The 68,187-nt window shown below is 35.6% G+C and overlaps 9 protein-coding genes and 3 non-coding genes across 17 annotated transcripts; 3 read left to right on the plus strand and 9 right to left on the minus strand.

Annotated features, from left to right (window-relative positions):
* Positions 1-1,763: 1,763 nt before the first annotated feature.
* TRNAK-UUU (transfer RNA lysine (anticodon UUU)) lies at positions 1,764-1,836 on the minus strand. Its single transcript has one exon. It is a non-coding gene; the product is annotated as a tRNA-Lys (tRNA).
* A 230-nt stretch (positions 1,837-2,066) lies between these two features.
* LOC147541709 (coronatine-insensitive protein 1-like) lies at positions 2,067-4,804 on the minus strand. 2 transcript variants are annotated; one of them, XM_086672841.1, is made up of 3 exons: positions 4,142-4,804; positions 3,283-3,754; positions 2,067-3,178 (listed from the first exon to the last, which is right to left on the minus strand). In XM_086672841.1, the coding sequence occupies exons 1-3, from the start codon at positions 4,630-4,632 to the stop codon at positions 2,360-2,362; spliced, it is 1,782 nt and encodes a 593-aa protein (XP_086528967.1). In that variant the 5' UTR covers positions 4,633-4,804; the 3' UTR covers positions 2,067-2,359. The 2 variants fall into 2 exon arrangements, with proteins under 2 accessions (XP_086528967.1, XP_086528968.1); XM_086672842.1 differs by having other exon boundaries at positions 4,556-4,749.
* Positions 4,805-5,625: 821 nt separating this feature from the next.
* LOC147541710 (sulfoquinovosyl transferase SQD2-like) lies at positions 5,626-9,740 on the minus strand. The gene is made up of 11 exons (XM_086672843.1): positions 9,081-9,740; positions 8,654-8,720; positions 8,321-8,391; positions 8,124-8,241; positions 7,845-7,918; positions 7,669-7,724; positions 7,509-7,592; positions 7,145-7,232; positions 6,987-7,064; positions 6,615-6,671; positions 5,626-6,364 (listed from the first exon to the last, which is right to left on the minus strand). The coding sequence occupies exons 1-11, from the start codon at positions 9,413-9,415 to the stop codon at positions 5,872-5,874; spliced, it is 1,521 nt and encodes a 506-aa protein (XP_086528969.1). The 5' UTR covers positions 9,416-9,740; the 3' UTR covers positions 5,626-5,871.
* A 444-nt stretch (positions 9,741-10,184) lies between these two features.
* Positions 10,185-14,343, minus strand: LOC147541711 (26S proteasome non-ATPase regulatory subunit 7 homolog A). 2 transcript variants are annotated; one of them, XR_015239643.1, is made up of 11 exons: positions 14,083-14,342; positions 13,148-13,240; positions 12,951-13,032; positions 12,057-12,153; positions 11,793-11,868; positions 11,617-11,675; positions 11,324-11,446; positions 11,051-11,108; positions 10,870-10,955; positions 10,427-10,647; positions 10,185-10,345 (listed from the first exon to the last, which is right to left on the minus strand). XR_015239643.1 is itself a non-coding variant. In XM_086672844.1 (10 exons), exons 1-10 carry the CDS (start codon positions 14,267-14,269, stop codon positions 10,576-10,578), a joined length of 933 nt encoding a protein of 310 aa, XP_086528970.1. In that variant the 5' UTR covers positions 14,270-14,343; the 3' UTR covers positions 10,185-10,575. The 2 variants fall into 2 exon arrangements, 1 of the variants encoding a protein (XP_086528970.1); XM_086672844.1 differs by having other exon boundaries at positions 10,185-10,647; positions 14,083-14,343.
* A 772-nt stretch (positions 14,344-15,115) lies between these two features.
* On the minus strand, positions 15,116-18,924 carry LOC147541712 (eukaryotic translation initiation factor 3 subunit F-like). Its single transcript, XM_086636729.1, has 6 exons — positions 18,356-18,924; positions 17,310-17,389; positions 16,813-17,042; positions 16,334-16,455; positions 16,108-16,221; positions 15,116-15,574 (listed from the first exon to the last, which is right to left on the minus strand). The coding sequence occupies exons 1-6, from the start codon at positions 18,575-18,577 to the stop codon at positions 15,485-15,487; spliced, it is 858 nt and encodes a 285-aa protein (XP_086492855.1). The 5' UTR covers positions 18,578-18,924; the 3' UTR covers positions 15,116-15,484.
* Positions 18,925-20,132: 1,208 nt separating this feature from the next.
* Positions 20,133-22,908, minus strand: LOC147541713 (uncharacterized). The gene is made up of 3 exons (XM_086634822.1): positions 22,502-22,908; positions 20,716-22,281; positions 20,133-20,551 (listed from the first exon to the last, which is right to left on the minus strand). The coding sequence occupies exons 2-3, from the start codon at positions 22,122-22,124 to the stop codon at positions 20,299-20,301; spliced, it is 1,662 nt and encodes a 553-aa protein (XP_086490948.1). The 5' UTR covers positions 22,125-22,281; positions 22,502-22,908; the 3' UTR covers positions 20,133-20,298.
* Positions 22,909-29,923: 7,015 nt separating this feature from the next.
* Positions 29,924-31,957, minus strand: LOC147541714 (large ribosomal subunit protein uL10-like). The gene is made up of 4 exons (XM_086635285.1): positions 31,546-31,957; positions 31,385-31,453; positions 30,744-30,842; positions 29,924-30,655 (listed from the first exon to the last, which is right to left on the minus strand). The coding sequence occupies exons 1-4, from the start codon at positions 31,810-31,812 to the stop codon at positions 30,131-30,133; spliced, it is 960 nt and encodes a 319-aa protein (XP_086491411.1). The 5' UTR covers positions 31,813-31,957; the 3' UTR covers positions 29,924-30,130.
* An 8,027-nt stretch (positions 31,958-39,984) lies between these two features.
* On the minus strand, positions 39,985-54,191 carry LOC147541715 (large ribosomal subunit protein uL10-like). 3 transcript variants are annotated; one of them, XM_086634004.1, is made up of 5 exons: positions 44,287-44,703; positions 44,125-44,193; positions 43,484-43,582; positions 42,970-43,395; positions 39,985-40,262 (listed from the first exon to the last, which is right to left on the minus strand). In XM_086634004.1, exons 1-5 carry the CDS (start codon positions 44,557-44,559, stop codon positions 40,155-40,157), a joined length of 975 nt encoding a protein of 324 aa, XP_086490130.1. In that variant the 5' UTR covers positions 44,560-44,703; the 3' UTR covers positions 39,985-40,154. The 3 variants fall into 3 exon arrangements, with proteins under 3 accessions (XP_086490130.1, XP_086490131.1, XP_086490132.1); XM_086634005.1 differs by lacking the exon at positions 39,985-40,262 and adding an exon at positions 53,768-54,191 and having other exon boundaries at positions 42,683-43,395; positions 44,287-45,023; XM_086634006.1 differs by lacking the exon at positions 39,985-40,262 and adding an exon at positions 53,415-53,492 and having other exon boundaries at positions 42,683-43,395; positions 44,287-44,643.
* On the minus strand, positions 51,666-53,347 carry LOC147541716 (large ribosomal subunit protein uL10-like). The gene is made up of 4 exons (XM_086632411.1): positions 53,081-53,347; positions 52,920-52,988; positions 52,279-52,377; positions 51,666-52,190 (listed from the first exon to the last, which is right to left on the minus strand). The coding sequence occupies exons 1-4, from the start codon at positions 53,345-53,347 to the stop codon at positions 51,666-51,668; spliced, it is 960 nt and encodes a 319-aa protein (XP_086488537.1).
* Positions 54,192-59,031: 4,840 nt separating the features above from the next.
* On the plus strand, positions 59,032-61,252 carry LOC147541717 (putative NAD(P)H dehydrogenase (quinone) FQR1-like 3). Of its 2 annotated transcripts, none has more exons than XM_086672846.1 (5): positions 59,032-59,247; positions 59,634-59,662; positions 59,768-59,861; positions 59,956-60,221; positions 60,851-61,252. In XM_086672846.1, the coding sequence occupies exons 2-5, from the start codon at positions 59,637-59,639 to the stop codon at positions 61,095-61,097; spliced, it is 633 nt and encodes a 210-aa protein (XP_086528972.1). In that variant the 5' UTR covers positions 59,032-59,247; positions 59,634-59,636; the 3' UTR covers positions 61,098-61,252. The 2 variants fall into 2 exon arrangements, with proteins under 2 accessions (XP_086528972.1, XP_086528971.1); XM_086672845.1 differs by having other exon boundaries at positions 59,034-59,243; positions 59,601-59,662.
* A 563-nt stretch (positions 61,253-61,815) lies between these two features.
* On the plus strand, positions 61,816-61,934 carry LOC147541718 (U5 spliceosomal RNA). The gene has a single exon (XR_015224465.1). It is a non-coding gene; the product is annotated as a U5 spliceosomal RNA (small nuclear RNA).
* Positions 61,935-67,025: 5,091 nt separating this feature from the next.
* Positions 67,026-67,144, plus strand: LOC147541719 (U5 spliceosomal RNA). The gene has a single exon (XR_015224463.1). It is a non-coding gene; the product is annotated as a U5 spliceosomal RNA (small nuclear RNA).
* Positions 67,145-68,187: the final 1,043 nt, after the last annotated feature.

Genomic DNA, 68,187 nt, shown 5'->3' on the forward strand with positions numbered 1-68,187 from the left:
TTTTCTTTCTTCAACCAATTTTCCATTCAAGATTTATATCCCAATGATCTAGTTGACTAAAGATTGTTGCTACTGTAGAAGTTATGTTAATCCAAAATGATCTAATTAAAAAAAATGAAATTTTGTTTATCAATGACCGAATCATCCGTACTCTTTATATAAATAATTTGATGAATTATATTGTGTCCAACAAACTTACTATTAATCAAATATCTAGTTAACGTTGTGAGTTTTTTAATGGAAAAATAGAATCAACCTTTTCATTAAGACAAATCTATATCTTGACTCTTTCATAATCAATGAAGATTAAATAAATTCTAAGTTATGGGTGGGTTTAAGGTTCTCTCCATAAGTGAAGGAGATCCTGTAGAATATTCTTCTCAGATAAGTACCTTTATTGAATTAATGAATTGATTATTTCATAAACAAAAGACAAAACTATGATTACATATTTAATTAGTTAACTAACATCACTTTCTGACCTTTGAAAATGTCATTTTTTTTCTTTTCTTTTTTTTAATTGCAGTTTTTTGTGACTCTTCAAGTTGGGTTTCATCTAGCTTTTGCTACTTGGCTCCTAAAGAACTTTATATAGGTATTGCCTTCAGAAAAACAACCTTCCACTTAATAATAATTACAAAAAAATGATGATATATACATATATATATACAAACACATATGTGGCGTGGCGTAGAATTTGGAAGTCCAGTGCAGAAAAATATTGGGGACTCTTGCTCAGTTGTTCTTTAAGAAAGTTTTGTGATTTGAGGGGGCCTCGTGCTACACCAGTCGCGCCCCCTCAAACACATCAGTCACACACATGTGTGTGTGAAACTCCATGTCTCAATTTTGGTATTTTTCGTTCCGTTCATATTATCTGCCATCCACATACATAGTTGGTTTGAGATACTGATATCGTACTCTACCTATTCCACTTGCAAATATTTACTTTCAAAATCTTCTTATTTGACGGAAAAGCATCCAAAGCTCCTCAAAAGCAAATTCATCCTTACAAAAACTTTTCCACAACTTGAACAAGAACATGAAAGAAAGCAACTAAGCCACTTTATTCTAGTCTAGACATTATTATTACCTCTTGAGTAAATCAGAACAAAACAAACACAGTTTCTCCATTATTAAACTCTTTAGATAATCCTATATTTCTTTTTTCTCATATCTATCTTCATTTCAAAGGTATTCTGATTCTTATCACTCTCTCTTCAAATTGTCTCTTTTCGTCTTTCTATTGCTCAATTTAAGATTAAAATGAACAAAAGTAAAGTCGCGTAAAAGAATCACAAAGATTTCAAGGTATTATGAGACATTTTACATACACACCTCGACTAATCCACAGAACCCTAGTGTGTTATGTGTAGACGATCTGACGTAAATCTCAATGAGCCCAAGAAAAAAACCAAATTGGTGTGATCTATGAGGAGTAAACTGTAAAACTAAAACAAAATATATTCTTTAAAACTTTCTCATGGGTTATGCTTTTGGTGCTTTCATCAAAGCAAAAAGATACACATAAATACCTGTACTAGTGGTCCATTCATGAATGGTGGTGGTCTGCAACATAAAAGGTCTTAACAACTCCCATGTTCACCACCACATGGTATGAAAATGTGATTTTTCCAGCTAAAACTGGCTGCAACATTGTCTTTTTAGCCCTAGAAAACAACCTCTCTAACCCAACAAACTATATATCGATCGGTATGGGCCATAATAATCACAAACAATCAAAATAGCATTGACAAAATGCTCGCCGTCTGTGGGAATCGAACCCACGACCACACGGTTAAAAGCCGTGCGCTCTACCAGCTGAGCTAAGACGGCTGATACACAATGTAATGTACTATAACCAATTCATACGGTATTGGTTTCCGAATCTGTACAGATTGTAGCATAACCAGTCAAGTAGTTCTGTATCCCAAGATGTCAAATCCTAAGAGGAATTTTCATATCCAAAGACCAAAGTTATCTTAGATATCTATGAACCTTCAATTTCAACTTTTTAAAGATTTTCATATCAAAGTAAAGAATTTCGATTCTCCCGGCACCACAAATGAACACAATTTGTGTTCTTGAAGTTATGGATAAGAATGTAAGAAATTGTTATACAAATTATCGTCAGAATTTTCACCCGATTTACATACTTAAACCAAAAAGGATGTGGAGCTTACATGAAGAAAAATATAAAGACGAGGATAAGAGAGTTAAACCCTTTGATACACTATGCACATATCCACAGCATCCAAGCTCAGCCAAAATGACTCCACCATTCTTGGCTATACAAGGCTGTTGCTTGATCGTAGAGGGAGAAAGTTCCTTATCTCCCTACTTCTCGACGTTTACTTAACTAAAATAATAATGAAGATGGATGAAGAGGAGCAACAGTATCTGGATAATCTGTTCTTTGGCCAGCGAGGGAGTAGTAAGCAAGAATCTGACCCGCGTGATTGAATACCAACTCCTCTCCATCGTCATTATTAACAACAACCTGTCTCGGATGAATGCACTCGATGTTCCAAAAAGGGCGAACCATGGCTAATAAGTCACTAGAAGTAGCAGACGTATTATGTCCTTGGACCCATAAGTATCTCAGAGAGATCAGTTTTCGTACAGCTTTAGATAAAGCTTTTTCACTGAATTTACAACCCCTTATTTCCAATTTCTGTAGTTTAGGACAGCCCGTTGAAAACTCGAGAAGTCCACTATCGGATTCTCCAACATTACCAAGACATAGGGACGTTAAATTCTTGCCATGCTGACCGATATATCCGAGTCCAGAATCAGTCAAGCCCCCGCTACATAGATAAAGAGATAACCTTCTAAGCTTCTGGCAACCCATTAACAGAGATCGGATTCCATTGTCAAGTGGTAGTTCTGTCATTCCACTTCCTTGGTCATTCAAGATTAGTCGAAAATCGCAGAGATTTTTGCAGAACTTACCCATCGCTTCAAGAGGTTCGTTAGTGATGTCAGATACATAGATAGTTAGCTCTTCTAGTTGAAGACAGCCTTGTGCTAAAGCAGATAGCCCTTTCTGTGAAACTACCCCTTGTCCTTCCACCATACCCTGCTCATCATCTGCACCTAGTTCAACCCTAAGCTTCATTAATCTCTTACAATTCTGAGAGAGGAGTTCAAGCCCTCGGTCTCCAATGACACTCCTTGTCTGTATTCAGGAAGGAACAAGAAGAACATAGAAGAGTTCATATATGAAGGCACAAGAGAGATAGCAGTGACAAAATAAGACCAAAAACAGATTGAGAAGTCTACCTTAAGAACTTCTAAATTGGGGCATCGTTGAATCAACTGACAATGGTCTTCTGTGTCCAATAACGCATAGAGAAGATCCAGCCTCTTGAGTCGTGATGCGAATGGAAAAATTATAGGCATTTCGTGCTTCGCCATGTAGCAGAGACCCAACCGACATAGCCTTTGAGGAAAAGAAAGTTCGGAATATCTATGTGGTTCTTCATTGAAGGAACCTCCTCCAAATTCCTCTAATGCAGTCGCAGCTTTAAAGAAATCGACTAAACCCAAGATTTCACTATCACTGATTTTTATGGAGGTTAAATGATTGCAGCTTTTTGCTATTAGTTGAAGGTCTTGGATGCTGATTTTCACAAGATCAGTCGAATAGAAGTTCAGTGTCTCGAGAACTGTGTTGTTCAAAGCAAGCTCGTGTAGCCATTTACCATCCTTCTCTTCTATAGTGCTATCTTCTAAAACAAAGGTCTTCAGACATCTGTCGAAGCAAATAAGTAATCTGTTATTATTAGCAGTATTACCGAGTTAAAGCGTATTCACTACTAAAGTCAATAACTATATGTCTGAAACAAAGAAGTTTCCCATGTGTATGAAGATTTAGTTTATGATAACGGATAGCATGTATGTGTTAGTGCGATAACTGATACTACATTTTTGGTAAATTTCATTACAGACTATCATCACTCACCTCATCCCCCCATTCACAATCAAGTGCTCGGGGACGAGGTGACCCTCAAGCTCATATAACAAAGTAGAAAAACCCAAGAACCCACATAAAACCCTAAATACAATTACAAGCAAATGTTAGTCAGAAATTAGGGTTAAATTAATGAAGCAATAATGGAGCTAGCTAGCTAGTTAGTACCTGCAAGATTGTGCAACAAGTAAAAGTCCATCAGTAGAAAAACCAGAGCACATATCCAGCTTAAGAACTTCTAAACTCGAACAACGAGAACGAATCAAAATCTCTAAATCATCATCTTTCACAATCATTCTTCGAAAATGAATAGATTTCAAACAATTAAAACTTTGAGAAATCTGTTGAATCCATGGAGTGACATATCCTCCCCAATTTCCAGGTATAAGATTAAACATAGCAGCTCTAGGTTTTCCTTTTAATTTTAGGGATTCTAAATTAGGAAACCTTTTCGTTAATCGATCAGGAGATGTAGTATAACATAAAGCAATATCAATATGTTTTCTTGTTAAAGAATCAATTTCATACCATTTACGACAAACTAAAGAAATTGAAGCTCGATCTTGAGGATCAGTAATATACCTAATTACTCTATCAAGAGCTAAATCTGGTACTTTACCAAAACTCGTCAATTTTTTCAAATTCTTCTGATTATCCATTTTCGAATTGGTCTGTGAAGTTTAATTGAATGAGAAAAGAGGGGAAAATGAGGAAACTAGGGTTTAATAATACTGTGAGTTTCCCATTGAAGAAGATGATCAAAATCTTATTAGAGCGAAACGCGTAAGGTAAAAAGTGGAAATTCTATAAAATCAACGGCTGCTTGTTAATGGTTTTTGACTTGATTAAGGGTTAAGATGAAGTATTTCTCTATCCACGTGTTGGTTTTTGATTTGATAAGAAGTCTGGTAATAGACGCCTACCAGGTATGACTGAAAGTAGGAAATAAAACGTGGTCAAAATTAGTTTGACTCACATAACACGTGTACCACTTTATCGTTTAATGGGAGTAGATAATTTCCCGCGGTTTCTCACCCTCCTCCACCAATTCTAGTGGTTTTTTGTTTTAGGGAGAATCTATAGGGGCCAATGTTTGCCATAGGCCCGCCTATCTATCAGGATTTCCAGACCGAGTTATCTAAGAGTAGTCGGACTGGACCAATCCCGTGTTGGGTTTGAACAGTCTAGGTTTCGGACTAGCCCGAGTGCCCAAGGGGAGTGTGTAGAAAATTGTTAGACAATTTCAAGTGATCAAACTCGTATGTGTTTTACAAAGGAAAATGACCGCCTGCTCGGACCGGAAAGTGTTTTACTTTAAGTTTGCCCGACTGGAGACGACTGAGATATTTGTGAGGTAGATTATCATACTTGTTCTATAAAAAATAGTAAAACCCTCTACACACATGGTTACCAGACACCCACGGGTTACGGGTACATCATACATGTAGTGGTTACCAGACACCCAGGTACATGTATGCTTCTAGCTTGAATCTTATTAAAATTACTGTCTATGATTAGAAATTGGTGGTATACATGTGTCTAAACTTTATTTGACATTTATCAACCACTAGTATTCTATCTCCAAATGGTGTACCTAATATTTAGTTTGTTGGCATCCAAATTACCAGTGAAAGGTGCAGAAGAATAGAAGATTACTAAAGTTACTGATAGGGAATTAACTAAGGGAAAATAAAAATAACAAGATTTTATGAGTTTACTAAATTTACAACAATAGAAACTCAAAGAATAATCTTCTAAACTCATAACAAATGCAATACAAATCACTAATTACAAACACTACAAAACCTAAAACCCTAACTTTTCTATCGATAAGTATCATAAAAACAAGCCAAGTTGGGAGTTCAGTTCATCTTACCATCATTGTCTCACATATGTACTTACAGAGTTACAGTTCGAGGTCGAAAGATTTGTTTATTAAACCACTGAAAGGGTTTAAGGAGTTGAGCTCTCTTTTTTCGCCAGAACCAAATAGCAGCATTATATTGTTCGTTCCTTATCTTTTTCGTGGCAGCTTTCCAGTCGTATTTTTCCATGTCTACTCGAGCTGCTCTCCCCATGGTTTCTCTTAATTCGGAATTATGTAACAGAGGAACCAATTTGTTTACACAGTCTTCAAGGTCTCCAGGAGTGTAAAGGAATCCTATTTTTCCTTCTTGTTCTTCTGGGATTATGTCTGGGATTCCACCTGCACGAACAGCAACTACAGGGACACCAGAAGACATGGATTCAAGGACGACAAGTCCTAGAGTCTCGGATTCTGATGGCATTATGAAAACATCTCCACTCGCGTAAGCTCGAGAGAGTTCTTCGCCACTTAACATCCCTGTGAATACTACAGGCACTCCGGAAAATATGTTTTCAAGCTCTGGCCTGCACAGTAAGAAAGAGAGAGAGAGAGAGAGAGAGAGAGAGAGAGAGAGAGAGAGAGAGAGAGAGAGAGAGAGAGAGAGAGAGAGGTTAATGTCATAGTTCAATACATGGGAAACATACCCGTCAGAAGGGAGAGTTTACAATTTGCATTGTTCATTTCGTTTATCCGAATAGTTAGAAGGAATACTTCGTTTCTTTGACCGAAACAAGTCTCACCATTGCATTTTTCATGTGGGAAAGAGTTGCTTACCTATATGGTCCATCACCGACAAAAGCAATGCGTGCTTCTGGAAGCCTATCCATGACCCTGTATCATAGCATGTTACATCAAAGGCTGAATCGAATCAAGCGAGGCATTAAAATAAAATCTAAAATGTATTGTATATGCATTTGGTTGAGTTTTCAGTCAACTGAAACTTCATTTGCTCATTGAGTTCAAGTTTGGTTTGTGTTTTTTGACCTAGACTTGTTAGAATGAAATTGGCGACTTCACTATCTATTCTAGGTTTTTGCTTAGAAAAGGAGATATACAATAAGTGAGGCAAGCAATATGCGTCAACAATGAATTTCAGTCAAAAATGTGAGAGGCTAAATAGAAAATGAGGAAAAAAAATAAACTTACTGTTTAAGAAAATCTAAACTCTTCTCGACTCCAAGTCTTCCAACATGGATTATCAAGGGTTTCTCAGGCTCGTTGTTGCTGATTGGACGAAAAAAGTATTTTAACATGTATTCCTAAGAAAATCATTATAGAGGTTGACATTGAAACAATTCCAATACCTCAGTAAACACCTCATTTTGTGACATCGGAATTTGGGGTGGAAGCTCTCTGAATCAACACCCTTATTCCAGAGACGTATTTTATTAGCTGAAACCAATACAGGAAGAAGAGGTCGGCAAACAACAGATCAGTACCATAAAAAAAGAATACATTCAAGGAAGAGGGAAGACAATAAGTAACAAGTTATGAAAACGTACAACATGTAAGCATTGATTTACTCGAATATAGATCCTTGCAGAAAGCAATAGAACCAATTTCTAGGAAATGATTGTATAAGAAGATAACGGAAATCTAACTCTAATAAGCGAATGCATGCTAGAACTGTAAAGGATGAGCGAGCTCTCAGTTAATGGTTACTTTTACCTGCCGTGACTTTAGCTGCCAAGAGATCCCTCGCAATAGCAACTGATGGAACTAGTGTTAAATCAGCAGCTCTGTGAAGAAACTCTTCACAAAAAACAAAAAATTGATATTAGCTAGTTACTCATCTGAATTAGTTAGCAATAAATCAAGATAAACTTACTTAAGATCATCCACATTGGTGTCACCAGCCAACTGAAAGTATATCTCGGAATATATCTGCCGTGACCGAAAAATCAATTCAAGTTTGACTAAATAGTTGTTTCAACAACTTGGAGGATACCAAGTTATGAATTACAGAGAATATGTATAAGGAAGATCTGGAATAGGTAAACTCACATTGGGACATGAGTGTGATATGACATCACTATAGGAACACATAAGAGTTTCGCAATGATAAGAGCACCAAATACCTATTCAAATATCGATGTTTTTGTTAGTTATATGAAGATCTTTTTTCAGAATAATAATAACGCGGAAGCTTCTATTAGTCTGAGGAATATCCCCCTAATAGCCCAAGCATTCCACGTCGTGAGGACGGACTCACCACCCCTGGCAGCAGAGGGACCTAAGAAAGTTCTTTCAATGACATGAAACAAAAACTTGCAGGAAAATTACCATAATTCCAGGTGATGATGCATGTATTATGTCAGGCTTGAACTTAGCAACCTCTGATATTATTCTTGGGCTGAGAGCTAATGAAAGCGGCACCTTATTATACAAGGGGCAGGGAAAGCTGAAAGAGTACGATTTTTTTTAACCCACTAGTAGAAGGATTACGAGCTTATACAATTTGGTACAGTAGAAGAAACTACCTCCTTGACCCAATCAACTTAGCTCCATAGAACTCCTCAGGAACTCCTTCATGGGTTGTTACCACCATAACCTATACTATGCATCAAGAACCTCATCATTAGTTCATGAAGTTAAACTCATTTGCCGGAAATCACTACGAGATCGACGAGTGACGAGTATCGCATACATCACTCGGAAATGAATTTGACGAAATTTTGACTCGAAGAGGATAAACCTCAATCCTACTATTCTCATGATTCATAATCTTAATATGATTCATGGCCCGTAATTGTTCGAAGCAGATTAGCATGTAAAAACATTGGATATAATATAGCATCAAACGAACGATTTACCTCGTCTCCCATTTCTCGTAGGTGTTTGATGAAATTCTGGAATCGGTTTTTGTACCCAGATATGTAACTGCAAAATGAAACTAGATCTCATAAATAACATCTACCATAATAATTAAACAGATCAAACTGAAATTGGGGAAGGTGGTTAGTAATTAGCTAATTCAAATATTGAATTGATGACATTAGAACCCATAATAATAATCTCCAAAAACTAAAACTGAAATCTATGAACAAAACCCAAATTTAATCAGAAACTAAACTAGTTAAGTTGAACTTTAACACTCATTGAAATTAGAGCAAGATTAAGCTAGAAGAAACTAGAAACTCCATCATTTCATGACTGAAAACCCCACTTGATTTTACAGCTAAAAGACATTTAAGAAATCAAGAGAAAAGGGAGTGAAGTGTTTATAGATAGATTACTGACGAAAAGGGAGAAGGCTCCACAAAAAGAGCAATCCGTCTAGGTTTAAAATTGACTTCTGTTTCATCCAAGACAGGAGGGTTATCTTCATCTTCTCCTTCACTAGTCAGTAAAGCTTCTGTAATTGACATTTTGTTCCTTAATCTCCCTTTATTTGTTTCAGAAAACTGCAGAAACCTAGTATTCTTGGAGTGAAAAGAAATGGGTTTTAGTCTTGTTGATGAAGGAAGAAGAGAAGATGAAAATCTGAGAGTTGAGGTAGTAGAAGAAGAAGAAGGGGAATTGGTGGTAGAAGAGAGAAAGAGAACCGGATTTATAGAGTGAGAGAGAGTATTCATGGTGGGTTTTAGTCTTGTATATTTGAAGTTTGTATGAAGTTAGAACTTAGATTTGATTTCCTAAAGAGAGTTGGGGAAGAGTGAAAAAGAAATCTAAATGAGGAAAATTCTGATGAGAGATATTCCCAAAACAAGAAAGAAGAATGTAAATGAGGATATACTACGATGCTTAGGATTGAAAAACCTCTCTCTCTCTCTCTCTCTCTCTCTCTCTCTCTCTCTCTACTATCTGGGTTGCTGGGAGATGTGGAAGGAGGGTAATTTCAGCGGGAGTTAGGAATCGTTGATACCCAACCCCACACATCTTTTTGAGCTCGTCAAGATCATCACAAAAAAAAAAAAAAGATCATCACAAAAATGGCAGGGGTAATCTTTAAGGGCGTCCTTTAAAAGTGTTTTGGCGCCCAACTTGGAGCTTGACTGCTTGTGAATAAAGGGGCGTTTTCTATAACTTCTGAAGATGGCACATTTTGTCAGTGGTTTCCTTCCAAGTGAGATCTGAAGTCTGATTGGACGTCTAAATTATCCCAAGTCTGTCTGAATAGTTGATTTGAATTCATCTGCAGTCTATTTGATATAGTGCAAATCAACAAGTTTGATTTTGACAATAAGAAAAAAAAGACTTGTAATCAGTAAGACAGGTTTTACACGGTTTTACGACTTGGTTACTTCGGTGTATACCAGTTTTCTTTAAAAGCAAAAGTTTCTTACATACATTTGAACAAGTAAATGCCCATTTGTTTGGGACAATTGGTAACCATTGACACAATTAGAAAGAAGAATACGAGTGTAAGACATCCCACTCATTCATTTTATAGATGTCTTCCTGCCATTTAACAGAAAACTCAAGTCTAAGTTTGAAAAGACAAATGAAAAAAATACTGTCAGACAAGAAACTGGGTTTCAGAGTATATAGACATCAAAGAGAGGCTTAAATTGTGTATCATCATCCATACTGCATTGCGAAACTACAAATAAATGAGTTTATCAAAAGTAGATCGTATGGGCAACCAATTTAATGTTATTACCACATCCTCAAGAATCTAATAGTTAACCCTGTCGAGAATGACACCAGTCTGACAACCCAAAAGCAATATATGTTTGGTTCAGCGACCATGATGCCTGATCTTTCTAATGGATGAAAACCCAAGCGCCCATTTCTAGCTTCCTGCTGCTGTTGGAGTAGCAGCTGGCTTTGAATCTTCTGCTTTCTCATGTTCTTTGTTGAGCATCTGGAATCAAGTTTTATTTGTATATTATGATTAGATAGAAGTTGAATATAACCCATGACATACCTACCAGACTATCACATAACAACAATTTGCAACCTTTTCTACAGATACTCGTTAAATGAAGTTCACAAATGAATAAAGATTTATCAACAAAAAAGGTCAACAGACTAAATAATGTGTCAAGATGAAGAAAGGGAATGGCATAATAAATTTCATAAGTACCTTATTATTGATCAGATTGTGAAGAGCGATAACACTTCGGATAAGAGAAGAGAGATATATAACCAGCATCATGTCATTTGTTTTAACTGCACAGTGAAGTTTTAAGAATAAATTCTCTCAAAAAGAAAGTTTTAAGAATAGATTGATAATCAAAATTGCTATGGACCATTGCTCTCTATACCTGCAAAAGACTTGATTAACTCGGTCACATTGAGATTTGGCAGTAGATTAAACACATCCTGCAAAAAAGGGATTGCAAAGATATCGATTCAGAATACACATTTATGCCCTGACTCTTGACAAGTGACCCGGGAATGTGATAAAACTGCAAAGTGGTAAAGAGGCAAGGTCGATCATCACAAAGTGTCAGTATCAAGAATTTGCTTCAAAACTAAAGAGAAAAATATATACATAGGCAAAACAACTATATAGAGGAGAACAAAGACAACAATACCTGCAAATGATATAAAATCTCGTGATTCAAAGGCAGTTTTCCATCAACGACAAGGTCAAGATAACTGCGTATCTCTCTGAGGCGTGCATCCAGCCCTTTCAAAGCAGCAAGTTTCCCAGTAACCTGTAAGGAATAAAAGACAATTGAATGTTTAGTTTACTAAGTAAAACTAGAAATTTTCGTTCTCAAACATCTATTTTTCATTTTATAGACTAATTTAGAGAATCATCATAGACTATAACTGAGGAAATAGATATGATAAGAGAATTTTTCAGTGAAGTAAAACAACAAACCTCTGTTGCAAGGGTGCTGATTGTAGTATCCTTCACATCCCTGAGTAAGTGCTCCACCCCTAGTGAAAGAGTCATATATAGAAGAGGAGATTAGAGGAAAATAACGAAATGAAGGGCAAGGGAAAATTTTGTAAAACAGAAGTCACTTGGACAAACACATAATAACATATGCATACCAATTTCCTCAACTTCATGGGCAGCGATTTCAGAACTCACGTGGACAAACACCTTCTGGCTTTTTTGAGTTGCATTCTGAAAGAAATTAACAGAAGTAATGCACAAAGGGTTACAGGATAAAAGAAGACAACATTTTTTTTGTTTACCACTCATATTTAGCAGGTTTAAACTTGATTCAATATGTATGGGCAATCAGTAAGAAATAAAGTTAATAACCAGCTGGAGACTGAACTGAAGCTATGCAATAGATCATGGATACCTACCTCTTTAACCTCTTCAACTGCATAATAAGCTTTAGTGGGTATCCCAAGTTCCTTCGGTTGGACATCAATAATAACCAAAACAGGGTTGGGAACATAGCTGGCAAACAAAAAAAAAAGATTTAAGAAATGAAAGGTAAATCTTAAGCATCTCTTGAGATATATGCACGATAGGCACAGGTAGTACACTACTAGAAGTGAGTCCCAATTTACTACTAAAACCTTTTGGGTAGCCGTGACTTGCAAAATAAAAAAGTCACCAATTTACTATTACAAATTTTTATATCATGTACACAAAATTTCAATGAGCAGAGTTAGTCATTAAGTTTTTGTATTTCTGAATGATCAGTAACTAGCAAAAACTTTTCCTTTCTATCTTTTTTTGTTGAAAACTTCTTTTTTTATCTTTATAGTACACAAAAGGTTGAAGACCAACTGACATCTTCATTTTGAGTCTTGAGAAAGTTTCCACAAGTACGACTATAAGCACCACAAAAGGAGGCAAATATGTTTTTTTAAATTTTTGGGGGCATTCTTTGTAATTTTGATAAGTGCATCAGAGAACATTCAATTTACATGGGAGGGTGAACAATGTCATAAACAACTCATATCAAATAACAACTAAATAGTGCAAAGCCGAAAAGCTCAACCGACACTATGAGTTCCTATGTTCAGTAATCAGTACTCTGACGTTCATCATAATGTAAGTTGAATTTAAACTCTGTGAGGAGTTTCAAGGAAATTACATTTGATGCTGAAGAGCAAGCTTTACTTAATTGTAAATGTCTGTTACTATTACTTTGAGACAATAGAAGCTAGATTGAGTCTTTTATTCTACCAGTGCTAAACAATGGCGATCTTAAACGTGTTTTAAAGGAGAGAGATTTCTGATCTTACTCATGGAATAATCCGTGAATGTCAAGGTCGTTCTCCCGCAGCTTAGGTCCAGTACTGTACCAGCCTACAACATGCTCCTTGGCTGGAATGACATATATTAATTAGTGAATGTTTATCAGTAAAAAGAGAAAGATATATGCGACGACAAAACCAAACAAAACATAACAGATCAACTCAAAAGTAAAAAAAAAAAATACCATTTATTCTCTTGAACATAGAAAACATAGCTTCATGGTAGTTGTGATCAAGAAACCAAATGCTTGGATCCTTATCATCTTCTTCAAAGGGCACTGAAAAGTTAACAGTTCAATATGTAGGAAGAAGTGAAGAACAATCAATGCACTACATAAACAATATATGAATGCTCTGAAACAGGTTCATGGGATTCAACATATAAATCATAATAAGAGACTGCAACTAAGTCAGAGCGAGGGCAGAACAGTGAGGGTGAAGCTATATTAGTTCACCATGAAACTGTCAGTCAAATTGATACTAAACTGGACCAATACGATAAATATGGATAAAAATCAGTGTATAAGTTTTAAAGCAAAATGTATCAATAGGCATGGGGATTCAGTACCTCAGCTGAAACTCTATGCTAACTAACAAATAATCAACTTTTCTCGATAACAAGTCTTAAAGCCACAAATACAGTAAACTTCGCAAATTATAGAGTCTAGTAACTAGTCAGTCCCTTAGACATAGTTCCATCACTCGAAATTCATTCCCATACCCAACAATATCGACATCCAAACCCCCAATGTCTAAAACCCTTTTCCTCAATTGTAAGAAAACTTGTACTAGTAGTTTATGAATGCTCAAACTATAAATCCCAATTTTAGTACCCAAACTACTCATCTTTCTTATAATGGGCACTAAATATCATCATCTAACTTGTTAGTGAAGTGAACTTCTACCCAGAAACAAACAAACAACGGATTTCCACAGTCTGAATGTCTAAATTAAAACGAACCCCCTGATTGTGATTCAAATATCCAACAATTGAAACCCTAAATATCAATCACAAACTAAAAGCATCCAAAAAATTAATATACGACCAAATTTGAAACAAAAGAGAGAATTAGAAAACCTATAAACAAGAATTAAAGAGACAGAAAGAGTAAATTCAAACCTGCATAACTATTAGTGATATCAACGATTCCTTTATGAGAACTTCCGAGTAAGACTCCAATAACACGTTTACGAGTATCTCTAGCAACCCTATTGTAGTTATCAACAATGCTGAGTAGAACAAGAGGATGAATAATCACTTTCTCGATCCCCCTTCCTGAGATCTGCTGTGTTTTTATTACATCCATTATTACTCTCTTCTCTCTCTCTAAATTTTTTAAAAACTTCAGAACTCGATCTTTCTCAGAAAAGAAAACCTCCTGCTCAAGAAAGCTCAAAACATTTATATAATTTGTATATCCGCGCCTCCGCGGTGATTAAGTAATGAGTTAATTCTTATTCGGTCCCTTTACTAGCTAATGGACTTGTTTGAATCTTATATTTCGACGAGTAGATTGTTTAACCCCCTATTTAACGTTAAGTTAAAAATCTGTTAATTTGTTTATTTTTCTCATTTCTTATTTTATCCTTTATTCTTTTTTATATTATCTCTCATTAAAATTAGTCTTTCCCCAATTAATACCAAATTTTTTTTGTTGAAAGTTTTTTTTATCTTCTACTAGGTTTTAGGTATTGTTTCTCTTACTTTTTGTGTTATCTTCTTCGTTCTTTCGTTTTATGCTCTTTCACAAAAATCTTCACTGAAAATCAAGCTAGAAAAGTTGGAATATAAAACCACTTTTTGAATAAATTTTGAAAACTGAAAAGACCACTAAAATCACCAAATGATTTCTTGGGAGGAACCGAACCAGAATTACCCTTCCTACTAGGTTCTCCATTTTTCTCATCCTCTACAAATTGGATGAATTTCCACCAATCGATCTTTTATCTGCATTCCACGCAATATCCAATCCAAAATACCTTTCGCTTACTTGCTTCCTCCTCCTTTTGTTGTTGTTGCTGCTGCAAACTCTTTTTTGTCTCACCCGTAACATTTAACTAATATGAATGGTTTTTAAATCCATTGAAGTTAAACAATTCACATTTCAACAAATTAGACACAAATCATGATAAAAGAAAATAACAATAATAAATGAATGGCAAAAAATTCTATATCAAAGTTGATATAATTCCTTGTGGCACTATTGAGCATAATTTTTTACGAAAATAAAATCACACAATCCAACCAATGACTCCTATAATTGCAAGTAAAAAACTTGTATAGTTGCATCCTCAACAAAATCAACATCTATCTACCCATTAAAAAAATTGGCGAAATTTTACAGTCTTCACCTAACAAAAAAAAAGCATAAGCTGCCTGCTCATCTTTGCAGAAAAAAAAAAGCACCAGCTTGAACATATAACAATCACTACAACTATTGAAAAAACACTTGCCCAACTTAACACCCGGACTCTATTTTACCTAGCTCTCACTGATAAAGGACTATATGATCAAATTCAGATTACAGGATCTGAGCCGCTGTATTCAACTTTTCTGCTAAACTAAGTTGAGTTCTTGTAAGACTTGATAAATACAGTAGTAGCAAATTGTCCTGAAAATATAATAAAACACGTCAGTACGGAAATTGTATAGAAAAATATGAAAATAGGAGAATATACTAATGGTGTGTTTGGATGGCGGAATCATGAATCCGCGGATTCATGAGTCCTTGGAATTCATGATTCCACGGATTCATGAATCCAAGTAATATTTTTGGCTTGTTTGACAACTAAGAATCCTATGATTTATTATTTGAGTATTTTTAAACGTCCTTAGAAAAAATATGATTTTTTTTTTTAAAATGATTTTGTAGAAGGAAATATTTTTTTGTTGATTTTAAGTTTGAAATTTAGGTTCATTAATCCAAAATCCTATCAAATCCTAGGGGGTAGGGTGGGATTTTGGTCCAATACAAATTTTGGAATTAGGAATCCTTAGGATTCAAGAGTCCTAGGATTCTTGGTAGCCAAACAGACCAAGGATTCATGATTCCTACCAAATTCCACTTTTGATAGGAATCCTACTTAGGAATCCTGCAACCAAACACACCATAAAGAAACTACATAAGATTATTAGTTTTCTTACTTGGATACTGTCGTTGATGAGTTTATCGAAACCTCCGGGTGATATTTTTGGAATAGAAGCTACTGTGTCTAATATGGATTTCCCAACGTTATTGTCAGGAGCAACACGTTGTTCCTGGAAAGAGAAAATTTTACAAAATTTGAACACAGGGAGGTGAAGAAAGATTAGGATGATGAAAGAGAGAGAGGGAGAGAGAGAGAGAGAGAGAGAGAGAGAGAGATCTAACCACGACATCATCAACATATTTTGAGACATCGTCGATCAGAGCAAGTAGTCTTTCCATCGAGGCTTGCGTTCCTTCCAAATCATTCGGGAGCTTGTTCACCATTGTGCTCTTCAAAATATCAACTGAAAGTACAGATTAATCAATAATTGAGAAAGTCTTCCTTTCAATCAAAAGACTCTTAGTTATGAAAGAACAAAAAAATGTTTCAAGTAGGTTTCGTCCCAATGAATTTTCCCGTAGGTAACATTCACATTTCGGATAACTGATAATTCATAATAAATCGACATTTAACTATACTAAATTGCCGATAAGAAATGATATTTGAACTTTTAGAGTACTCAAATGCTTGTGTTAGTGCTGCAGCCTGCAAATTTTGTTTTGTTTCGGGAGGTCTAAAAGCCCAATTACAAATCTAGAAATTAAGTAAGCTCATATCAGTAAACAAATTGGAAAGTTAAGAATGAGGCTAAGATACACACATCCAACTCGTTCCGCTTCAAGCATGCGAAGATCCAAAGGAATTTCCTGAAATTGTGCTGCAAGTTGGTGATCTCCTAAAGTCAAATTAATTGAGACAAATGCTTTGATGCTAGCTTCACCATTCTTAAAACCTGTATCAACAGTTAAATGAACTGGATTTTGTACTTCTCTTGAATAGAATTCATGAATCAACGCACTCCCGCCTGAGACCCCAAAGCCAGTCGAATACCTGCCCGTAGTTGGCGTGGCACAAATTTATTACTAGTAGTAGCTTTTAGATTATTGAGGATAAAAGAGAACATTCAACAAAAGCATGAGAGTTTTCAACAACAAAAAAAGCATGATAGTCTTCGTTCCACAAAAAATTAAAAAATGGCAAGCTCCCCCACATATCAAAACTCTCGAGCACAAGTAACATGCTAATCAATACAATAAACTAATAGCAAACTAGGACTAAGAGAGTCCAAGTATAAACCTAAGAAAGAAGTGAAGTTACCATCCAACAATGACTTCCTTAGGGTTCACCTTTTGGTGAGACAATAGCATGTTATGATGATATTCAATATCCAAAGCAACCTAACGTCATTGAAAAGAGAACGAAATAAAGCGTAAGGTCAACTCATAAATGTTATTATGATCTGAGAAATTAAACGAGAAAAAAGGAAGAAGACAATGAATCGACGCTATTGTATCAATCATCCAGAAGAAGAAAAAAAAAAAGACAAACAAGATATGCAAGTTAGAAAAGATAACTACAATAACCTAAACTCTAATTATTTCCATTTCATGACATAGAAATGGAGATATTAATGTGCAGAAGAGCTTCAAGTTCATTAACTCTCGAAAGTTTATATAGGTGATTTAGTAGTTTCAATGATTTAGCACTACTCTAACAGAAGTGATTAGTGATTACTCGAAAACGTAATCAAAATGAAGTAAGCAAAGAAAGCTTTTCCACAATAAAGATTTTGTTTATGATGTTAAAGCCCACAATATTCGAATCGCTAAAGCATTAAGCCTGCGTGATGATTACAACTAAAAAGTGAATTATATAAATTTAAACTCGAATTCGTCTATCTACTCTAATATTAGGAAATCAAAATGGAATTTCCGTCTTGCATGTATGAAATATAAGTGGGACATTTCAAGTATAGGAGTTAAAATGCAAGAAATTTAAGAGGAAAAAAGAATGATCCTGGAATTTAATTATAACATGACTTTACCTAGAGTAAATTTGTACATAATGTGTAAATGAAAACTCATCAAACCAGAAACAAATTGGTCTCTAGAGTTGCACGAACTAGAGTGATTTCTGGCTGAATAACTATACCTAATTTAAAGAAACAAGCTTGGAAAATCGCAATTAACACAGTTTTTTGTTCTGGATTCAATAAAATCCAAATACTTCCTACACAAATAAATAAAATTCCCTAAATCCTGATTATCCTCATGGCATTTAAACCCTAACACAAATAGACAATTCCAAAGTAAAAAAGAGAAAAATATATATAGAGAGAGAGAGAGAGAGAGAGAGAGACAAACTTGATCAGAAGATTCGTTATGAGGAACAGCATAGGAGTTACGAATTTCAACAGTACCGTCAGGAAGAACAGAACCAAGAAGAGTACCAATTACTCTCTCTGCTTGATCAGGACGCCTAACGTAACAATCACAAATGTTGAATATAACTACTGGATGAACTTTGGTAGATAAACTCGTCGACAAAGGAAAGAACTGCAACACTGTTTGATCTCCTCCTGTCATTTTCGATCGATCTTAAGAAAACGCAGCGAGGAGAGAAGAAAACAGAGGAAGTCGAGTAAACTAGGGTTTCAAGTAGAGGAGAAGACAGAAGGAAAACGATGGAAAAATCGTAACCGTTAGATGAAATGACTGACAGCTTACCAAGTACCCGGCTATTTTAGGTGACAGTTTAGGTTAAGTTTTCAGCAACGCTGTTTCTACCATTTAAGGAGTAACATTTAATTAATGTAGCCAATTATACCAACAAAGGCGTTGTTTCTCTCTATATTTTTCACTATCATTACTCTACCATTGGATTTGGAAGAGTGAGAGAGACAAAGACAGTCTTTTCGGTATAGTGACATTAACCATTGCCATAGGTAGTCACCCGTTCACAAAGAATTTTGTCTGACCCTTTCTAAACGGATTGTGAAAGTAAGACTTTTTACAGGTTGTTTCAGATCATTTTTTTACATGTATGATGCACAATAAAGAGGTCGAAATTATATGCAAATTTTTATGTAGGACTTAGGAACCATCTGACCGGCCTCGCGTGTGGCTTGCTAACAAGGGACAACCCCTTATAATTTCACTTGTCCAAATATGTCTCCAAAGCAAGATTAGATTTGAAACCTTCTTAGGAGACCATAGTTGGCTAATGTTCTGGTATATGTAAATGGATGCCTTAAGCAATAATAGAGGGTGACCCCAATCCCCATATGACCTACTACAATGATACTTGTGTCATCAGTCCTTCCTTAGATAACTTCCCAACTTACATGGAGATTTGAAAACGTTCCATACATTTTTAGAGACGTTTTTCAGTAATCCAGCTGTGGCACCAACACTGTTTCAAATATTTTATCCACTCGTTATAGACAAAAAGAGTGACTGGATAGGGAAGAAAATGGAACAATGTAGTTCACCTCCTCTTCACGTGGTTGGAACCGTATCTTATGCTTTTTTCTTTGTGCAATGAACCCTATCTTATGGTATTAAATTTAGTTTTTCATGCTCCAAACTATCTCCAACTCCAAGAAACGCCAATCTAACACATTAATTGCCACGTAAAAAGGTAAATAATACTTGTTGACTGTTAAGACCGACCAAAATTAGTACTATTATTTCTTTTTCCCCTAAAAAGAGATAAATATACTATTCCAATTTCCAAATCAACTTCATAGCTCCCAGATACATGCATTCACTGACCCAAGCCCCAACAGTAAGTGACATACTTGAAATAATAATGAATCGTTTCATTTGCGAGGAGATGAAGAAATTCTCGTGTCTGGTTCTGCATTGGTGTTTTTGACCGCTAAGCTAAACTTAGTGGGCTACTGCATTGTTCTTAGCACACTCAAATTTCATGAGCTATCCATAACGTCTCAAAAGTTTTCAAACTTAAATTAGCACCTAATAGTTCAAGTTTTAGTCGCTCTCCGGAACAATATGGGACTAGAAATATTGTCGGCCTCAGCTATGATAGGTGGTACCGTTAATAGGTTGTTAAGTACAAGAGACATTCTCATCAAAAAGTACAAGAGACATTTCAACACACAAAAACATCATCCAAATATTACTTGAAGGAGTAAAATTAGATTTTCTATTTACTAGCTTTTTCTGTTTTTGATATAATTTACTGAACCTTTTTTTCCAGTAAATATTTTGATAAAAAGAAAGTTGAAGATAGAATGGAGTGAAATTTAATGGTGGAGATTTCTAGTAACATTGTTGAATTAACTTCAAGCATCGTTAATAGAGGAAGAAGAAGAGTTTAATGGGTAACATGTATCTTCACCACCTGTGTTCCATAAGAAATTAGCGTAGTTTGACGCGTAAAATGCGTTGCTTGGATCCATCGATATTGCTTCCAAGAATGCTTCTTCGGCAGCACCCATGTTATTTCTTGCTACCCATAAGAAACTTCCGTATCTATTCAATGCTTCTGCATCGGGTGCTTCCACTTTTACTGCTCTCTTGAAATACTCTTCCGCTCTGTATCAATCAATACAAATCAAAACTTGTTAATTAGAGCATCTCTAATGCAAAATTCACAAAAAAAATCTAATTAGCTTATGTATCAAGTCTCAATTGAAATTCTCTCTCCTATATGGTTAAATCGAGTGTCTCTAATGTAAGTGAGAGAATTAGATATTTACCTGTCATGGTCGTGGACAACAAGGTAGAGAAATTGAGCGTAGTTAGAAAGAAGAAGAGGATTCTGAGGCTCTTGAGATAAAGCAAGCTGGTACAAAGTATCAGTCTTGTAATAATCCGAATAATCTTCTGGTTCACTCTCCACTGTAACGGGTGATACGAGACGTTTCATTGTTTCTTCATCTAGGGTTTCATCTCTTATTTCTCTTTGCATCTTTGAAGCTTCTTCCATTATTGAATTCCACAATTTCAACTCTTCTTTATTCCCAATTAATGAAACTCTAGATGATGATGAAGATGATATTTCATCAGGTATAATCGAACGGTGGAGATTTGACGATAAAGATTCATCACATCTTCCATCTCCATTACTATCAGTTCCACCAGCAATATTAAACCTAATTTTTCCACCACCGCCATTGTTTCCTCCTACTGAAGTTGATGATGAAACAGAGAAAGTTTTAATCGATGAAGAATCAAACTTCGATTTATACTGATTTTGATTTTCTGATAGGATTATGTTTTCTGTGATCGCCGCCGGAGAAGATGAATATGGAGTTGCAGCAATCGCAGTATTATTTGCCATTGAATACACGGTGAAATTTGCTAGAAGAATCATAACAGACACCATTAAAGTCGGTGTCTGAGAGAAAACTTGTTGAAATAACCAGACAAAAGATGCATTTAATTCTCTCTCAACACGAGAGAGAATTCCTTGAAGATCTTCATAATAGAGATTCTCTCTCATTTGTAAACTATAACTTTGAATTTCTCTAATTATAAACACCATTGATGAAAAAGCTTTTTTAACTGAACAATGAACAAATTCTCTTGCTTCTCTTAAACCTTCATCAAATTGAAATTGATGATTCTTTTTCTTTATGATTCTAAGAGAAAAAGGAATATCAACACTTTTAGCTTTCAATTCTATAATTGCCGGAATAATTTCTTCTTCTTTTACCCAATCTGGTTGTTCTGGTTTTATTCCTAACCATGAAGGTTCAACCACTTCAATTTTTGTTTGATGAAAATGAGTAGAAATCTGATTACAATTTGAGGAGGAGGAATCATCAGAACTCGAATCATCTTCATCATCTGTTGATTGGTTAAAATCCGATGAATCGCCTGAAAGTTGAAATTTCAGAGCTAATTCTTGAATCTGTTTAGAGAATTCTTCATCTGAGAATTCATTATTTAAGCTTGCGGTACAAGAAGAAGCACTTAGGGTTTTGCCTCTTGATTTCAAATTCTCACAAGATCTAAACCTCAATAACTTCATTGAAGAATTTCCAAACAGAGAAGATCGATTGAAATGAGTAATGAAACCACTTCTTTTCTTTGAATATGGAGAAAATTGAGGAATAACTATCTGTGACCATTTCAAACAAGTAGTAGCAACTCTTACTTCCATGAGAGCTGATTTGATAGTTTAGAGAGAGAGAAAGTGGTTTATAGAGAGAGAGAGGAAGTGGTTTATAGAGAGAGAGACGATCGATCAGTTGAGTAAGTTTTTCAGATTTAATTTCAAATATTGTATTAGGAATTCATTCTTCAATATCACTCTAAATCTGCATCAACAAGTAAAAACTCCATTAATGAAAAGAAAAAGCTTATTTTTTCACTCTAAAACTCCATTAATAAACAGAAAACCTCATTCATCAAGTAGACTCATCCAATCCAACAAAAATTGCAAAAAGATGGAACAAAAAATTCAATAGGACACAAGTTACAAGATATCAAATCGAAAATCAGAAGAGTTTATAAGTAGAGAGAGATCAAATAGCTTACTTATTTGAACATCGACCGATGAGTTTCGAATTATCTCCGGTCAATCACCATCATCAGTGGCTTGTTCGTGTTTCCATTTCAAGAGGGCAAACTCTGTTCTTAAATCCAGATTACATGCCGCCACGATGGCAAGATATTTGTTCTTGGGGTGACTGACGACTATAAGAAGATAAGTTGTTATTGAGCCATAAGATTTGAGAATTTTTCATTTGTGACAGTCTAATCTAACGGATACAAATAGTTAAGTTTGTGATATTTTGAACGTCTTTTTCCTTCCTAGTTCCAACTTGCACGAATAAGAATAGTCCTCGAGATCTTTTGCTCGAATCTAACTTGAGGTGACTCCAAGTGAAATGCCCTATAGGATGTATCAAGGGGTTATATCACCACGATTATCTCACTTGGTTGTCCTGACCTGACCTGGTTTAATTTGTTATAGAATTGTGGAGATCAGATCTCCGCGTTACTGGTATTACCACTTGCTTTGACAGTCCATAACCTTACAGTCAAAAAATGTGTGGAACAAATATCACACTTTATGGCCTCGTGAACTTAAAACGCATTACGTTGAAAAGAATTTCACACTTTATTTTACCTCCTATGTGACCTTCAATTTCTATCCAACATGTAAACACAAGGAAGAAGGAAGTGGTTTCTTAACAAATTTGTCTAGCTAAATATAATTAGCATAGGTGTTCATTTCAATACACAAACGTGAGTTACATAGGTAAATTTGATATTTTTAACCCTTTTAATCTCCTTTAGTGCATTTGGATACATTACCAATGAGAGTGGAAGTCATGTCTGCCTAATAGATATGTGTCACTTATGCTCGAACACCTCAAAAACCAATGAACTAGAAAATAAGATATAATTGGATATGGATCCATCCCCAAAAAGTCCAAAATAAAAATTTAATTGAGTTATAAAGTCGGAACTTATTATCAAATAGGTAAAAACATCACTTTGTTTAATATATATTTGTTTTCCTCTCGTATAAATACACAAATGTATCGCCAATGTGTTGATTGTTTAGTGAATGTCTAGAAATATATACGAATACGTTTGTTTTGTACGCAACACAAACCAAATTACGTGAAGTTAATAGTAAAATATGTACAGGGTTATTTACGTTTTGTTTGTACAATAACGTACAATATCATGCAAAAATGATCTTTTTGGTGAATCGCAAAAAATGATATATGCAAAAAGTGATTTGTTTGTTATATTCCAAAATTGATATATATTTTTTTAACTTTTGACCTATTTTGTGTTAGCACTTGACTTATTGGGCTATTAGAGTTTATATTTTAGACCTTCAGTTGATACTATAATTGAATATTGTTTTAAAGAAGAGGTCCAAGTCATGTACCTTCCTCTCGTTGGCTTACTTTCTCGCTCTCTGTTTTCTTTTCTAGACTTATTTTGGTTTTCTATTAATTTCATTTAAGCCTCCTAAAGATGACCAACTCACTAAAATAGCCTCCTAAAGACGACCAGCTTCTAAATTGGCCACCTAAATTCTATTGCTGTTAACTTTTCCATCCACATTAATGATTTTATAATGTAAATCTCAGATTTACCCTTTTGTTTTTCCTAGTTTCTCCCACACATTAATTTCTCTTCTCTCTCTTATTAATTTATTCTCTTTCTTCATCATCTTCACCATCTTCACCATTTTGTAGAACTACTTTAATTTTCATCACCATCATTCTAATATTTCTGTCTCTAATTAATTTCTTCTTTATTCCCCATATTTAAAAAAAAAAAATTACCCCATCCTCATCTTCAAAATTTCCTATTGAGATTTTACTAAAAGATATTTTGTGAAACAAAATGTTTTTAAGGAAAGAAATTCAAGACTTTTCTTCTTTGATTATCTTTTGTGCATTTTCTCTCCATTAGGAAATCATCTTGCAATTTCTCCTCTCAAGATAGAAATAATTAATTTTTCACTTTCTAAAATTCCTCCCTTAAATTTCAACAACAAAAAGAAAATCCTCCCTTAAAACATTAAATTTCTCAAAAAATGACTCAATATGTCATACGAGTTCAAATCCTAAACCAACTTAAACCCCTCTCTCAAGACAAATTCATCCCGTTTTAGGTTAATTCAAAATCCTCTCTCACGCGAAAAAATTTCAAGATGATTTTTCCTAATAGAGAGAAAACGGAAGAATGAAGAGAAGATAAGAGAAGATTTTTTTTAATGATCAACGTATCTCGAACCCTTGACCTCTAAAGTGGAAGAATAGAAACGTGAGTTTTTTTTTTTCCAAAAATAATATTGTTTTTTTTCAATAAAACATCTTTTAGCAAAATCTAAACAAAAAATTTTAAAGATGTTGATGGAAGTAAAATATTTTGAAAATGTGGAGAATGAAGAAAAAATTAATTAGAGAAATAAATATTGAAAATGATAGTGATGAAGCTCATCATCTGGCCCATTCTGCTATGGTCCACAATCCTCAATTGCTCTCTACTCCCTTGTAGTTTTACTTTGGTTATCCGTTCTCTTTTAACTTCCGTGTATTTGACATTTAGCCTTTGGCTTTCAATGAAGTTAATTGTTCCCAAAAAAAAAAATTGATAAAGATGATGAAGGGAGAAAACAAATTAATATGAGAGAGAAAAAAATTAGTAAGAGAGATAAAAGAAATTAATGGGTGGGAGAGACTAGAAAAACAAAAGGACAAAGCTGGAATTTACATTATGAAGTCATTAATGTGGATGGAAAAGTTGACAGCAATAGAATTTAAGGGGTTAATTTGGAAGCTAATCATCTTTAGGAGGCCATTTTGGTGAGCTGGTCATCTTTAGGGGGGCTAAAATGGAATTAACCCTTGATATTATATCTCTCTTATATGAGATACAAGTGAAAAGAGAGTAAGCCAAAGTTTTATGGTTGGGACCTGCTTTTTAAATGGTCCATTGACAAAATAGGGAGAGTGATTGTGAACTTAAAAGGTACCTTATATGTGATCTTATCTTCTCATCTATTCATCTCTCTCCTCTCCCACCCAAATCAATCTTCCATTTCTCTCTCTATATGTCCCTCTCTCCCCCTTTAGCTCTCCCCATTTTCATACAGTTTCTAATTACCCCCAGGTTAGGTTTATCACGCAAATGGAATAAGATTTTCAAAATATCATTTCTCTCTGGATATGTCACTCTCACCCCGTCTAGCAGAGCTCTCCACATTTTCATACGTATTCTAACTGCCCGGGTCAGGTTTATCAGGCAAATTGAATACGATTTTCAAAATAACATTTCATCATGGGTATGTGGTTTTCAAAGTTTTATGGTCAGAGGGTTTCCAACTCAGACTCTTTTTGTAACTAATGAGATTTGTATGCTGCCTTCTCTTGACAGTTATAATCACCCACACCACCATCAACATGAAAGGTAAGACTAAACCAATTTTATAATAACTTTCTAAGAGAGAATTGAAGAAAATATAAGAAAATATGTTGGCATGGAATCATGGATACAAGCTTTTCTCTCATGAAAGTCGTCGCTGGTGTTGGTTTTTCTATATCTAGGGTTACTAAATCAGATATCAAGAAGAAAATTGACATCGAGCAAGGATGAACAAATGAATCGGTAACTAACTATGAAGAGAAGACACCATGAAGAAAAATTGCTTTCCATCAACAACCTTATTCCACATATTCATCAATTCTCAAGATTCTCCACAATTGTTGTGTTAGATGTAGGCCAGCGCTTTGGGGAAAGCTAAATAGTTTCGGGGGTGTGAAATTTTAAAGGGAATATGTAGAATTTTAGAAATTTTCCGGGAAAATAAATTTTAAGAGGAAATAAAAAAAAACACTCCACCTCACCTCGCTCTATCTCCACCTCACCTCACTCTCTCTCCACCTCACCTCTTTGTCTTCTCCAATTAGGTCGCCGGCCGGAAAACTTTCCGGCCGGCGACCATGAACACAAAAAAAAAAAAAAAAATTTCACTCTCTCTCTCTCTCTAGAAACTCCGCCGAAGGGGTTTCCCTTCGCCGGAGTTTCTAGAGAGAGAGAGAGAGTGAAAAAAGTTTTTTTTTTTTTTAATGGTCGCCGCCCGGAAAATTTTCCGACCGGCGACCTAATCGGAGAAGATAGAGGTGAGGTGGAAAGAGAGTGAGGTGGGTGGAGAGAGAGTGAGGTGAGGTGGAGAGAGAGAGAGAGGTGAGGTGGAGAAGTATTGTGCTTTCCACCTAAATAAAATTGTCAAACAAAATTGACCAATTTTTGACCAAGTCTTCACACCCCGGAAACTATTTAGCTTTCCCCAAAGCGCTGGCCTAGATGTACTATACTCTGAAATCCGAGAGGTCAGTGGGTTCGATTCATAAGGACGATCTTATCCACTGAGCACGATTCATAAGGATGATCTTATGGCCTTTAAAGGTCTAAGTGTCTGTATTTATAGCGGTATAGTGCTCAATCAATTGTCATGTTGTTATTTGATTTTGTATTCGCATGATGTATCAAAGCCATGTAAGATGTTTGGATTCTTATCCACCATTAATGAAATGAAAATTTCTTTCTCGAAAAAAAAAATTGTAAGAGTTTAAAATTTAGCATGGTTTGATATTTTCTCAACTTTGGTGAGCAATGGGAATTTGGACAAATGGTCCTAGTTGGGATATTACTTGAAAGAATAACTATTCGCACTCGAATAAAGTTAAAAATGATCATTTCTCATTTTCCAGACAAAATTTGGCCGACATAGACCTCATGTTTCTTGAAGGGTTCACGGGCAAATAGTCCAAAATAAAAATAAATTTATTTTAAAGTTCGAATTTTAAATAAAATAGGTAAAAGTCTATTTTTAAAAAATATTTATTTTTGCCTCATACAAATACACAAATGTATCACTGATGTGGTAATTGTTTGGTAAATGTGTAGATATGTGTAAGAATAAGTTTATTTTGTACGTAACACAAACCAGACTGCGTTCCTTAACAAAAAAAACAAACAAACCAGACTGCGTGGATGTCAACAGTAAAATATATAGGATTGTTTACGTTTTTTTTAATGCAATAAGATAACGATGTCATGCAAAAACGATTTTTTTTTAACCCCAACAAATGATATGCGCAAGAATGATTTGTTTGGTACATTTCAAAATTTGTAATTCTTCTGGACTTGTTCTATTAGAGTCCATAAATTGGACTTTCCCCCAATACTTCATTTCTTCAACTCCTTATCCTTTCTATTTGACAAACCCATTAAAACAGAAAAATAATATTCAGCTAATGCATTTTATATCTCAGAACATCTATTATATAAAAGGCAATGGTGTTTTTCTTAGTGGACGGTAGATTTATGTAAGAGAAATTCAGGTTCGTCGAATTATCAGAGCAAATTTTGTAATTAGATATAATATCAAAGGTTATTTATGTCATAAATAATAACAAGAAAACTGCCCACATCTTCATCTCTCTAAAATCTCTCTGCCAATTAGATTTTGACTACCAACAATCAAAACTACCTCTCTTCACTCATAAATCTCTCTCCCACCGGTGAATGATCTCAACAATTTGTTTTCAAAACAATCATCTTCTCTGTTCTTCTCTCTTTAAAATAATTTCTTTCCTCTTTCATCTTTTCATTTTAAAATTCTTTATCAAAATCCGTACCCTATGGGTACGGGCCATACCCTGAACCCCCCCCCTCCCACCCCCACGTTTAGGCTCTCTTATTTCTTTTTACAACCAATACTGTAAATCAACAGTCCCTTCCTGATGTCAAATTAAAGAAGGGTGAATAGAGGTTACTACCCTACCATAAGGGCATCTTACTTGACTTAGGTGCTGTTTGTTTTTTTTTATATGTCTGAATCTGAATTAGCTGAATCTGAATTGGCTGAATCTGAAATTGGCTGAATCTGAATTTTACAAATTTAATGTTTGTTTTTTAAATCTGAATTATTAAATCTGAATTGAGATAATGTCATTTATACCCTTATTTGGTGTTTTGAAAAAAGAAACCCTAATTTCTATTTCTCTCCCCCAATGAATAAAAGAAGGCCATAAGAAAAACCCTAGATCCCTCGCCAGATCCGACAACCTCTCTCTTTCTTCTTTTCTCTGTCTGTCTCTCTATCTTTTCTCTCTCAATCTCTCTTTCTCCAAACCGAATCCCAGTGGAGCAGTTCAAAGGATCCAGAGCATACCAGTATACCACGAAGTATCAACGAGTTTTCCGGTTAGGAATCGAATCATAATCACAACCCAAATTGATTCAATGCATAGTAAAATGGGCGAGTGATGTTCCAGTAATCGATTCCACGAAATCTCTTTAAATTCCTAATTCAGTTTCTCTCTCTACCTTTCCTTCCAACAAAAATAAATCTGGGGGTGATGTGGTGGTGGTCGTTTGCGGTCTTTTGTGGTGTTCTGATGTGGTGGTGTTTTGGTATGCTGTGGTTGTGTTATTGTGGTGGTGATTGTGTGGTGGTTGTGGTGGTTTATGGTGATTGTGTGGTGCTGCAGTGATGATTTTAACTGTGGTGGTGGTGTTAACTGTGGTGGTGGTGTCAACTGTGGTGGTTGTGGTGGTGTTAACAGTGTGGTGCTGGTGTTAACTGTGGTGGTGGTGGTGGTGTTAACTGTGGTGGTGGTGGTGGTGGATTTGTGTTCCTGGGTAGAAGAGGGAAGAAGATGGATTTAATTAGGTATTTTAAAGTTTAACAAGGGTATATACGTCTTTCGCATGTTTTCAGATCTTGGGTTCAATTTTCAGACTTGTTTTGAAGTCTGAAATGTGTGGGTCTTTATTCAGCCAATTCAGACATCTAATAAATTCAGATAAAATTTCAGATTTAACTAAATACAAAAACAGACATCTGAAATCTGAATTTGATTCCAATTCAGATTTCAGATCTGAAAATGTTAAAAAACAAACAGCACCTTAGACCAAGTCGTTAAATTCACACTTCTCTTCACCTCCTTATTTTATCTTTTTCACCACATCATGTAGGACACCCACCGCCACCGCCACCGCAACCATGGAGCAAAACACACAGTTTACCACACAAGTAGCAACTCCAAGTTGGTCAAGAAATTAGGTTTGAAGCCAAAGCACACTTAAAAATTCAGCATGGTGAATTTACAAGATTTTCGTTTTCCTAAGTATTATTTTTAATCAGATATTAGGACTTCTAAGATTGAAATTTAGGTCAATAACAAGTTAACATCAAAATATTATGATTGGTTGCAATTCGCAAAACTAAGCTTTGATTTTTTTTTTTTTTTTTAAAAAGAAGTAATATATTTATTATCGTGCCAAGACATTTTAATCTTTTTATCATTAACTGATAATAATTACAGCAGTATGATGAGTTCGAATAAAAACAAGAATCTTCAAGGATTTCTTAAAGGAAGTGAATCATACTATAAAATAAATGAATTAACGCTGAAATTTCCGAAAGCAATATATTTCAAATAATCAAGATATCCCAATAAACATTCCATAAGAAAAAAAATAAACAAAAAAGTGAAAGATCTCCATCTCTAGTAAAGAAGTATGTCTTTCAACTACCATTAATATCAAAATTGGAAATATGCAGGATGAAAAAAAAAACACCAAATTCCTACTTTAGGGGTAAACTTTTTTATAATTTAAACCTCAGAACAAAGTGAATAAATCACCAAGTGCGTCCTCGTCTGATTCTTCATTCTTCTCATCTTCTTCGGCAGCTGCTGCCGGTGTAGCATTGGCTGCCACAACTGGAGCAGCAACTACAAACTTGCTTGGATCCTTCAAGTACTCTTTAACTTTATCGGCTTTGGGGAATGAATAATCAGTAGCAACAGCAACAGAAAGAACCTTCTTGTATGTATTGATAAACATGTGAGGAGCAGCAGCAAGTGTTGGGTATGAGATAGCCAAGGAGAGAGAAGTAACCATTGAAACACCAGCTGCAAATTTCCCCATTAAATCTTCTTCTGTTAGGTCAAGAACTTCTCGGTTGTAGACTGATCCATTATCGAACACGGAAACAACTACAAGACCATAGGAAAATGGTCTAATTCCGAGCTTTGCAAGTAAAGTAGCTTCAGAAGAACCAACTTTGTCACCTTTCTTGATAAGTTCGACTGGGGCTGAAATTTCAACTGAACCCTTGTTAATCTTGGTTGGGATATTAAGAACCTGAATATAAATCAAACTTACATTATTATGTGAAATAAAAAGGAGAGAATACTACTACATGTTAGAAAAGAAAATTAGGCATGTGAACCTGGAAGAAGCTTGTTTGTGATGGATCCAATCCGGTGTTGCCGGGTGGTACAACGACATCAATTGGTGCAACAAGACCAACACGAGCAGGTGCTCCGACCTGTTGAGAATACAAGAAAACAATCATGTTGAAGCTAATGGATCCCATAAAGACGGGAAGAAAATAGCATAAGCATTCTCCTAATAAATCCATTAATCCCAATGGAAGTGATATTTATAAGCAATACATAGGATGCTTGTTACTAACCCTAATTAAGCAGCAACTTGAAATTAAGTCATAACGTACAAAATACTAGTAATATTTTTGATTGCAAACCCAGTTTAAGATATTATTAGTCAGCTGGATCAATGTCTTCAATTTACTAGCTATTACTACCCGGCTTCCAAGAGCCTAATTTTGGTTACTCATCATAAGCTGGTTTTTCATAATTAACAATCTCCGAAACATTAATCCTCCTCTCCTAAGATAATACTACTGTAGTTCTTAACTTCAACAACAATTAGTTGCATTCAATACTAAACAAATCATATAAGCATAATTAATAACTCTAATTGTTTTCAATTATCATTGATTGAGCTAAAATTGCAGAACTTCATTGCTATTATAAACATAGAATTAGAAAAACAAGTTGAAAAATTTACCTTGTACTTAGCAACTTCCTCACTAACTTCCTTCAAATCTCCCTTAGTGAAAATCAATCCAACGTTTCCCTATTATTATAAACATATATAGAATTAAATCATCAATTCAAAAAAAAAAAAAAAAAGTAGTATTTCATAAAGAACCCTAGCTAATTTCATACCACTAGAAGTTGAATAAGATTGAGGAAAGCTTTGTTTCCAGTTTTCTCAGCATGAAGTCTAACGGATCTTTTAATCATAGTGTTCTTCCCCATTAAAACTACTGAATCTCCACGAAGACCCTTTCGGATGGTCTGTAATTGATTTGATCCTACATTATCAGCCTCTACTACTAAGATTTGAGTGTATTCATCAAGAAGAGTACAAAGCTTCTTATCGTATACTATCTTCTTGCCTGCTACTGGCTTTCTTCTCTTATTAGTCGACATTCTATATAGTCTCAAGATTTTACTGAGTTTTAGGTGGCTGGGGTTCTGTGTACTTCTTCTTGGTGGCCTCTATTTAAGCAATTGGAGAAAAGCCCTAGTTGCCTTTATTAATGGCGGTTTACTTTCTCTTTCTTTTTCCTTTGATGAAGAATGGCGGTTTACTCTTCTTTTTCTTTATGAAGAATATTGGCGGTTTACTTGGTGCACCCCTTTTTTTTAAAACGGTTATTTTTCAAATGGAACCCAAATTTATGACTTGGTTTACTGCCTAGCCCTTTTGTTTAAACGAAATACTCAGACGGTCCCCTATGTTCTAAAGTTTCATGCTTTGATTATCGTCTTGTTTTACTTTCCAAAAGAACCCCTTGTACTGATTAATTTGTTATTTTGTCTCTCCCTTTCTTCTAGTTTAACTTCGACTAGTTCTCCAAAGACTACAAAAGCTTTTAAAGGCATCAAAATTTAGTGTAAAAAGCGCGCATCCTTTTCCTCACAACTCCTCTCAAATTTGTCTTGAAGGAAGCGCCTTTAACATTAACAGGGGGCGCTTTTAAAACTTCGCTCTTAAGTAAGGTCATGTTTGGTCAAGTATGATAGTTATTGATCGATTTTACTCATAATTTATCTAATCCATAATCCCCATATAAAAAGTAAGTTGGTAAAAGAGAGCAATATAATCGGTTAAGTTTCTCACAACCTCTGGTAAACCCGCCCATGACTTTTCAGGAATTACCCCTTGTATAGCAGCGTTTAATTGGGCATTAGCCAAGTAATCAGACTGGTTAGGGGTGGCAATTTAGTCCGAACCGGTGGGTTTTTTCCCGAATCCGCCCCTAATGGAACGGGTTTTACCGCCCCGTTTATTAAATGAGACGGTAATGGTATGAAGATAAAACCATTTACCGGGTTCGGGGCGGGTTTGGGATTAGGTAGTAAAACCCGCCCCGCCCCGATTATATATGTTATGTATTATTATATATACAATAGGTTTCTAAAACTTTTTATCTTATATCATCAATTTAACTATTTTATATTATGTAATAAGTTGTAGTGTTTATAGTTGATAAAACCAAAATGTTATAAAATTTTGTTTATAATATTTATATTATTTTGATTAATCTGACTTATTTGAAATAAAAATATGAAATTTATGTTTAAATCCGACCCGCCCCGCACCGTTTCATGTTAAACGGGGCGGGGCGGGTCGGTAATGGTTAAGTAATTTCTAATCGGAACGGGTATGGTAATTAAATACCCGCCCCGATTAACTATTGGGACGGGAATGGTAAAACCCGTTTACTAACGGGGCGGACTTGGGAAAGAGGTAACCCGTCCCAAACCCGCCCCGTTGACATCCCTAAGACTGGTTGAGTTTTACTCAGTTAATAAGCTTAAGTTTCTCACAACCTCTATGTTTTTTCCAAATAGTGGGCTTCGCCACCCTACGTTTCTTGGCCTCTGGCGAGCTCCGAAATGAGACTCATTTATTTTATTAATCTTGGATTAACTACAAAATGCTTGGATTAATACAAAATGTAACTCACAAGTTTACAGGAGATCAATGAAAATTGAAGCTTCTAAGTAGCTTTGTGGTTTAGAAGCTAAAGAACTTTTAAGTTTTATTTCAATTTAAATATATAAACAAAAAGCTTTTAGAAACAATAATTTTAGTTATAACTTTCTGTCTAATTAAGAATTAGACAGACAAATTACTATAACCAATACCTTACCAAAATTTGACTTTGAGAAAAAAATAAGGTGCTAGCTAAATGTTTATCGTGGCAAACCATAGTTTTTTATTTAAATATATTTTGATGATTTAAAGTTTAAGATAGTTGATGGCGGCCATCCACCTATGGGCCTCACGGCTATTCCGATTATAGGCCCAACGGCCTAGAAGTTATATTATTATTATAAGTTTCCTATTTATTATTTAGGGTTTCTATGTTTAGGAATATTAGCAATCAAGGAAAGTAATATTAGTAGTTATCTTATTTCCCACTTTGAGTCCAATTAGGAAAGCATAAATCTCTATATAAGAGAAGTCCAGTTTATCTTGTAAGACATTGAATTGAATTATAAACAAACCCCTTGATTGCATCTTCTTTCTATACAGTTATTTTTATTTGTCGTTAGTTATTTCTTGTTTCTTCTTTAGTTTTAGTAATGGATTCCAATGTTATTACGCTTCCGCAACAATCTACATCAGCTGGTATCATGAGCCTTCAAAATCCTGAAATTTTTTTTTCCAACAAATCATCCGGAAAGGAATAAAGTGTTCAAATCAAGACTTACAATAAACAAGAAAGTCTGCGATTTCATCATCGATAATGGTAGTGAAGAGAACATGATTTCTCAACGACTCGTCAATGCTCTTAAACTACCTACAACTGAACACCCAAATCCATACACAGTTGGTTGGATTTCAAATCAAAAGGAATTATCGGTAACAACCCAATGCACGTTCCTGTTCTCCATTGTCTCTTATTATCGTGATTCAATTTGTTGTGACGTCGTCGATATGGATAATTGTCATCTTATATTCGGAAGACCATGGATTTTTGACATCGACGCCACATATCATTGTCGGGCAAATATATTCGAGTTTTCTTGGTCTAACCGTACCCTTAAACTATTACCGTTAACGGAGAAGCCCGACTCCTCGGTCGACACATCCACAACGTAACCACCACGTCAGGCCAACAAACTCACCGACGACCCATCCACACCACCACACCGAGCCAGGAGCACCACCCCGACACAGCACCACCACCCCGACAGGTCACCCGTCACCGATCAACACCAACAACCGAAACCCACCGCCACCGTAACACCACAACAACAAAAACAACAACCACCGAAACCCACCCCGACCGAAACCGAACCACCAACAACCCCCCACTTTGCGGCTTCTTACTAGCCACCAAAGACACATCATCCACCGACCGACCACCACACCCATCCGTTCAACCCCTCCTTGATGAATTTCAAGATCTTATACCCTCCATCACTCCACCTTCTCTTCCACCTTTAAGGGATATTCAACACCAAATTGATCTTATACCGGGAGCTAATTTACCGAATTTACCTCACCACAAGATGAGTCCTCAAGAACATAAGTTCCCCCAGGAACAAGTGGAAGATTTATTGTCTAAGGGCTTTATTCGGGAAAGCCTTAGTCCATGTGCAGTTCCAACACTTTTGGTTCCAAAGAAAGACGGTACATGGCGTATGTGTGTTGACAGTAGAGCTATCAACAAAATTACCATTAAGTATGGGTTCCCAATTCCTCGTTTAGAAGACATGCTTGATCATCTAACTGGGGCAACAATTTTTTCCAAAATTGATCTAAAAGCAGGTTATCACCAAATTAGGATTCGAGAAGGAGATGAATGGAAGACGACATTCAAAACAAAGGAAGGACTTTATGAATGGTTAGTTATGCCTTTTGGCCTCTCTAACGCCCCTAGTACATTTATGCGTTTCATGAATCAAATTCTTAAACCTTTTCTGAACAAGTTTGTAGTCGTTTACTTCGATGATATCCTCATCTTTTGTGAATCAAGAAACGATCACTTAGATCATATTCGAGCAGTTTTTTAGGTTATGAGACAAAGCTCACTATTCATGAATATTCCCAAAACTTTTTTCTTCTTGGAGGAAGTATATTTTTTGGGATTCATTATCAGTAAAAGCGGCATGAAAGTTGATCCCGCCGAAGTCCGTGCTATTTCTGAGTGGCCTATTCCATCCTCACCTTCCGAAGTTCGTAGTTTCAATGGTTTGGCCTTTTTTTACAGACGTTTTATACGAGATTTCAGTACAGTCATGGCACCACTTACTGATTGCTTAAAAAATGGTAAGTTTTTATGGGGACCCCAACAAGATGATAGTTTCTTTACAATTAAACAACGATTATGTTCAGCACCAGTTTTGGCATTCCCAGATTTCTCCAAACTTTTTGAAGTGGAATGTGACGCTTCAGGCTTAGGTATTGGAGCAGTACTATCTCAACATAAAAGACCTATTGAATTTATGAGTGAAAAACTAGGAGACGCAAGACGAAAGTGGACGGTCTATGAGTCCAAATTTTATGCTCTCTACCGAGCACTCCGTCATTGGCAACGTTTTCTCCTCGGGGTCGAATTTGTCCTTTATACGGACCATAAGGCTTTACAAACACTTAACGATCAAAGAACCGCGGACCCTATGCATATGAGATGGATTTCGTTTATTCAATGATTTAACTTTGTTATCAAGCATAAATCCGGGTCTTCTAATACCGTGGCCGACGCCCTTAGTCGGAGAGCTAGTCTATTAACCACTATGACCGTTCATGTTCCGGGTTTTGAGGTCTTACCCGACCAATATAAAGATGACCCCGATTTTGGTACAATTTGGGATTCATGCAGTCAAAATCGTTCTTCAGGTGAGTTCTTTATCTCTTCCGATTATTTATTTCGTGGTAACCAGTTATGTATTTCTATTTCCTCTCTTCGGGAACATATTATTCGAGAATTACACAACGAGGGCCACGTCGGACGTGACAAAACGTTCACGTTAGTTTCAGAAAGATTTTATTGGCCTAAACTCAAAAGAGATGTCTCCCGTATTGTAGAGCGTTGCTATGTTTCTCATAAATCTCTATATAAGAGAAGTCCAGTTTATCTTGTAAGACATTGAATTGAATTATAAACAAACCCCTTGATTGCATCTTCTTTCTTTACAGTTATTTTTATTTATCGTTAGTTATTTCTTGTTTCTTCTTTAGTTTTAGTAATGGATTCCAATGTTATTACGCTTCCGCAACAATCTACATCAATAGTAGTGCACCACAAACACAGACGGCAAAGGCAACACTTCAATTTGGATATACACATCCGGGCGAGAATCACCAAAGTGTCGTGTGCACATTGAGTCTAAGTCGGGCTTACCCAGAGACTAGAGTGGTGTGTTTGACTCAAAGATTGGTGGGACCACCACCAACTTAAAGACGTCGTAATTTGATCTCTTGAACGATGGTTGTCTCGCACCCATTTCCAGGCAGTCATCAATTAGCTCGTGTCAGCCTCAGTCCAGGCAAACTTCTGGCTAGCCAACCTCAGACCAATCATATTTGTCGTGTTTAGTTTGTTGACTGAACCCCTGTAAATCAATTTCTATTTATTTATTAATTCTACGTTAATTTGTTTTAAGCTTTTTGTTTTCATAATATATTTCTTTTCGCAAACATATTTTAGAGACACCAAACTTATTTTATTAGTTGTGTTTATTTTACTTTCATTTTTTGTAGCTTTTATTTCTCTCATTGAAGAATGAATTATGTTTTTATTTGTAATTTTGTTTGTTAAAAAACATTTTTTTTAGGCAATTGGTTCCCACTTAACCAACGACATAGTGAATGGTTTATCGACTCGCGGTCACTCTCGGCAACTGAAGCTTAGTATTTGTCTGACTCGTTATACACGATGAGCTCAACTGATTGTACAATTTGTATTCAAGGGGGCAGGTTACGTACTTCGTCTTCATAGCATGTATTTAAGCAATCGGGGGGAAAGTCCTAGTTGCGTTCATGAACAACGATTTACTTTTTTTTTTTTGAGTTAATTCCTATATGGCCCCCTACTTTGTGACCAGCTTCTTTTATGGCCCCTTTTTTTTCGTAAATTCAAATATGACCTCCTATTTTCAGGTAAATGTCATTACTATCCTTCTTAATTCTAAATTTAAAACATTAAAAAAAATTATTTCCACCTCACCCCTCTCATCTCTCCACCTCATCTCTCCCTACACCTCACCCCTCTCTCTCCAATTCACCTCTCTCTCCAACTCACCCATTTCTTCTCCGGCAAGGTGGTCGGCCAGAAAATTTTCCGGCCGGCCACCTTCAAAACTAAAAAAAAAAAAAAATTTATAGAGAGAGAGGAGAGAGTAAATTTTTTTTATTTTTTAGGTTTGAAGGTGGCCGGCCGGAAAATTTTTGGGCCGGCCACCTTGCCGGAGAAGAGAGAGGTGAGTTGGAGAGAGAGAGGTGAGTTGGAGAGAGAGAGGTGAATTGAAGAGAGAGGGGTGAGGTGTAGGGAGAAATGAGGTGGAGAGAGAGAGGGTGAGGTGTAGGGAGAGATGAGGTGGAGAGAGAGGGGTGAGGTGGTAATAATTTTTTTTTTAATGTTTCAAATTTAGGATTAAGAAGGGTAGTAATGACATTTACCTGAAAATAGAAGGTCATATTTGAATTTACGAAAAAAAGGGGGCCATAAAGGAAGTTCGTCACAAAGTAGGGGGCCATATAGGAATTAACTTTTTTTTTTTTTTATGAAGAATGGTGGTTTACTTGTTGCACCCGATTATTTTCAAAACGGTTATTTCTCTAATGGGTCCTTGTTTATTACCGAGTTCTAGCTCTCCGCCTACTTTATATAAAAAAAAATACACAAATGACCCCCTATTTACCGTTTCCATGTTTTGATTGTTAACGTCTTATTTTACTTCCCAAAGATACCTTGTATTAATTATTTTCTTATTTTCTCTCCCTCTCACTTTGTTTCTCTTTGTTCTTAGTTAATGTCTTTTCAGTCGGTCCACCACCTTTTGGTATAGTAGTAGGACATCCCTCTTTGTTGTCAGGCCTTAGGCCTCTTTATGTATTGATTTAACTTATGCAGTTATCGTGCTTATCACATCTTAATCATGTATCAATGTCTTGTAACAACTAATGTAGATTGTAGTCGGTTTCACAAAAAAAAAAATCGAGTCGTATAACTTTTTACTTGTTCTCCAAACGGTATGAAAGTATTACAGGCACCACTTAAGTGGAAAAGGCGCCCTTTCCCCACAACTCGCCTCAAATCTGTCATTAGGGAGACACCTTTAACATTAAAAACGAGCGTTTCTTAAAACTTTTCTCTGAGGAAAGGTCATGTTTGATCAATTATGGTAGCTATTGATTGATTTTACTTAGAAATTATCTAATTCATAATTCCATAAACAAAAGTAAGTTGATCAAAGAGAAAATATAATCGGTGAAAAGTCGTCGACAACTATTATTGTCGGCGATCCTTCATTAGGAAAAGAAAGAGGATTCCTTAAACGAAATAGCTGATTTGGTTTGGAAAAAATCCCCCGTAAGTATATATGTTCTAGTTTAAGGGAAATCTTCCAAATCTGAATGTGAATTTTGGTGAAGAGAACCATCCTTTTGGTGGACCACATAGAGACAGACATCCAACATTTTTCCAACCAAAATTTTAAATGTCGTAGATTATTTTGGAAGGCCGTGGTTTCGGGAATAAAAAAAAATCTCCAAGGTATAAAGATTTTAGTCAATAAATATTGACTCAGGGGCATATTTATGTTTTAGTCCAAAAATTGACTTAATCAAAGATTGCTCCTTAATCTTCATTTTCTCTCTAGCTCTCTATCTCTCCCTCTCTCTCTCTCTCTCATATTGTTCTCTCTCCAATTGTCTCGCACCATCTCTCTCTTGTTCTCTTATTCTTTCTCTATTCTTCTCTAAGTCTCTCTCTCGATTCGTCATTGTCAATCTCTTACTATCTCACTCTATTGCTCTCACTATTTACGTCTCTCGATCTTTCATTGTTTTTCTTTCAATCTCTCGCGATTTCTCAATCGATCTCTCATCGTTTCTCTCCCCCTCTCATACCAAAACCACTTCGGCAAAGGGAAGTGTTCCCTTCGTCGAAACCTGACATCGAGGAGGGTTTCCGGTGAAACGCTCCTCGAGGCTTCTAGCTAAGCATTACGACCCCTAATTGGACCGGACCAGATGATCTTCCGGATAAAGTCATCGTTATCCTAGCTGACAAATTGAACGCATTGCCACTTTGGTCGAATGACACTCCTTCGGAACCGCAAGGATATATCCTTCAGTCTCCCACTTGTACTTAGAACAAGTGCAATGCTCGATTCTCATGTCAACTTAATGATTTACCTCCATATTATGATTACCTGCATTTCGCAAAACTAAGCTTTGATTTATTCTTTTTTTGAGAAAGAAGTAATATATTGATTATCGTACCGAGATATTTAATCTTTTTATCATCAACTAATAATAAGATACTTCACTATGATATGATCTGAATAAAAAAACGAGAATCTTCAAAGATTTGTTAAAGAAAGTGAATAATATAAAAGAAATGACTTGCAACGAAATTTAGGAAGCCAAATTATTTCAAAGAATCAAGATATCACAATAAATATTCTTGGAGAGAAAAAAAAAGAAGTGAAAGCTCTGCATCTCTTGTAAATAAGTACTATGTCTTTTCACTACCATTAATATCAAAACTGGAAGTTGCAAATGTAGGGGTAAACTTTTTTATAATTTAAACCTCAGAACAAAGTGAATAAATCACCAAGTGCGTCCTCGTCTGATTCTTCATTCTTCTCATCTTCTTCGGCAGCTGCTGCCGGTGCAGCACTGGCTGCCACAACTGGAGCAGCAACTACAAACTTACTTGGATCCTTCAAGTACTCTTTAACTTTATCGGCTTTGGGGAATGAATAATTAGTAGCAACAGCAACAGACTGAACCTTCTTGTATGTATTGATAAACATGTGAGGAGCAGCAGCAAGTGTTGGGTACCAAGGGGTTCCGCCAATCTGTTAACTATGTATTATTAAGATGACTAGGAGGAAGACCATGCAATTGCACCCAAAACCAAGCCGATTCAAAGACGTGATCCCCAGGCATAACATTCGAACGACATTTTTGCAAGACTATCATTTCATTTTGAATAACCCAAGGGGAACTCTCCAAAGCAATATCAAGTTCAGTTGCTGTCATGAACTTAATAAGAAAAACATTATTCTTAACTTCAAAAATATTGAATCTATTAGGGCCATGTATAACCCTCGAGAGTCTGGTCAAAGCCTGGTTAATTTCAACTTTTTTGTCACTTTGAAACCAGATAACTCCATTTTTGACAATATCCAAATCCCACTCCACTGATCTAAATCTTCCCCTTCTACCACAATAGGAGTAGGTTCATTAGTTGTTAACGCAGCAAATTGTTGTATAAACTGATTACTTGGTGCAGCCATATTGGAAGTGAAAATGAAAGAATAATCAAATGAGATAAACTATAGAACAAAGTAGAAACAAGAATGGAGAAGAAGAATATGAGACAAAGACTGAATAAACTCCTATAGAGCGACAATGGAGGAATTCCCGGCTATAAACAACCTGAATTCGAGCAACCGAATTCAAAATTTAGCATCCTATAATTATGTTGTTAACAAGACAATCTTATTTTTCTATAATTTCCTTTCTACACTTTTATGTTAACAACATATATAAATATGTTATTATAAACTCTTAACAACAATATATGTAATCGCTCTGACTTGTTATAAAATGTTGACAACATGTATACTTCTGTTGTCAACAACATATATAAGACATTAGTTAAAATTTATTTGTCTATTAATGGATTTGTCAATTACAAAGCATAATATGCATAACATTTTAATTTTTATAAAAGATAAATTAAAAAATGCATTAGTTAAAATGTTTCTGTCGGAAACAAAATAAAAAACGCGGAAACATTTTTGCAAAACAACTCAAAAAAAAATTTGTTCAGAAATTTATAAAATTGTTGAGAGGAAACTAACATCTGTTTAGACATTTTAAAAAATATTTTTCACGTTGATTTAGACAGAAATTGTAGCAGGGACGAAATCGACCGCAAAATTCATTTCGAAGTTAAAGTTGTACTTCTGCGGAATGGTTTTTTTCAAATATTATTCAAGTTTGCACTTAATTTATTCAATTTTCATTTTGACTTCAATACCAACAATAATAAGATTAGGGTGTATATTGACCACAATTTGTAGTCAAATCCAACTACCCCAATTTTCAATTCTAATCAATTTTTTCTGTACTGCCTAGCACATAAAAAAATATCTAAAGAAATGGGGATAGACTTCTAGGTCAAAAATTATTTAGTGATATCTTAGGCTTTCACAATTCCGAAATCGTATAAAACTTAAATAGGAGTGTGAGTGAGAGGGTGCAATCAGTGCCGTCACACTGAACCTACGGCCTACCTCTATTTAGGCCATTTTCTCTTTTTTGTTGCAAATGATAAGGAAGATAGTTTATTACCCTGCCTAAAAGACATCTTACTTGGTACAGTCCACTGACTTGGACCAAGTCGTTAAACTCATACACCTCCCTTCACCTTTCTTTTATCTTTTTCACCATCATCATGGACGACACCCACCACCACAGTGGAGCAAAAGGCATAGTTTCACACACAAATAGCAACTCCAAGTTGGTCAAGAAATTAGGTTTGCAGGGCCAAAGCATATTCGGACCGAAGCATATTTTGATGTGAATTTACGAAATTTCAATCTTACTCAGGTTTTTTTTTTTGAAAAGATCTTCATTAATGAAACAAATGGATTACATAAACTTAATGAAGAAAACAAAGCGACAGAAACTGCACCGACCACAACCAGTTGGGGGTAAACAAACATAATTAAGTTGCGTCAAGAAACACACTAGCTGCCATCGAGTGGGCTCGGGTATTTTCCTCTCTGGGCACCGCCTTGAAGTAGACCGATTCCAAGTTGTCCACTAAGGTTTGAATTTCCAAAATAACCGATCTGACCCTCCATGGGATTGCCTCTCCGCCGTTTGATGCTGCCTCTATGATGGATTTGGAGTCCCCTATAAAGAGCACTTTAGTAAACCCTAGCTCATTAATTATTTGGGCAGCAAACAACTGCGCCTCACTCATGAGAGCAGAACTAGGGTTTATCTCTTTCCCTTCTCGAGCTATAACCAGTCCACTTTGGTCTTGAATTACTATACTCAGGTATTAGACATTGGGACTTCGTTCTTCTCATATTTCAAATAATCAAGATATCCCAATAAACATTCCATAAGAAAAAAAAAACAAAAAAGTGAAAGATCTCCATCTCTAGTAAAGAAGTATGTCTTTCAACTACCATTAATATCAAAATTGGAAATATGCAGGATGAAAAAAAAAAACACCAAATTCCTACTTTAGGGGTAACTTTTTTATAATTTAAACCTCAGAACAAAGTGAATAAATCACCAAGTGCGTCCTCGTCTGATTCTTCGTTCTTCTCATCTTCTTCGGCAGCTGCTGCTGGTGTAGCATTGGCTGCCACAACTGGAGCAGCAACTACAAACTTGCTTGGATCCTTCAAGTACTCTTTAACTTTATCGGCTTTGGGGAATGAATAATCAGTAGCAACAGCAACAGAAAGAACCTTCTTGTATGTATTGATAAACATGTGAGGAGCAGCAGCAAGTGTTGGGTATGAGATAGCCAAGGAGAGAGAAGTAACCATTGAAACACCAGCTGCAAATTTCCCCATTAAATCTTCTTCTGTTAGGTCAAGAACTTCTCGGTTGTAGACTGATCCATTATCGAACACGGAAACAACTACAAGACCATAGGAAAATGGTCTAATTCCGAGCTTTGCAAGTAAAGTAGCTTCAGAAGAACCAACTTTGTCACCTTTCTTGATAAGTTCGACTGGGGCTGAAATTTCAACTGAACCCTTGTTAATCTTGGTTGGGATATTAAGAGCCTGAATATAAATCAAACTTACATTATTATGTGAAATAAAAAGGAGAGAATACTACTACATGTTAGAAAAGAAAATTAGGCATGTGAACCTGGAAGAAGCTTGTTTGTGATGGATCCAATCCGGTGTTGCCGGGTGGTACAACGACATCAATTGGTGCAACAAGACCAACACGAGCAGGTGCTCCGACCTGTTGAGAATACAAGAAAACAATCATGTTGAAGCTAATGGATCCCATAAAGACGGGAAGAAAATAGCATAAGCATTCTCCTAATAAATCCATTAATCCCAATGGAAGTGATATTTATAAGCAATACATAGGATGCTTGTTACTAACCCTAATTAAGCAGCAACTTGAAATTAAGTCATAACGTACAAAATACTAGTAATATTTTTGATTGCAAACCCAGTTTAAGATATTATTAGTCAGCTGGATCAATGTCTTCAATTTACTAGCTATTACTACCCGGCTTCCAAGAGCCTAATTTTGGTTACTCATCATAAGCTGGTTTTTCATAATTAACAATCTCCGAAACATTAATCCTCCTCTCCTAAGATAATACTACTGTAGTTCTTAACTTCAACAACAATTAGTTGCATTCAATACTAAACAAATCATATAAGCATAATTAATAACTCTAATTGTTTTCAATTATCATTGATTGAGCTAAAATTGCAGAACTTCATTGCTATTATAAACATAGAATTAGAAAAACAAGTTGAAAAATTTACCTTGTACTTAGCAACTTCCTCACTAACTTCCTTCAAATCTCCCTTAGTGAAAATCAATCCAACGTTTCCCTATTATTATAAACATATATAGAATTAAATCATCAATTCAAAAAAAAAAAAAAAAAAGTAGTATTTCATAAAGAACCCTAGCTAATTTCATACCACTAGAAGTTGAATAAGATTGAGGAAAGCTTTGTTTCCAGTTTTCTCAGCATGAAGTCTAACGGATCTTTTAATCATAGTGTTCTTCCCCATTAAAACTACTGAATCTCCACCACGAAGACCCTTTCGGATTGTCTGTAATTGATTTGATCCTACATTATCAGCCTCTACTACTAAGATTTGAGTGTATTCATCGAGAAGAGTACAAAGCTTCTTATCGTATACTATCTTCTTGCCTGCTACTGGCTTTGTTCTCTTATTAGTACCCACCATTCTCTAGTCTCAAGATTTTACCAGTTTTAGCAATTGGAGTTAGGGTTAGCAATTGAAGATGGTTCTGTAATTCGTCTTGGTGGCCTCTATTTAAGCAATTGGAGATAAGCCCTAGTTGCCTTTATTAATGACGGTTTACTTTCTTTTTTCTTTTCTTTTTTTTTGATGAAGAATGGCGGTTTACTCTTCTTTTTCTTTATGAAGAATATTGGCGGTTTACTTGTTGCATAGGTTTTTTTCCAAAACGGTTATTTTTCAAATGGAACCCTAATTTATGACTGGTTTCCTCCCTAGCCCTTTAGTTTAAACCAAATACTCAGACGGTCCCCTATATTTTAAAGTTTCATGCTTTGATTGTTATCGTCTTGTTTTACTTTCCAAAAGAACCCCTTGTACTGAATAATTTGTTATTTTGTCTCTCCCTTTCTTCTCGGTTAACATCTTCTTTCTTCGTTTAACTTCGACTAGTTCTCCAAAGAGTACAAAAGCTTTTAAAGGCGTCAAAACTAATGGTGTGTTTGGATGGCGGAATCATGAATCCGCGGATTCATGAGTCCTTGGAATTCATGATTCCACGAATTCATGAATCTAAGTAATAATTTTTGGCTTGTTTGGCAACTTAGAATCCTATGATTTATTATTATTTGAGTATTTTTAAACGTCTTTAGAAAAAATATGATTTTTTAAAAAAATAATGATTTTGGAAAAAAATAATGATTTTGTAGAAGGAAATATTTTTTTGTTGATTTTAAGTTTGAAATTTATGTTCATTAATCCAAAATCCTAGCAAATCCTTGGGGGTGGGGTGGGATTTTAGTCCAATACAAATTTTGGAATTAAGAATCCTTAGGATTCAAGAGTCCTAGGATTCTTGGTAGCCAAACAGACCAAGGATTCATGATTCCTACCAAATTCCACTTTTGATAGGAATCCTGCAACCAAACACACCATAAGTGTAAAATGCGCCTCCTTTTCCTCACAACTCCTATCAAATTCGTCTTGAGGGAAGCGCCTTTAACGTTAACAGGGGCGATTTTAAAAATTCGCTCATAAGTAAGGTCATGTTTGGTCAAGTATGATTGTTATTGATCGATTTTACTCATAATTTATCTAATCCATAATCCTCATATAAAAAGTAAGTTGATAAAAGAGAGCAATATAATCGGTTAAGTTTCTCACAACCTCGGATAAACCTGCCCATGACTTTTCAGGAATTACCCCTTGTATAGCAGCGTTTAATTGGGCATTAGCCAAGTAATCAGACTGGTTGAGTTTTACCGAGTTAACAAGGTTGATACAACTCAGTTTCTTCTATATCTTGTGATAGTAATACTAATGTCTTGTATGTTCGTGGTGTTATTGATCGCAAAATGCACCTTAGAACATGTCAAATGTGTTGGGGCTCTTACTTGGGAGCCTAGGGGTTGAGGTTCTAACCGGGAAGCCTAGGGGTTGGGCTCCCCGTGGGACTAGGAATCCCTTCCGTCCCGACTCCCATTCCGGAGCCCAGGCTGAGGGGCTCCCAACTCTTAAATATGACTGTTGGGGTATCGCAACGATCATATTTGAGGTGGATCCTATATAAAGGGGATATACTCCTTTTTAATTTATTTTTTAATTGATTTTCTTAATCTATTTATTGTTTTAAAAAAAATTTATTTTTTGCAATTTTTTTAAAAATTTCATCTCTAGAATAATATCAAATTTTCATTTTATATTTGGATAATTTATAGTTAAAAATTGATTCAAAATTTCACATGTACATAATTTGGATTTGGGAGTCCGACATTGAAAAATCGCAGGGACTCTCAAAATTGGGAGGCCAAACCCCTACTTTGGACTTGCTCTCAAAATGTCGACCCTACGTTTCTTGGCCTCTGGCGAGCTCCGAAATGAGACTCATTTATTTTATTAATCTTGGATTAACTACAAAATGTCAAAATGCCTGGATTAATACAAAATGTAACTCACAAGTTTACAGGAGATCAATGAAAATTGAAGCTTCTAACTTCTAATTAGCTTTGTGGTTTAGAAGCTAAAGAACTTTTAAGTTTTATTTCAACTTAAATATATAAACAAAAAGCTTTTAGAAACAATAATTTTAGTAATAACTTTCTGTCTAAAGAAAGACAGACAAATTACTATAACCAATACCTTACCAAAATTTGACTTTTTAGGAAAAATAAGGTGCTACCTAAATGTTTATCGTGGCAAACCATAATTTTTTTATTTAAATATATTTTGATGATTTATAGTTTAAGATAGTAGTGCACCACAAACACAGACGGCAAAGGCAACACTTCAATTTGGATATACACATCCGGGCGTGAATCACGAAAGGGTCGTGTGCACATTGAGTCTAACTCGGGCTTACCCAGAGACTAGAGTGGTGGGTTTGACTCAAAGATTGGTGGGACCACGACCAACATTTTTTTTTTCAATTAAATCCCATAAATCATAAGAGTATTACAAGAAGGTAAAAATCAAAGAACTGATTCAAACCCTACAAATAACTAATGAGCAACAAGGGGTAAAATGTAAACAACCAGGACTAAGTTGCCGGAGCAGCCAACTCGTGGGCCAAACTGTTACAATTTCGAGGGACGTGTGAGTAAATAACTTGGAACTTCTCAGCCAAGCCACGTAACTCCACCAGATCAGATTGGATTCTCCATGGGGCGCTATCTTCACCGTCCAATAGAAGATCTATTAGGGTTTTACAATCCCCCTCAAGTATAAATGAGCCCCATCCTTTCTCTATAGCCAAGAAAAACCCTAATTTGAAGCCAACAAGCTCACTGTGAAATGGTGATTTTGGTTGAAAAACCGATGTTTTTTCTCCAAGAATAGCTCCAGAATAGTTTCTTGCGACTGCGGCTGCCGAAGCTCTATCCACTTTGTATGATCCATCAACATTGATTTTGATCATATTCTCTGAAGGGGGCTGCCAAATTTGTTCCTGCATGTTAAAGTTAGAGATTAGAGAAGGGGTGGAGGACTCGTACCTTTGTGCTTGTTTAGTCTTAAACCAAACTCGTCTGAGATCGATGGCTATGTCTCGAAAAATGAAGTCATTTCTCGACTTCCACCATTCCCACAACATAGAGCTATAAGTTTTCCATTTTGACATCCCATTTAATCCTTCATTTAAAAATTTAGTAATGTTTGTTATTGGATTGATGTCTAATGTTTGTAAGTAATCTTCCTCTGTTAATTGAAACAAGTCTTGTAAACATCTGCAGGAACCGAAAAGATGAGCAATGGTTTCGGATTCATTCGAGTTACATAACCGACATGTCTTCGATACCGATTGATTTCTTCTTCCAACGTTACTTAAAGTAGCCAGAGCATTATGAATTAAACGCCAGAGAAATAACTGAATCTTGGGATTAGAAGAAGTAAAGGTCCAAAATTTCTTCCAAGGGAGCAATTGAATTTCTGTATTATAACCAGGTAAACTCTTAATCTCTGAGATTCTAATATCCATATAAGATTATCATCAGGGAAATTATCTGAGATTCTAATATCCATAATTGCCTCAACTGTGGAGTTGTCAAAATAAAACCGAAGTAGATTATCATTCCATCTATTAGGATTAGTAAGAATCAAGTCAGAAACTTTATTTATATTCGGTGGTAAATCTAGAATTGGAGTAGGGATATGACCTTCTTTCTCTGGGATCCATGGATCAGTAGTCAAGTTGATCGAATTACCATTTCCCAAATGCCACAAAATGTTTGCCTTTAAATTAGCCCTAGTCTTTAAGAGGGAAGACCAAAATGGCGACTGATTGGAAGTATGTTGCACCGTCCAGAAGTCCGAATTTCGACAATATTTGGACTTTAATAATTGAACCCATATAGATTTTGATTCATTTAAAAACCGTCATCCCATTTTTGCTATAAGAGATTCATTTACCTCTTCAAGCGAACGAATCCCTAATCCACCATATTGTTTAGGGCTGCATATAATATCCCAATTTATAAAATGTATCTTATGTTCAGATAGTCCGTGACCCCACCAAAAACATCTTTCGATTCTCTCTAAATTCTTGATAACCTGCTTAGGTAACATTTGAAAACTAAAATAATAAGTGCAATAAGAATTGAGAATTGATTTGACCAAGATAGTCTTACCTGCTTGCGAGATTAATTTTTCTTTCCACCCAGATAAAGTATTATGAAAATTTTCAATTAACCAATCATACGAATGAATTATATTTCCAGGTTGTAAAAGATGAGCTCCTAGATATTTAGCATGGGTATTCATAAGAGGTGCATTCAGAGAGGAAGTGAAAGAGCGTAATTATGCATAATCTCTAGAATTGCATGTAAATTATGCATAATCTCTAGAATTGCATGTAAATTATTGATAGTAGCTTTCCCATTTCCAGTCATCAATTAGCTCGTGTCAGCCTCAGTCCAGGCAAACTTGTGGCTAGCCAGTCTCAGACCAATCATATTCGTCGTGTTCAGTTTGTTGACTGAACCCCTGTAAATTAATTTCTATTTATTTATTAATTCTACGTTAATTTGTTTTAAGCTTTTTGTTTTCAAAATATATTTTTTTCGCAAACATATTTTAGAGATACCAAACCTATTTTATTAGTTGTGTTTATTTTACTTTTATTTTTTGTAGCTTTTATTTCACTTATTGAAGAATGAATTACTTTTTATTTGTAATTTTGTTTGTTAAAAAACAATTTTTTTTAGGCAACCGGTTCCCACTTAACCAACAACATAGTGAATGGTTTATCGACTCGCGGTCACTCTCTGCAACGGCCAACGGGCAACGCAAGCTTAGTATCTGTCAGACTCGTTATACACTATGACCTCAACTGATTGTACAATTTGTATTCAAGGGGGCAGGTTCCGTACTTCTGTCTTCATAGCATGTATTTAAGCAATCGGGGGAAAATCCTTGTTGCGTTTATGAACAACGATTTACTTTTTTTTTTTTTTATGAAGAATGGTGGTTTACTTGTTGCACCCGATTATTTTCAAAATGGTTATTTCTCTAATGGGTCCTTGTTTATTATCGAGTTCTAGCTCTCCGCCTACTTTATATAAAAAAAAATACACAAATGACCCCCTATTTATCGTTTTCATGTTTTGATTGTTGACGTCTTATTTTACTTCCCAAAGATACCTTGTATTAATTATTTTCTTATTTTCTCTCTCTCACTTTGTTTCTCATTGTTCTTAGTTAATGTCTTTTCAGTCGGTCCACCACCTTTTGGTATAGTAGTAGGACATCCCTCTTAAGCCCAGGACGTCTTAGGATCGAGCCTCGGTTGAAACAGTTTACCACCAAGATTTATCCCATATAATTTAGACACTATATATAGTAGGTGTTGTCGGGCTTTAGGCTCTTTGTTGTAAGGCTTTAGGCCTCTTTAAGTATTGGTTTAACTTAGGCAGTTATCGTGCTTATCACATCTTAATGATGTATCAATGTCTTGTAACAACTAATCTAGATTGTAGTCGATTTCACAAAAAAAAAAAATCGAGTCGTATAACTTTTTACTAGTTCTCCAAACGGTATGAAAGTATTACAGGCACCACTTAAGTGCAAAAGGCGCCCTTTCCCCACAACTCGCCTCAAATCTGTCTTAAGGGAAACACCTTTAACATTAATAGCGAGCGTTTCTTAAAACTTTTCTCTGAGGAAAGGTCATGTTTGGTCAATTATGGTAGTTATTGATTGATTTTACTTAGAAATTATCTAATTCATAATTCCATAAACAAAAGTAAGTTGATCAAAGAGAAAAGATAATCGGTGAAAAGTCGTCGACAACTATTATTGTCGACGACCCTTCATCAGGAAAAGAAAGAGGGTTCCTTAAACGAAATAGCTGATTTGGTTTGGAAAAAATCCCCCGTAAGTATATATGTTTTAGTTTAAGGGAAATCTTCCAAATATGAATGTGAATTTTGGTGAAGAGAACCATCCTTTTGGTGGACCACATAGAGATAGACATCCAACATTTTTCCAACCCAAAATTTTAAATGTCGTAGATTATTTTGGAAGGCCGTGGTTTCGGGAATAAAAAAAAATCTCCAAGGTATAAAGATTTTAGTCAATAAATATTGACTCAGGGGCATATTTATGTTTTAGTCCAAAATTTTGACTTAATCAAAGATTGCTCCTTAATCTTCATTTTCTCTCTAGCTCTCTCTCTCTCTCTCTCTCTCTCTCATATAGTCCTCTCTCTCCAATTGTCTCGCACCATCTCTCTCTTGTTCTCTTATTCTTTCTCTATTTTTTCTCTTAGTCTCTCTCTCGATTCCTCATTGTCAATCTCTTACTATCTCACTCTATTGCTCTCACTATTTACGTCTCTCGATCTTTCATTATTTTTCTTTCAATCTCTCGCGATTTCTCAATCGATCTCTCATCGTTTCTCTCCACCTCTCATACCAAAACCACTTCGGCAAAGGGAAGTGTTCTGTTCGTCGAAACCTGACATCGAGGAGGGTTTCCGGTGAAACACTCCTCGAGGCTTCTAGCTAAGCATTACGACCCCTAATTGGATCGGACCAGATGATCTTCCGGATAAAGTCATCGTTATCCTAGCTGACAAATTGAACGCATTGCCACTTTGGTCGAATGACACTCCTTCGGAACCGCAAGGATATATCCTTCAGTCTCCCACTTGTACTTAGAACAAGTGCAATGCTCGATTCTCATGTCAACTTAATGATTTACCTGCATATTATGATTACCTGCATTTCGCAAAACTAAGCTTTGATTTATTCTTTTTTTGAGAAAGAAGTAATATATTGATTATCGTACCGAGATATTTAATCTTTTTATCATTAACTAATAATAAGATACTTCACTATGATATGATCTGAATATAAAAACGAAAATCTTCAAAGATTTGTTAAAGAAAGTGAATAATATAAAAGAAATGACTTGCAACGAAATTTAGGAAGCCAAATTATTTCAAAGAATCAAGATATCACAATAAATATTCTTGGAGAGAAAAAAAAAGAAGTGAAAGCTCTGCATCTCTTGTAAATAAGTATTATGTCTTTTCATTACCATTAATATCAAAACTGGAAGTTGTAAATGTAGGGGGAAACTTTTTTATAATTTAAACCTCAGAACAAAGTGAATAAATCACCAAGTGCGTCCTCGTCTGATTCTTCATTCTTCTCATCTTCTTCGGCAGCTGCTGCCGGTGTAGCATTGGCTGCCACAACTGGAGCAGCAACTACAAACTTGCTTGGATCCTTCAAGTACTCTTTAACTTTATCGGCTTTGGGGAATGAATAATCAGTAGCAACAGCAACAGAAAGAACCTTCTTGTATGTATTGATAAACATGTGAGGAGCAGCAGCAAGTGTTGGGTATGAGATAGCCAAGGAGAGAGAAGTAACCATTGAAACACCAGCTGCAAATTTCCCCATTAAATCTTCTTCTGTTAGGTCAAGAACTTCTCGGTTGTAGACTGATCCATTATCGAACACGGAAACAACTACAAGACCATAGGAAAATGGTCTAATTCCGAGCTTTGCAAGTAAAGTAGCTTCAGAAGAACCAACTTTGTCACCTTTCTTGATAAGTTCGACTGGGGCTGAAATTTCAACTGAACCCTTGTTAATCTTGGTTGGGATATTAAGAACCTGAATATAAATCAAACTTACATTATTATGTGAAATAAAAAGGAGAGAATACTACTACATGTTAGAAAAGAAAATTAGGCATGTGAACCTGGAAGAAGCTTGTTTGTGATGGATCCAATCCGGTGTTGCCGGGTGGTACAACGACATCAATTGGTGCAACAAGACCAACACGAGCAGGTGCTCCGACCTGTTGAGAATACAAGAAAACAATCATGTTGAAGCTAATGGATCCCATAAAGACGGGAAGAAAATAGCATAAGCATTCTCCTAATAAATCCATTAATCCCAATGGAAGTGATATTTATAAGCAATACATAGGATGCTTGTTACTAACCCTAATTAAGCAGCAACTTGAAATTAAGTCATAACGTACAAAATACTAGTAATATTTTTGATTGCAAACCCAGTTTAAGATATTATTAGTCAGCTGGATCAATGTCTTCAATTTACTAGCTATTACTACCCGGCTTCCAAGAGCCTAATTTTGGTTACTCATCATAAGCTGGTTTTTCATAATTAACAATCTCCGAAACATTAATCCTCCTCTCCTAAGATAATACTACTGTAGTTCTTAACTTCAACAACAATTAGTTGCATTCAATACTAAACAAATCATATAAGCATAATTAATAACTCTAATTGTTTTCAATTATCATTGATTGAGCTAAAATTGCAGAACTTCATTGCTATTATAAACATAGAATTAGAAAAACAAGTTGAAAAATTTACCTTGTACTTAGCAACTTCCTCACTAACTTCCTTCAAATCTCCCTTAGTGAAAATCAATCCAACGTTTCCCTATTATTATAAACATATATAGAATTAAATCATCAATTCAAAAAAAAAAAAAAAAAGTAGTATTTCATAAAGAACCCTAGCTAATTTCATACCACTAGAAGTTGAATAAGATTGAGGAAAGCTTTGTTTCCAGTTTTCTCAGCATGAAGTCTAACGGATCTTTTAATCATAGTGTTCTTCCCCATTAAAACTACTGAATCTCCACGAAGACCCTTTCGGATGGTCTGTAATTGATTTGATCCTACATTATCAGCCTCTACTACTAAGATTTGAGTGTATTCATCAAGAAGAGTACAAAGCTTCTTATCGTATACTATCTTCTTGCCTGCTACTGGCTTTCTTCTCTTATTAGTCGACATTCTATATAGTCTCAAGATTTTACTGAGTTTTAGGTGGCTGGGGTTCTGTGTACTTCTTCTTGGTGGCCTCTATTTAAGCAATTGGAGAAAAGCCCTAGTTGCCTTTATTAATGGCGGTTTACTTTCTCTTTCTTTTTCCTTTGATGAAGAATGGCGGTTTACTCTTCTTTTTCTTTATGAAGAATATTGGCGGTTTACTTGGTGCACCCCTTTTTTTTAAAACGGTTATTTTTCAAATGGAACCCAAATTTATGACTTGGTTTACTGCCTAGCCCTTTTGTTTAAACGAAATACTCAGACGGTCCCCTATGTTCTAAAGTTTCATGCTTTGATTATCGTCTTGTTTTACTTTCCAAAAGAACCCCTTGTACTGATTAATTTGTTATTTTGTCTCTCCCTTTCTTCTAGTTTAACTTCGACTAGTTCTCCAAAGACTACAAAAGCTTTTAAAGGCATCAAAATTTAGTGTAAAAAGCGCGCATCCTTTTCCTCACAACTCCTCTCAAATTTGTCTTGAAGGAAGCGCCTTTAACATTAACAGGGGGCGCTTTTAAAACTTCGCTCTTAAGTAAGGCCATGTTTGGTCAAGTATGATAGTTATTGATCGATTTTACTCATAATTTATCTAATCCATAATCCCCATATAAAAAGTAAGTTGGTAAAAGAGAGCAATATAATCGGTTAAGTTTCTCACAACCTCTGGTAAACCCGCCCATGACTTCTCAGGAATTATCCTTTGTGTAGCAGCGTTTCATTAAGCATTAGCCATGTAATCAGACTGGCTGAGTTTTACCGAGTCAATAAGGTGGACACAACTCAGTCTTTTCTGTATCCTGTGACAGTAATACTAATGTCTTGTATACTACAAAAAAAATGTCTAATAGGGACAAACGTTTTTACGTCTGTCCCTAATAAAGCAATAATGGGGACAATTTCATGCTATTTGTCCTTGATAGAATAACAATTCTCGACACGAAAAAGACGGGAAAAACTTTTTCGTTCTTCCCTCCGTATCTTTTTTCCTTTATTTGTTTTCCCCTTTTCTTTCTCTCTCCTCTTCACCACGATTTTATTCTCTGCACGATTTTCCTCTCTCCTCTTCAGCACGATTGATCTTCTTCTCGTTTTAGGTTAATCGTTCTAAAGTTTCTGTTGGTGATCTTCTTCTTTCCTGCGGCAGGCTTAGGGTTTCTTCTAGGATTTTGTGAAGCAAGTTGATCGAGAGTTGTCTTCTAGGGTTTCTGCTACGGGTCTCTCTCTCATGTGCATTGGTTTTGTCCTCTGCAATTTGGTCGTCTTCTTTTCTAGGTATTTTTCTGGCGGCATCACAGTTCGGTTACATCTCCTGCATCACTAGGTTTGTTGTTATCCTCCCCCTTTTTTTCTTCTTCTTCAGATTAATCAGTTAAAAGTTTAGAGCATCTCCAACCCCAGCCCGTCTTAGGCTGAAAAAAATCATTTTTTCACCCAAAATTTTTGGCCTCAGCTCAGCCTCTAAAATTCAGCTCCAACCCCAGCCTCTCTTGAGGCCGAAAATTTGTTTATGTGTGAAATGCGTGTGTGGCGTTTTTGTTACTGTGTGAGAAACATGTGTGATTTTGTGTATATACAAAACACGTGTTTGAACTATTTTTGAAATAAATTTTCGACAAAACAAAATAACATTTTTTTGACATTGAGTTCAAAAAGTTGTTATATTTATATGATATCGATACATCGTGAATAATATAGAATACATCATGAATTGAATTATCACAATAATCAGTTAAGATATCTTGGACTCAAATCATCTTAAAGTCTAACAAGTAAAAACCCATGTCCTTTAACAAAAAAAAAAAGTAAAAACCCATGTACAATCTATTTTCACATCTATAAAGTAAATCTTGATTTTTTTTTTTTTTTTGAACTTAAAGTAAATCTTGATGATAAATTGATTTCAAGAAATTGGATGTGAAAGTTCATGTTAGTCGGTAGAATTGAAGATACGAACTAAATAAATAACACAATAGTTTACGTGGTTCGGTCGGAGGATCACGACCTACATCCACAGAGAAAGCCATGAATGGCTGGATTATATTATCTCCACAATCGTGGGATTGATTGGTTACAGACTCAAAGACTCAATGCAACTCAATTCAATGTAAAATACATAGAGGTCACTTCTATTTACAGAGTGATTCGGGTATCTTATTATCCTAGGACTCTATCTAGGATAAGTACAAATAATGTCTTCATATATCTTGGACGGTTGATACGGATATCTACGGATCTCGATTCATCTCGATCTTTATACTCTAACACTCCCCCTCAAGTTGGAAGCGGAACTTGTGGAGTTTCCAACTTGAAAATTGAACTTGGAAAAGATGGATGTTGCTTGCATACGATCAGATTCAAACTTGAACTTGAACTTGAATTTTAATTTTTGTGTAATGTCGAACAATTGCCAATGGTGTTGAATTCTTCGTCTGCAACTTGAACTTGTAGTCGACATAAACTTGATATAATAATATCGTCTTTCGTAAGCTTGAATCTCATTCTTTTCTTCTTTGCTTTATTTCTTTCTCGAACTTAAATAAAAATTTGATGAGAAGGAGGTGAGCTTCAAATTTATCAACAAACTAAGGAGGAACCGATACCATATGTAGTTGATGATGGAAGAGAGGAACCGGTGGATCCACGAAGAGGATGATGAAGACATAGTGTCACAAAAAGAAGAGATAGGTGACAGAAAAATAGCGTCTCGAAACCATGTAAAATTTCACACTCACGTGAGAGAAACCATGAGGGAGAGATTACAACCCACGAGTGATATCGTGAGGAAGAGAGATATAGCCGAGAGATAAGCTCGTCGGATTATAAACCGAGAGGAAGATGGTGGATTACTCATAAAACTGAAAAGAAATCAGTGGTGGCTAATAGGGTGATGTCCAAATATTGGTCTAAGAAAAGGCCGAGAAAGTCAATCGGCGGAAAGAGAGGAAGCGGTCGTCGGTTGAAAAAAAAACCGAGGAGAAGAAACCAGCTGATGTGTCACCGAGTGAGATAAAATCGGTGGTGGGACAATGGAAGTTGCCCAAAAATACATGAGATGTAGATTGGTGATAAGAAGATGATTTCAGATTTGTTTTCGTCGTATTCCACATCGGAAAACGATAACAAACCGAAGGAAAATCCATAAGAATGGGAAAGAAAAAAAATTGACCAAGTAGGTGATTGAGAATAAAATCACAACGAGAAAGTTGGAAAATTAGCGAATTCGAATAAATTGGAATACTTCAATTTAATCGCAACGAAAAATTATTCTCTGGAAATACGATATCTTGATTCAGGATTTTAAACCTGCTCACACAATTGCCTAGTAGTATGCCCACTAGCATTGAACCCGAGGTTGAATAGAATATCCGAATGATTGGCATAGCTTCACCATGGATTTGGCATAGTTTCACCAAAGATGCTTTGTTGAGCATGTCCCTGAGATGCAGGAACAAAAGGCACAGTTCATACTGTTGACCGATTACCAAGCTTAATTTATTAGCTGGGATGGATGACCATTGAGAAGTTCTCCTTTGCATCTAACGAGAAATATGTTTTGCAAAAGTCGAACAAATAGATAAAGTGATTGAAAAATAGAACCACGACGCAAGGAAATCGTCGGAAATAGCGGAAAATTGATGAAACAAGATTGATGATCCTGTTCAGGAGAATTTAATCAATCTATAAAAATCGAGAATTTGCGGAAGATTGTCCAGGATTGATTAACCTGCTCTTGATACCATGTGAAAGTTCATGTTAGTCGGTAGAATTGAAGATACGAACTAAATAAATAACACAATAGTTTACGTGGTTCGGTCGGAGGATCACGACCTACATCCACGGAGAAAGCCATGAATGGCTGGATTATATTATCTCCACAATCGTGGGATTGATTGGTTACAGACTCAAAGACTCAATGCAACTCAATTCAATGTAAAATACATAGAGGTCACTTCTATTTATAGAGTGATTCGGGTATCTTATTATCCTAGGACTCTATCTAGGATAAGTACAAATAATGTCTTCATATATCTTGGACGGTTGGATATAGGATTTTATCTACTTTTATTTTTAGGGGTTGGGCAAAAGGTCCAATCCTTGACCCAAAACAAGAAGCAGGTCCACTGCAGGAAAAGAATAAGGGGCAGGTCCAATGGTCAGGAGGTGGGGGTGGAATTTCCGAAACACCATTCTTCTTTTCGAAATTTACGAAACGATCATCGAAAAATTCTCGGGAAACTCGATAATTTCTGAGAAATAATCTGACACGCCTCCCATCATACAGTGTACTTTCCATAAATTTACATTATTGCCACCGAAAAATTCCCGGGAAATGCGGAAATTTTTAAAAAATAGTCTGACACACCTGACATTAAACCTTGTACTCTCCACGTATTTACAGAATTGCCATTTCAAAATTTACCAACTTGCCATTTTCATTCTTTTTTCCAGATTTATTTCTTATTTTTTTTTTTTCTCCTACACATATTTCTCTCTCCAATCTTTTTAAACTTCTCTCTCCAATCTCAACAAATTTCGTTCTTTTTTCCAAATTTATTTCTTATCTCTTTCCAATCTCAACAAATATCTTCATTTTGGTAGTTTTTCTTGAATTAGTATAAGGAAATTATCTTGTGTACCGGGAATTATTTAGTGTACTGGTCATTTTTTGGATATGTACTATACATTTTTGTACTGAGAATTTTTTTTCTGTACCGGGAATTGTTCTGTGTGCTGGCCATTTGGTTATGTACTAGACATTTCTGTTCTGGGAATTTTCTTGTGTACAGGGAATTGTTCAGTGTACAAACTATTTGGTTATGTACTAAACATTTTTGTAGTGGGAATTTTTTTGTCTACTGGGAATTGTTATGTGTACTCGCCATTCAGCTATGTACTAGACATTTTTGTACTGGGAATTTTCTTGTGCACCGGGAATTGTTCCGTGTATTGGCTATTTGGTTCAGTACTGGACACTTTTGAACTGGGGATTTTCTTCTGTACCGGAAATGGTTCTGTGCACTGGCCATTTGGTTATGTATTTTGATGTTTTTAGAGATGAAGAAGATAAAATGTGAAACAAATAAGAATGATGAAGAAGAAAAATAAGAACATAAAACTTTTAGAGAGAGAAAGACATAAAACTTTGATGTTTTTAGAGATTGAAAGAGATGAAGAAGATAAAATGTGAAGCAAAATAAGAATGATGAACATCCAAACATAAGAACATACAACTTTTAGAGAGAGAAAGAACAGAAAATTTATGTTGTTGGAGATTGAAAGAGATAAAGAAGATAAAATGTGAATGTTTTCAAAAAAAATTGAGAGAAAGATCAGAAAATATAATGGGCGGGATCCAAAAAAATTGCCTGAAATTTCGTCAAAAAATGGCGCCATTTTTGAATTTTCAAAAAATCTGAATGTTTCTCTGACATTAGGTCATGTACGGGGAATTAATTGCTTCGCTGTCATCCGTCAGATTGTCAGAAAATACGGAAATTTCCCGTGAAGGGGTAAAAGAGGGATAAATAAAATAAAAACTAGAAAAGTGTGAGCTGTCCTGACAATTTGGACTGGGTTCTCATTTTTGTTTTGGTCTGGGGGTAATGTTTATTTACCCTCTATTTTTTGGGCCTCTCACTCAAAAATCCTTTTTTTTTTTTTTTTGTTGACATATTTCTTGTAGCCAATGGAGGAAAGTGGGGTGCACAAAAGGAAAGAAATAATAATAAGTTCGAGGTTGGTTGAGAACTACTGGTTCTTTTTTTTGTTGAAAAGAACTACTGGTTCTTGATTTAACATCAGATACAGTTCAACTAAAAAATCCCTAATTGATAATCCCAGTTTCTTCAACCTTCTACTGGTTAGTATAAACATTCAAAAATTTTCTACCAAGACTTCTCAGTTCTTGATTCAATCCTCATCTGCTATAACAAATTTAATTCATGAGTTCTTCTGGTAGTTTTTTATTCAATAATTTGGGGTGTTCTTTGATTTTCTATTTCATTTAATCTCTGTTTGTGTTCTTGAAAGTTTTGCTATTAAGGGTCATGGTGAAATTGACCAATTTTGAGTATTTTGATGAACAAAAGCTTCATCATCTGAAAACCCTAGTTTCAAAACGTACTAAAAATCCAAAGCAATCTTTGCCTCAATTTGGGTGTGATTAATATGTGTATACTGATTTAACTTTCTGATCTAAAATTTATTGCTAATCCAGATACAATCAGAATCACTACTTTTGGGTATTGAGGAAATGACCATTACCAAGGTTTATATTGTGTAAGTAATTCTGCTACAAAAAAAAAAAAAAAGAATTTAGATTTGGGTTTCAATTGGTTCATATTGTGTTCTAGTATAGTAATACTTTATCGACGTTTTCTGCAGATACTACTCCTTATATGGACATGTAGGAACGATGGCAAGAGAAGTTCATAGAGGAGCCAACACTGTAGAAGGTGTGGAAGCTACTCTCTGGCAGGTGAGTTATCGTTGAAGCCTTGATTAGAGTGTGATTTTGAACTATCGATTTGATTCTTGGATTTCGGCAATTTTGATTTGAATGGAATAAACAGATTCCGGAGACTCTCTCGGAGAAGATATTGGATAAAATGAAGGCACCACCTAAAGAGGAAGATGTTGGGGTTATTAAGCCGGAACAACTTGTGGAAGCTGATGGGTTTTTATTCGGGTTCCCATCTCGGTTTGGTATGATGGCGGCCCAATGCAAGGCGTTCTTCGATGCAACTCATGAGATTTGGGAAGTGCAAGCACTTGCTGGAAAGCCCGCTGGGATCTTCTGGAGTACTGGTTTTCATGGAGGCGGCCAGGAAAATACTGCGTGAGTCTTCTATTCTCCGCCAGTCTTGCTTATTAAATAATCTTGCATCATAATATGAATTCACAAATTTTTTTGCCAAACACATCAAATTTGCTCATTTGCTTGCTTGTGTGGATGTATTTGTATTAGCCTTTAATCGTCTATGTAATGTCCATTATAAATTGCTTTTGCGCAAAATGAGATACGATAAATCTAATACACAAAGGATTGGAGTCTTCACTTATCTTTTCTTAATTATTATCTCTGGCACACAGGTAAAGCTTATAATTTGGAAATAGGAAACTTTCTCCTCTCTTTTAGATGGTATCTGTTACAGTCAGTAATCACCTTACGAACTGCATCCCAAAGCTTTGATGGGTATGCCATGAATAATTAAGAGCGTTCATGTCCCAAGTTATTATTTGATAATATCTATCATTTATGTGAGCTGACTACAATATTTGGGCACCTAAACAAACTACAAAACCTTATCGATTTGACATCTTCCGAGTCATAGTTGGTGTTCTCAAACCCCAAATATGTTGTGGTTGAGCAAATATCTTAAATGTTTTCTTTTTGTCTTCTTCGTGTTTGATAGTATCTCTTTAACGATGGAACTGTCGAACTCTCATTTCGTTTTTGTTTTGCAGATTAACATCTATACCAATGTTAGCACATCATGGAATGTTATTCGTTCCACTCGGTTATACCTTTGGAGGTGGTATGTTTGAGATAAATGAAGTGAAGGGTGGATCTTCATATGGTGCTGGAACTTATGCCGGAGATGGTACTCGTCTTCCAACGGAGTTGGAACTCAAACAAGCATTTCACCAAGGACAATACTTTGCTGGTATTGCTAAGAAGCTCAAAGTACAGACTCCTTCAAGTTCAACCTAACCTTCAAAGTCCAGACCATACTCCCTCCAAATGTGAAGTTGAAAATTAGTAAAGTTCTTCAATGTTATGTTTCAAGAAAACTAAATTCAGAAGTAAACAAAATGATTTTTTTTTTTTACATCATTTTTATTTGAAGGGTGTGTAAATTTATCTTCTGATTTACTATATTTAGTTAAAGAAATGCTGAGTGGCCCGAAAAATGGGTCGACTACAGGCCAAACACTGATGTGTGGTCAGCTCTCATTCGACGGGCCCAGTTGAGAGATAAATGGCCCTCATTTTTGGGTGTTCAGCCTGTGGCAGGTCCAATTTTTTGGTCCAACATTGTTTTGTAAACTATGGTACTGACTACGAAATCTGTCAGGACCATCGTCTTCTCTCAATTGATGTTAAGAACAATATCATATCCCAATAGCTCTTCTTCCCCTTCCTCGTGTTGTAGCTCTTCTTCCCCTTCCTCGTGTTGAGCATTTCGTTTGATTCTAACTCTTACCTGTCTAAACATTTTCTCTTTGCCAATACGGAATGGAAAGCATTGATTTCTGCGGAGTTCTCTCTTTTTCTCCGAGGGGATCTGATTTCTGCATTTATACAAATCTAATAAAGAGAAGGCCATATTTGCTGAAAGGCAATATAACCCCACATTGAATAGGCAACAAACTGGCAAAATATCAAGTTGAATATATAATGTGTTCGTATCTTCCACTGCTAATCACGCAGCCGTGCGGTGAGCACAAAGCGAACTATTCTTTCGCCTTTTACTAAAGAATACCGTGTGTTCGCCGCTAATAGCGGCATACGCCTATTTTTGAAAAGCCTTTCTCTTTATTGAGAAAGGCTCCACCAATATCAAACAGAAAAGTTTTAATTTTTATTGTCATTTGAGACCAATGGAGTGACTTTTCTATTCAAGTTAGATCACTCTATCACCCAAAAAATTGTATTAAAATTCATCTATGAATGAGAAATGTTTCTGACAATCTCTGCCACACTTTCAAGCATTTAGTCTATTAGAAGTTCTCGTCATCAACCGAGGGCAAATCTTTTCTTTTGTCATAGAAATTGTCCCACATCGCCTAGTTAGTAGTTCAATCTAATCATATATTTGTGTAGTAGTGGGTTGTGGGAAACAACCGTATTATTTTTAACCTTTTACTAATGAGTCATGTGGGTTCCAAATTTATTTCTTTTCTGATTTTGAGAAGCCCAAATTGTTAATGGCCCGCCATTTTAATTAAAGTCCAAAGCCCAAATTGTTAATGGGCCACCAAATTGTGGGAAACAACCGGACTGGTCTGTTCTTCAACAGATCGGGTATGTTCTTCAACAGGCCAGATCGGTCTGTTGAAGAACACACCGGAACTCCGGCGAAGGGGTTTCCCTTCGCCGGAGTTTCTAGAGAGAGAGTGACCGAATTTTTTTTTTCCGGCCGGCGACCTAATCGGAGAAGAGAGAGAGGTGAGGTGGAGGGAGGTGAGGTGAGGTGGAGAGTTTTTTATTTTGAACCATATTCCCCATAAAATATGTTCTCCGGAAACTTTTCAAAATTTTGCATATTCCCTTTAAAATTTCACACCCGGAAACTATTTAGCTTTCCCCAAAGCGCTGGCCTTTACTTATTTTATAGTAATGACATACACTATATTTTTATGATTCATATGTATCCCCACAGATCATAGTAAGAAACCAAGAGATATGAGTCATGTTAGAAATCAAGGTCGGTATTAATTTCAGTATAAACATTGTCTGGCAGTTGGTTTAAGGTGTTGTTTGTTTTTTTATTTTTTCAGATCTGAAATCTGAATTGAGTTCCAATCAGATTTCAGATGTTTGTTTTTCAATTTAAGAAAATCTGAAAGCTTGGCTGAATTCGTGTCTGTATAGGCTGAAAAACAGCCCTATATTTTTCAGACTTTAAAACAAGTCTGAAAATAAATTTCCATGGTTGAAATATGTCAAATGTCATTTATACCACCAAAATTAGAAATATTCTCACTCAAATACCACCACCACCACACAGACAACCACCACCACCAATCGGACACCACCACCACACAGACAACCACCAATAAGACAACCAACACCATAGGTGCAAACCACCAAGACCACCACCATAGGTACAAACCACCAATACCACCACCACTAGCCAGACCGCTACCACCACCACTAGCCAGACCGCTACCACCACCAATAAGACCGCCACCACCACCTGCCTGACAACCACCACAATCATAAAATAGATCGCCACCGCATCAGGAAGATTGGGAACAATTTTTACAAATCTTTTGGTGGTGGTTAACCTTTTGCGGATCTAGAGAGAGAAAGCGACTGAGAGACAGAGAGATGATGAATCCTTTTGCGATCTACTAGGGAGAACGATTGAGTGAGTGAGAGAGAGACCGTAGAGATGAAGAAAGGAGGCATAAATTAGGTTCCTAGAGAGAGGGAGGCAGCAGTTAGGTTTCTGGAGAAGGAGGGATGAAATGTATTAGGGTTTTGGTCTTCCTGCTATTTACACAGAGAGAGTAAATAAAGCTTAGGTGTGTTAGTTAAAAAATGTGAAACAAGGGTATTAATGTCATAGTACAAATTCAGACATAGTGATTCAGATAGAGAAAACAAACATTCTAACTTGTAAAACAATTAAGCAAATTCAGATTCAGCCAATTCACTTCAGTCCATTCAGCTAATTCAGATTCAGACATTAAAAAAAAAACACATAAGTTTATGGACATACATATAATATATGATAATATGAAGATTTCTATTTTTGTTTTCACTTTTCTATTTTTGTTTAATATTATCACACAAGTTTTAAATTTTGTGGGGTAATCAGCCGAGATACTTGATGTTAATCAACATTTCAAGAGTACAGTTAGGAACTTAGGATTTTATTTATTGTGCTTACAATCATGCTCTAGTGTAGTTTTCGTAATTTAAAAAAGACTATAAAACGCATCAGGATAAGTTGCCATGTTATGGGGCAACGCGAGGTCACTTAATATGTATAGCAGCATACACCTATTTACGAAGAGCCTGTTGTTTACTCCCTCGATTTATATGGGTAAAAGGTATTATAATTTGGCTACGGAAATTTTATGGGCAATGACCAAACTTGTTAAAGACAATTTATTTTCCACATATGACTGGTCAAAAGAAGTTGACCAACTATAGTTAAAGACAATGCCCAAATTTGAGGGTGTGTGTCACCCACCTGTTATTTTCTTCTTCTTCAAACAGTCACCGACCGGTGAACTCTGACCGACGATTTTTTTTTTCACTTCCCCGAAGATCACCTATCGACGATTGTTTGCCCCTTCACCGAAGATGGAAGAAGAATAAAGAATGAGAAACAGGAAGAAAATATTCTTTTTGTTATGGTTACCGGTCGGAGATTCGTCGACCGACAATCTCCGCCAGGCAACAACCTAACAACGTTAATTGTGCCGTTAGGTCAAACAGTAGTTGAGGCATTGCCTCCTTTGCATATTATCTCTAACCATTTTAAGAATTGCCGTTAACAAGCTTGCTTTAACAAAGTTTTGGCATTCCCTATAAAACCTCCCATTTGGCTATGCTATAATATTAAATTGATTAGCACAATCACAAGGCAGAAAAAGCTTAACTATCAAACTGAGAAACGCCCCTTAACAAAAAAAGAAAAAGACTGAGAAACGCAAGAATACAACAACAATCTAATACATGCACCCTTCAACAAAAAAAAAAATCTAATACATGCACAATGATCAAACTCATTTCACATCAAATTTAGGTTTTCAGCCGAAAACTGAGTTCTCAAAATTCCTACAAGTAACATGGTTTATTGATATCTATTAACACAAACATATATATATATATATATATATATATATATATATATCTATTATATAAAACACAATGGTGTTTTTTGAGGTGAGCCGTCGATTTATGTCTTGGATATTCACATCCTTTAGATTGTTTTGTAGATGTTCTCAACGAATGTGGAGATACAACCATTGTGTTTAATTTCGGTTTCTCTCATAAACCCTTTAACTTCTTACAACTACCCATTGGACTTTTGTAGCCTCATTTATTATGTGAATTATCACTTATGTTAACTTCTGAAAAATTAACTGGAAGTCCATTATAGAAATTTACTTGGTACCCTAAAATCATGTGATGAAATCGTGGGACAAGGAGATATTAGTGGGGAGGAAATTGGTAACTACCTCCTGTTATATCTCTCTTAAAGTTATTCCCAAATTTAAATTGATTTTTTCTTCATTACTAATGGCAGAGATCTCGGTTTTTCTTTTTGAAAGAAGGTCTTGATTTGTAATCTGGATTCCTATTGTTTTTTAATCTCCTTCACTCCTTATAATGTTTGATGACTTATAATAGATTTTTTTTTGTTTTGCAGGTTTGATTAGTGTTTTATCTAAAGGTTAGATTCAACCCATCTCTCCAAAATGAATATTTCGTTTAAAACTACTAATATTCTTTGAATCAACCACTACTAAAGTTTTTCCTAATTAATGTTTGTTTCCTTTTACTGGCAGTACAATCTTCATGATCAAACATTAACGCTTCACTCCCAGGGTATGATCCAAAGTTTGTTTTCGTCCAATCTTAATGGATTTAACATACTGATTTCTCTCTATCAGACTCTTTCATCCTCTCCTTAATATTTATCCAACTTTTTTATGTTTATTTTATGTAGTTCCATTTTAAATTATTAACTTCTTACTTTTTATTATTTAGAACCTATGTTTCTTCTTCACGGAATATAATGAACTATAATGTTATTTACATTCTTAGGGCGTTAGCCAAAAGGGATCTACCGCGCCCGTAGGGCGCGGTGGACACCTAGTATATATATATATATATATATATATATATATATATATATATATATATATATATATATATATTATGTATGCATGTATGTATGTATATTATTAAATATATGTATGTATGTGTGTATGTATGGGTGTGTACTGGAATATGTGTGAGTATTCTAGGTACGTATAAATGTGAATGATACGTATTGTTTTATATTGAGCTTTATAACATGGGAAGTTTTATAAGGCCTCCCCAATTTTGTTAAATGGTCTCCCCTTGAATCATTTTACTTGCTAAATTATCATTGAGGGGAGGCCTTTTAACAAAAATGAGGGGGCCCTATAAAATCTCCCTTATAACATTGGGCTCTGATCTTGCTCAAGACCTGAGCTGCTATGGCTACTCTCATTTGGAGCCTGTAGTTAACGAAATGTTAAATGGGCCGAAAAAGGGGCCCGACTATAGGCCGAACACTGATGTGCTCAGCTTTCATTGGGCGGGTCCTAGTTGAGAGGGAAATGGGTCTCACTTTACGGGCGTTCAGGCTGTTGTCGGTCCAATTTTTCGGTCTAACATTGTTTTGTAAACTGTGGTAGACTTTAAGTGTATCCTTCGGTAGCTAGAAATATGTCAGGACCATCATCTTCTCTTAATTATTGGAAAAAAAGAATATTTGTCATATCCCAATAGCTCTTCTTCCCCTTCTTTGTCGGGCAGATCGTTTCGTTTGATTCAAACTCGCACCTGTCTAAACTTTAATACCGAATGCAATAGCATTTTGGCCATGCGAGGGGATTTGATTTCTGCCTATTTCTCTCTTTTTCTCCAAGTGAACTTCTATTAACTGAACAACTCTGGGTTAAAGATTAAAAACTGTTTTAAGATCTTATTTAATTATGAGATGAAAGCAAGCAAAAAATGCATTTTGATCAGATACACAACAAATAAAGAAAAGGCCCTCTCTGTCGCTTTGCGTACCCATAAGCTTTTCAGTTAGCTCAGGTTTAGTGCTGAAAGGGCATATAGTCCCACATTGAATGGGCAACAAACTGGCAAAACATCAAGGTGAATATATAATGTGGTCGTATCTTCTAATACAAATCACGCAGCCGTGCGGTGAGCACAGAGCGAACTATTCTTTCGCCTTTTACTAAAGAATACCGTGTGCTCGCCGCTCATAGCGGCATACCCTTATTTTTGGAAAGCCTTTCTCTTTATTGAGAAAGGCTCCACCAATATCAAACAGAAAAGTTTTAATTTTTATTGTCATTTGAGACCAATGGAGTGTCTTTTTCTATTCAAGTTAGATAAATAGGTTTTTTGATTCGGCAAGGCCTTAGGTTGACCTCACCTTTGAAATTTTCCAAGCTATCAACAAACACCTATACTGTTTGATCACTCTATCACCCAAAAAATTGTATTAAAATCCATCATGAACGAGAAATTCTTCTGGTGATCTCTGCCACACTTCCAACCATTTGGAATGTTATGGGGAGGAGTTCTAGTCATTAACCAAGGAACTAGTTTTACTGCTTTGAGCATAAAATTAATGGGGCAAGTCTTTCCTCTGTTTCACATAATTTAAAGCAAAGCTGCAAAGATAGTCCCACATCCTGCAATTAGTAGTCCATTGCTTCAGTGATGTAAACATATAAAACTTCAAGACCGTCCGATCAAATCATTCACCTGTGAAGAGGGAACAAACTAATTTTTTGCCCTTTACAAAGGAATACTTTATAACATGGCTTCCTTCGTTTCTCCATCTTTCTTACCCATTAAAACAAATGTTGTTGTTATTAATGCCTTTCCACATAACAACCATTACGGCTCGTAGTTGTAGAAGATGCTAAAGCACTTACTAGTTGTAATCTTACACAATACATGAAGAAGCTGGAACGACAAAGCTACTACTGGAACAATTTGCCTTGTATCTCGATCAAGAACAAGATAGTGAGTCGAAATTTCACAAGTAAAAAATTCTTATCATGAGTCCAATCTATGTGTGTGTTTGTGTGTACGCACACACATAACTTAACCATCTTAATACATACCACGTGCCTCTGTACCTGACGTGTCTACATTGATGCATGTTGTCCTCAATTCAAATTGATTATTGTGAGGGGACTAAACATACAACATTGGCTGGCAGTTGGTTTAAGTATATGGATATACAAATGATGATAATTTGAAGATTTCTGTTTTTGTTTTCATTTTTCTATTTTTGTCTAATCTTAAAGTTTTAAGTTTAGTATAAGTCTCTCTTAATACG

Source organism: Eschscholzia californica, unplaced genomic scaffold (genome assembly GCF_041429995.1).
Source record: "Eschscholzia californica isolate CP2 unplaced genomic scaffold, dmEscCali1.0.p SCAF_4, whole genome shotgun sequence".
Classification (NCBI taxonomy): domain Eukaryota; kingdom Viridiplantae; phylum Streptophyta; class Magnoliopsida; order Ranunculales; family Papaveraceae; genus Eschscholzia; species Eschscholzia californica.

Coding starts and splice junctions, on each gene's coding strand:
- LOC147541710 (XM_086672843.1), bottom strand. CDS start 9,415: ATGAATACTCTCTCTCACTCTATAAATCCGGTTCTCTTTCTCTCTTCT. Junction 7,233..7,508: donor GGCAGCTAAAGTCACGGCAG/GTAAAAGTAACC, acceptor TATTGGTTTCAG/CTAATAAAATACGTCTCTGG. Junction 7,065..7,144: donor AAAATGAGGTGTTTACTGAG/GTATTGGAATTG, acceptor TCGTCCAATCAG/CAACAACGAGCCTGAGAAAC.
- LOC147541712 (XM_086636729.1), bottom strand. CDS start 18,577: ATGACAGGAGGAGATCAAACAGTGTTGCAGTTCTTTCCTTTGTCGACG. Junction 16,222..16,333: donor AATATGTTGATGATGTCGTG/GTTAGATCTCTC, acceptor TTCTCTTTCCAG/GAACAACGTGTTGCTCCTGA. Junction 15,575..16,107: donor TCATCAACGACAGTATCCAA/GTAAGAAAACTA, acceptor TTATATTTTCAG/GACAATTTGCTACTACTGTA.
- LOC147541711 (XM_086672844.1), bottom strand. CDS start 14,269: ATGGATGTAATAAAAACACAGCAGATCTCAGGAAGGGGGATCGAGAAA. Junction 11,447..11,616: donor TCAGCACCCTTGCAACAGAG/GTTTGTTGTTTT, acceptor TATTCCTTACAG/GTTACTGGGAAACTTGCTGC. Junction 11,109..11,323: donor AGATTTTATATCATTTGCAG/GTATTGTTGTCT, acceptor CCTTTTTTGCAG/GATGTGTTTAATCTACTGCC.
- LOC147541716 (XM_086632411.1), bottom strand. CDS start 53,347: ATGTCGACTAATAAGAGAAGAAAGCCAGTAGCAGGCAAGAAGATAGTA. Junction 52,989..53,080: donor ATCTTATTCAACTTCTAGTG/GTATGAAATTAG, acceptor TTATAATAATAG/GGAAACGTTGGATTGATTTT. Junction 52,378..52,919: donor AGGAAGTTGCTAAGTACAAG/GTAAATTTTTCA, acceptor TATTCTCAACAG/GTCGGAGCACCTGCTCGTGT.
- LOC147541715 (XM_086634004.1), bottom strand. CDS start 44,559: ATGGTGGGTACTAATAAGAGAACAAAGCCAGTAGCAGGCAAGAAGATA. Junction 44,194..44,286: donor ATCTTATTCAACTTCTAGTG/GTATGAAATTAG, acceptor TTATAATAATAG/GGAAACGTTGGATTGATTTT. Junction 40,263..42,969: donor TTGTAGTTGCTGCTCCAGTT/GTGGCAGCCAAT, acceptor TTGCTGCTCCAG/TTGTGGCAGCCAGTGCTGCA.
- LOC147541714 (XM_086635285.1), bottom strand. CDS start 31,812: ATGTCGACTAATAAGAGAAGAAAGCCAGTAGCAGGCAAGAAGATAGTA. Junction 31,454..31,545: donor ATCTTATTCAACTTCTAGTG/GTATGAAATTAG, acceptor TTATAATAATAG/GGAAACGTTGGATTGATTTT. Junction 30,656..30,743: donor CACAAACAAGCTTCTTCCAG/GTTCACATGCCT, acceptor ATTTATATTCAG/GTTCTTAATATCCCAACCAA.
- LOC147541709 (XM_086672841.1), bottom strand. CDS start 4,632: ATGGATAATCAGAAGAATTTGAAAAAATTGACGAGTTTTGGTAAAGTA. Junction 3,755..4,141: donor CTTGTTGCACAATCTTGCAG/GTACTAACTAGC, acceptor TTGCTTCGACAG/ATGTCTGAAGACCTTTGTTT. Junction 3,179..3,282: donor CCAATTTAGAAGTTCTTAAG/GTAGACTTCTCA, acceptor TCCTGAATACAG/ACAAGGAGTGTCATTGGAGA.
- LOC147541717 (XM_086672846.1), top strand. CDS start 59,637: ATGACCATTACCAAGGTTTATATTGT. Junction 59,862..59,955: donor TGGAAGCTACTCTCTGGCAG/GTGAGTTATCGT, acceptor TGGAATAAACAG/ATTCCGGAGACTCTCTCGGA. Junction 60,222..60,850: donor GGCGGCCAGGAAAATACTGC/GTGAGTCTTCTA, acceptor TTTGTTTTGCAG/ATTAACATCTATACCAATGT.
- LOC147541713 (XM_086634822.1), bottom strand. CDS start 22,124: ATGGAAGTAAGAGTTGCTACTACTTGTTTGAAATGGTCACAGATAGTT. Junction 20,552..20,715: donor GTTGTCCACGACCATGACAG/GTAAATATCTAA, acceptor TGATTGATACAG/AGCGGAAGAGTATTTCAAGA.